General features: G+C 40.2%; 1 protein-coding gene and 1 long non-coding RNA gene across 3 annotated transcripts; both read right to left on the bottom strand.

Annotated features, from left to right (window-relative positions):
* Nucleotides 1–11,265: 11,265 nt before the first annotated feature.
* LOC131243152 (uncharacterized) lies at nucleotides 11,266–13,336 on the bottom strand. 2 transcript variants are annotated; one of them, XR_009169903.1, is made up of 3 exons: nucleotides 12,768–13,336; nucleotides 12,249–12,686; nucleotides 11,266–12,153 (listed from the first exon to the last, which is right to left on the bottom strand). It is a non-coding gene; the product is annotated as an uncharacterized LOC131243152 (long non-coding RNA). The 2 variants fall into 2 exon arrangements; XR_009169902.1 differs by having other exon boundaries at nucleotides 12,780–13,333.
* A 1,595-nt stretch (nucleotides 13,337–14,931) lies between these two features.
* LOC131243150 (ATP phosphoribosyltransferase 2, chloroplastic-like) lies at nucleotides 14,932–46,202 on the bottom strand. The gene is made up of 11 exons (XM_058242282.1): nucleotides 45,813–46,202; nucleotides 45,635–45,694; nucleotides 33,722–33,835; nucleotides 30,212–30,277; nucleotides 29,994–30,101; nucleotides 29,771–29,854; nucleotides 17,466–17,567; nucleotides 17,174–17,287; nucleotides 16,749–16,829; nucleotides 15,715–15,834; nucleotides 14,932–15,247 (listed from the first exon to the last, which is right to left on the bottom strand). Exons 1-11 carry the CDS (start codon nucleotides 46,041–46,043, stop codon nucleotides 15,152–15,154), a joined length of 1,176 nt encoding a protein of 391 aa, XP_058098265.1. The 5' UTR covers nucleotides 46,044–46,202; the 3' UTR covers nucleotides 14,932–15,151.
* Between the last annotated feature and the right edge of the window lie 25,887 nt (nucleotides 46,203–72,089).

The following is a 72,089-nucleotide window of genomic DNA, read 5'->3' as shown; positions in this document are numbered from 1 at the left end:
AATGTATTTTCATAGTAAATTTAGCTCAACCAAAGGGCTATTCGATGCGACCGAAATGCAGTTCAGTGCGATCGAAAGATGGTTCGGTTTGACCAAAAGGAGATACAGAGTGTAGAAACTTTTTAGAGAAATTCAGTTCTAACCAAAAGAATGTTCGGCTGGCTTCGGTCCGATCGAAGGCCTTTGTGGGTGTGACTAAAGCACAACAAAAGTGCACGATTTTAAAGTCGATTCAAAGTAGGTGTGGAATTTTTCTATTTAAAGGGGTGTTTTAGGCCATTCTAAAGATAGATTAGGGCTTAAGACAGAGTCTAAGTAGCGACAAAGTTTCCATGGAGTTGTTCTTCTTCAATCACTCAATTTTAGTTTGTCTTTCATGTTTTTCTTTTATTTTTCTTTTAAGATATTAGTCATGTTAGGTAATCTCTTAGCTAAGGCTAAGGGATGAAGCTTGTAATTAATTGCAATATTTAATTTATTTAATTTAACAATAATGATTTAGATAATGATAAAAGATTGAATTGATTTAGATTTTACTTTAAAGCCTTTGAACTGTTTATTTTTATATTTATTGTGAACTACGGTTACAATGAATGCTTTGATTTAGCGATTGCTTAACTTGATTAGAGAAGGAATCAATCCGCATAATTGATTGACCTATTAAGAACCAAGGTTACATTAGATACTCTTCATTTCCTGCGATTGATATCTGGATGCTTCATAAGAGAATCATTCAATTCAATTCATGTTTTATTTATGTTTATGATTGGTTTAATAGAATTACTTTCTGATTAGATAGGATAGAATTTCAATTCCAAATGAGTTATAAGAGTTAAATCAATGAAATTGATATTGTGATTGCTATAAGTGGATTCCTAGATCCTTAGTTGATTTTATTATTTGTTTAAACCTTTTATTCAACTCTCTGTTGGATTAAAAAGCTAGAAAACCGTTTAAATTTCGTTGTGTTCTGACCAATTCTCTGTGGATCGACCTCGGTTTAACTGAGTTTATTACTACAACACAATCCTACACTTGGGATTGCTTAACAGTGAATGAAATGCTATTAGAAGACGATATTGAAATCCAATAAAAGGAAAACCCTAACAAGGCCGGTAGTTTAGTTATAACTAGGTATGGAAGACAAGACGAGAAATTCGGAGGTAGATAAAGACAACGAAGAAAATCGACTGACTGCTCTGCCTTGGTTGTTAGTCGATTGTGTCGTAAAACACATAATCATAACAAGACTGTAAAAAATGTGACCACAATAAAAGACAATCATATGAGGAAACATATAATGGTTACCAACATAGCCGAATAAAACCTGTAAGAAAGAAGTCAAGAAATTGGTCAAACAACAAAATGTGTGTGTAAAGAAATCAAAGTTAAAACGGCTTATCCTCCGTACCAAAGTATAATAGCCCCATTGGCTGACAAAATATCAAAAAAAAAAAAAAAATTGTATAGGGCCGAAGATGATAAGCAAAGTTTTATGATTGAGCCAATAACCAACCAAGATCAAGCTTTATGGTGCAACAATTAACCCAAAGTTTTAAAAACATTCCACTAGCCGAACTAAAGAAAAGTTTAAAGATCAATCTCCTGTAATGAGGGAGAATCGAGCAGAAGATCGCCCCATTTTTGTCAAAGCTTCCTGACACCTCAAATTTTAGAAAGAAGCTTTAGCTTTCGCCCTCTGCAAATATTAATAACGCATAACTCGAACGGATAGATCGAATAGATCTTTAATTTCATGCTCCTAAATTTCTTCCATAACTTTATGTCTAAACCTTCTTAGGCCAGTTTAACAAATTCGGCCTACGACATGGTTACTAAGCACCTATTTCTCGTCTTTTTGAAGTGAGCGATATATTTCTCGATTGTTTCTCCCTACATGTAATGCCCTGAAAATAGACTCCTGTATACATTGCACAAGATCTGAGTCTTGTGGTGTTAGATAATGAACTCAAGGTATAACCCCTTCTACTTGTCATACATCACATGCATTCACATGTATGAAGGTACCTAGTCATGAGAATAAAACCAATCATACTATAGTTCTTATTCCATTTAACCATAAAAGTTCAACAAATCATTTAATGCTCACTTAAGTTGGAGCTTATTACAGTAATCTAAATTCGCAATATAAAACATAAATAAAACTAAAATAAAATAAGAGCAGCGGCGATGTAATCCCACGTCACTTGTGATAGTTTTTCGTATAGAGTTCATCGCCCATATCTTTAACCTACGCATCACCAGCATCTTCTATGTAGCTGGAGAAGGTCAACACCCTACTCATAGTGATGGCTATTTTTCAAGATTAACAACAATTCAAATAATTCACCATAGTGGGACAATATAAATGGTTCTATACATCTCGTATTCCATCACTACCAGTGGTATCGGTATGTGCAACCAATCTAAATGAATGCATGCCTAGTATAGTGTGTTTAGTTCATCATACATAGTGACCACCATATTATAGAATATAATTTATCACGGTTCAACTTGCTCCACATCCCATGACTATAAAGATTCGTCGGCATGTCCGACACTACCGTAGATTTACATGAACGACTCAAGACAGCACAACTCATGGATTGGAAGAAATTACATGCATGATTTGTTCATGAAGCGACTAATTGCGACATCCAATACTAAGAAGTGATGTACCACGCCTAACGGAATTATGTACAATAATATGTACACCACTAACCAAATTCAAGAATTTACACGTCGACCAAGAAAGTCACTACCTAGGGCACATTATGTCCCTGATATATATACATATATACAAGTCATTAAGTCCATCAACACATCACTTGCATCAATAGAGAATTAAATCGAACCATGAGAATTTTAAAACTTCAAGACAAATACCCAAGTCATAAAATAAGAACGGTAGCATGAGACTAACACAATAAAGGAAAAATGGTTAGCAATAAGCTAATTCAATAAAAGAGAATATGAGCAAAAGCCAACTTAATGCAAAGTGAAAACACGTATCGCTCTCAAAATCAACAAAGAGCAAGGCTTGTATCCATCACTGCTCATGAATTCATAAAAAGTCCAGCAGTGTTTTCATAAACTAATCAATCTAAAATTACAATAAAATAAATCCCAATATGATAGAAAATAATCCAGACAGTTCAAAGTGTATCAATAAGCATGATAGTGTGATTTTAGGTTAGATGGTCACCCGGTAGATGGTGATTTGGTATGTTGTTTTGTAGATACAAAGCAGATATGGCCTCCTTAATCCAATTATCGTTAACAAAATCTAACACAAAGGTAGTTTAATGAAATCATTTTCAAAAAAGGGTACTCTAATGTAAATTGCTTTAAAATGAGGTAGTATTTTATAAATTCCCTTTGATGAACCTTAGGAAATGGCAATTCCTAGGAAGACATATGAGAAATAGATCAAGCCTACACATTACCGGATCTTATTTTGTAGGTGAGATTGGCTTCTTGAAAGGGAAGGTCAATCAAATCCCACCATAAAAATCTGAAGCTGCACATGCTCAAAGCCATCCTCAAATCACTCAACTTGTTGACTCCAAATCTGAACGCAAAAGTCATCCCAATTGCACGAGAGGACTCCCATCAGCTCACAAACCTTTGCAGCTCCTCCTAGAAATCTTGCCAAAGGGTCAGATCATCGGGCACATAGATGGACATTAGCAACCATAAGCTACTCCATCTCAAAGCTTGGAACCCGATCAAGTTGGACCATGTGCACCTTGAACTATAAATCATCTAATGAGAGGGAATGAATTTCAAACAACAATAACCCTTGATCCACCAACAATCTCGACACGCCTCCATAGGCCTTTCTTGGTTTCCTAGATCATTATAGCATCAACTTTTTTATTCTAAGATCTTTAAATTCCAGCTTGTAGTCCATGCAACCTAGGCCCTTAACATTCCAGGATATAATCTCCATTTGATATGATCGCCATAGATTTAGAGCCAGGTGAATAACATGGACATGTGCCTATGGAGTTTTGTGTGATCAACACAAACCAATCAAAGGAAACCAAGATTGAGCTCTTATTAGGCAACACGAACTGCAAAGACACCCTTCCCAATTAGTGGATCCCATGGAATCAGGTGGATCTTTAGGTCTTCAGTCACTTGAACCCTAACTAGTTCTTTTGTTTTCCTCTTCAACTCAAGTACCCTCCAAATTTCTACTTTGTTTCTTCTTTCTTTTTTAACCACAACTTGACCTTTCTCTCTCTCTTAGGAGACATTTGGATGGTAAGTTACTTAAGATAAGCTACCTATGCCTTAAGTGGCTTATCTTGGTTTCTACTTATTAAGACGAAGTGATTAAGTAACTTAAGTTACAATTGATCTTAAACCAATCGTACTTATCTCAAATAAATTACTTATCTACAGTTGTAAGTAGAAAAAAGTAACTTATTTGGTGTTATCCAAACGGGCCCTCAAATTTCAGAGACTAACATAAACTTTGCCTGTTAGTAAATCAGTAGCTTCACCAATTGGCTATACTAGCCTTCAACAGCAAATAAAGTTAAATCTTATGAATCTTCTAACTAAAATCTTCAAATACTATGAATCTTTCACTAAGATTTTCCAACTCTAAGCTTTTGTTGGGTATAAAAATAGTTAAGTCAGATAGGTCGACTTATGGAATGGACCAACTTTATATAAATCAGTAGCTTCACCAATTGGCTATACTAGCCTTCAACAGCAGATAAAGTTAAATCTTATGAATCTTTTAACTAAAATCTTCAAATACTAATGAATCTTTCACTAAGATTTTCCAACTCTTAGATAGCTTTTGTTGGGTATAAAAATAGTTAAGTCGGATAGGTCGACTTATGGAATGGACCAACTTTATAAAACAGCATGGGCCCTCAAAATCCGAGCCAATAGGGGCTTCTACGTCCAACTACAGACCGACCTTCAAGGAGGTTGATACAGCTGTAAGGACCTTCTAAGAGAGTGTAACTGTAAGGTCACTCGTATGGCCAGTTGCCGACCAAGCCCATAGGTCGGCCATAGATCGGCCAAAGGACAACCCTAGATCAGTAAAATAGCTCGACTATAACTCAGCGAAGCAGTTGCCCATTATAGTCTATCCACGGATCAAGTATTCTCAAAATATCTCCAACGGCCCGAAGATCTCTCCTAAGATCTTCGAAAGATAAGATCAAATCCCAAGAGCTTCAGGATTGAGATAAAATCTCTGTATACATCCTAGATCTGAGCGGATTCCCCTCCAAATTATCAGGAAAGATTCCTCACGACGCCTACATTCTATTCGTATAAATACAGGTATCCCTAACCTTTGAAAGGTATGTACACTCATCCTAACACTTGACTGGTGACTCTTTTCTAAGAGATCATCCTCCTTAAAGACCCAGAGGCCTGACTTAAGCATCGGAGGGTCCCCTGCACTAGCTAGGGTCTCCTTTGTTCGTTCCTTTTTCTTGTGCAAGTCCAGAAGGGTCAACCGGGGACGGTCTACCGGAAAACAGCATCAACAGTTTGGCGCCTTCTGTGGGAACGACGTCTTAAGCCATTCCAGTTATATCAGCGAATACCCCAAATTCTACAATGGCTAGGGGAAAGAAGAAGGCTCAATCCCCTCTAGTGGCGATTCCGATCACAACCCTGCCTGCCCCTGGTCACGGCCCGTAACCCTTAGAACAACCTGAACAATAGGAGAGTCATCAAGGTTCTTCCTCGCAGCAACAGGCCACTTCTGGCTCTGGCTGACGCGGTTAGCAGACTCGTGCAAAGAATGGCTGGTTGAACAATCTCGAAAGAGAAGTTGAAGACATGAGAGCGGACATGGGCTACGTAAAACAACTGCTGGAGAGATTGCAGCCCCAACATGCACTAAGGGTCAACGGAGGAGACAGACAGCCAAGTTATAATCCTTCCCGGCCTTCTTGCGTGCATGCTGCCCCCCAACCAAGCTAATAGTGTAGCCCAGATGGACCCATCCCATCTCACGTATCCGGAACAGTTCCTTTACTCGCCTCCGACCTACGCCATGAGTTGGATCGAAAAAGGCGCAGTAAGGCCCCGGTCAAAGCTACTACCGAGAGTGGGGAACCATGGAAGGCCGAGCTGAAGAGCTTGCAAGATCAGATCGGGGATATGCAACAAACCTACCGAGCCAATACGACAATGGCTGTAGTGGAAGAAACTGAATCCCCATTTACTGCTAACATCGTGCGAGCACGATTGCCGGAGAGGTTTCGATTGCCCCAAATTACCCCATTTTCAGGGAACACTGACCCATCAGAGCACATGGAATCCTTCCGAATCTACATGGAACTCCATGATGTTTCAGATGCGGTCATGTGCCAAGCCTTCTTGCTAACCTTGTCCGACGCCGCCCGGCTATGGTATAAATAGCTTTAGCCAAAGTCCATCAGTTCATTCTCCCAACTCAGCCAAGCCTTCGTCACGAACTTCATCGAAGGGAAAAAGAGGCTCAAGGCACCTACCCACCTTCATATGGTTCAGAGAGAGGGCGAACTTCTAAAGGAATATATCAAACACTTCAATTTAGAAGCATTACAGGTTCGAAAGCACTTGGAAGAGGTCGCCCTTAACGCCATTATGAGCAGACTGAGGGATAAGTCGTTCCTCTTTTCTCTGGATAAGAACCCTCCTGCCACAATGGCCGAATTTTTTAATCGATCACAAAAATACGCCAATGTTAAAGAGTCTCGAATCTTACGAGACGCCGTCTAAAGTAAAATCCATCCGGCCAAGGAGCAACGGGCAAAGGTAGAGACCAGCTCGACCAATGCAGACAAGAAGAGGAAAGACGACCGATCTCAAGATGACCGCAGGCCGAACAAACGGCCCAACAGTAAGTTCAAAACTTACACTCCCCTCAATAAGACACCAGAACATGTCCTGATGGAAATCAAGGACAAACGCCTTCTCCACTGGCCGAACAAGTTGAAGTTTAATCCTGATAGGAGGAGCAAGAATAAATATTGCTTCTTTCACCGAGATCATGGGCATAATACAAGCGACTACTTTGACCTCAAGCAGGAAATCAAAGCACTCATTCGCGACGGCCATCTTGGAGAATACCTTAGTAATAAAGGAGATCGGATTGTAGCCGCAGAGGAACAGCCGATTAATAATCAACCAACCGGAGAGATCCGCACCACCTTTAAAGGCTGCGAAAGTGGAGGCGACTCAAACAGTGCTTGGAAAGTACATGCAAGGAGCATTAGTCGCCTTGAGGAAGAAGTCTAGCTTCTGGGAAGACCTTCAAAAGAGAAAAGGGTGGAAAAATACAATGTAACTTTCACCGAAAGGATGCCCGAGGTATCCACCACCCTCACCATGATGCGCTGGTAATTTCTCTAACCATAGTCAATCGAAAGGTATTTCGGATCCTTGTCGACACTGGATCATCAGCAAATGTGCTCTTCGCCCAAGCCTTCGACAAGATAGGAGTTGGTCGGTCCCTGCTTCCTGTCAAAACTCCATTGCTTGGTTTTTCAAGCGGACAAGTCATGCCCGAGGGAGCCGTCCAGCTCCCCCTCTTAGCCGGAGATAGGCAGAACCAGACCACCGTGTTGGTCGACTTCCTTGTGGTCGACCAACCATCTGTCTACAATGCTATTCTTGAACGACCATCTTTGAACCTCCTGCGAGCCGTGGTGTCAACCTACCATCTGGCCATGAAATTCCCAACCGAACAAGGCGTTAGGACCATTAAAGGTGACCAACGTGACACTCGGCAGTGCTACACAATGGCACTAAAAACCCCGCATGAGGCAATGACCATTGCTTCCCTGGATCCGCGTGAGGAGTCTGAGGAAAGAGGTCAACCTATGGAAGACCTCATCCGAATCCCATTGGACGAATCTGACCCATCTAGGATTGTTTAAATTGGGTCATCCTTAACCACACCTTTGCGCGATAACATAGAGAAGCTCCTTTGATGATATGCGAACGTTTTTACATGGTCTCACAAAGACATGCCAAGCATTGACTCCAAAGTCATAGTGCACCGACTGAATGTCGACCCTGCTCATCAGCCGATTCGACAGAAACGACGTGCTCTCGATCCCGAGAGATACACAATTATAGGAGAAGAAGTCGACAAGCTCCTCAAAGCTGGATTCATTAAGGAAGCATACTATCCAGATTGGATAACCAACATAGTCTTGGTGAAGAAGGTCAACAAAAAATGGTGGCTACACAAACCTGAACAAGGCCTGCCCCAAGAACAGTTTTCCTCTCCCCCAGATCGACTAACTAGTCGATAGCACAGCAGGACATGGATTGCTCAGTTTTATAGATGCGTATTCTGGTTATAATCAAATTATAATGCATTCTCATGATAAAACAAAAACTACCTTTGTCACTAACAAAGGTCTTTATTGCTATCGAGTTATGCCATTTGGATTGAAAAATGTTAGCGCTACTTATCAGCGATTGGTCAACAAAATGTTCACCCGACAAATAGGGCAGACAATGGAGGTTTATATCAACGACATCCTTGTCAAGAGCATCAAAGCTACAGACCATGTGGCCGACCTAGAGGAGATGTTCCTCATCCTTGACAAATACCAAATGAAATTAAACCCGAGCAAATGTGCCTTTGGCATTAATTCAGGGAAATTCCTCAATTTCTTAGTCAGCCAGCGAGGGATCAAGGCAAATCCCTAGAAGACTAAAGCCCTCCTTAACATCTAATTGCCAAAGATGATCAAAGATATACAGAGGCTCACTGAAAGAATAGCGGCCCTCAATCGCTTCGTGTCCCGAGCTACAGACAAGTATCTCCCCTTCTTCAAACAATTGAAGGGGAAACAAGTGGTAGATTGGACAAAAGAATGTGAGGCAGCCTTCCAACAGCTCAAACAACACCTAGGATCACCACCCTTGCTCTTCAAGCCTGAGCTAGGCGAATATCTATTGTTATACTTGGTCATCTCCGACGCAGTGGTTAGCTCGGCCTTGATTAGAGAACATGAGGGAAAACAGTTCCTAGTCTATTACGTCAGTAAAACTTTAGTCCCAGCAGAGAGGAGGTATCCTACCTTAGAGAAATTAGATCTGGCTTTGGGCATTTCTTCCTGACGCCTGTAGCCATATTTTCAAGCTCACGCCATAGTAGTCCTAACCGATCAACCACTACGTCAGATACTCCAAAAACTCGAAGCTTCAGGAATACTGACCGAGTGGGTAATTGAGCTAAGCGAACTTGATATCAAGTATCAACCTTGGATAGCCATCAAAGGCCAAGCAGTGGTAGACTTCCTCGTCGAGATACCTTTAATGCACGATCAAACACCGAACTCACCCAGGGCGGTGCTCATACCGAACGATGCACCTGACCTACAAATCGCTAAACCGTCCAACTCCCTACTCCATCCCGACCCACCCAAGTGGACGCTTTACATTGATGGCTCCTCCAATTCTAAGGCAAGCTTGGGATAGTCCTAAAGACCCCAGACTCTACATGTATGCAATATGCCTTAAGATTTGGATTTCGGGCCTCTAATAATACAGCAGAATACGAGGCCTTGCTCGTTGAACTCCTATTAGCATCAAACATGGGGGCTCAACATCTCGAAGTCTTTAGTGACTCATAGTTGGTCGTTAACCAAATAGCGGACGCCTACCAGGACAAGAAAGAACATATGAAAGCATATCTTCGAGAGGCCAAAGAATTGATCAGAAGTTTTCAGAAATGCAGCGTTGCCCTGATTCCACGGGTCGAAAATTCAAAAGCTGACATGTTGGCGAAGCTCGAATAAAGATGAAATCCTGAGATCCATTCCGATCGAGTTCCTGGCCAAACCAAGCATCAATGAAGCCGACCTCACGACCGTTCTTCCGATTAGCTCGGAATCAACATGGTTGGATCCAATTATCAAGTATCTTGAGAATGGCGAGCTACCCGAAGACCGAACTGAAGCACAAAAACTAAAGATTAAAACTGCCCGATATACCATACTCAATGATATACTCTACAAGAAAGGATTATACCTTCCTTACTTGAGATGCATCCGACTAGAAGAAGCAGAATATATCCTAAGGGAGATCCACGAAGGAATATGCAGGAACCACTCTGGAGGACGAGCATTAGCCCACAAGGTAATTCGATGGGGTTATTATTGGCCGACCATGCAACATGATGCACAAAAGCCCGTTCAAAAATGTGACAAGTGCTAGCAATTCGCAAATATACCTCGGCAACCGCCTGAAGAGCTCACACCTATGGCTTGACCATGGCCGTTTGCTCAGTGGGGGATTGACATTATCAGTCCACTCTCCACTGGTAAAGGTCAAACCAAGTTCACTGTAGTGGCTGTCGACTACTTCACTAAGTGGGTAGAATCAGAACCGCTAGCAAAGATAACCGAGCACAGGATCACCAACTTTGTTTGGAAGAATATCAAATGCAGGTTCGAGATTCCTCGGATCATCATCTCTGATAACGGTAAGAAATTCGATAACAAACAGTATCAAGAGATGTGCAAGAACCTCGGAATTCGCAACGTTTACTCATCGCCACGATATCCACAAGCGAATGGGCAGGTTGAGGCGGTTAACAAGATCATCAAGCATCATCTCCTGACCAAGCTCGAGAGTGCTAAAGGAACGTGGGCCAAAGAACGTGGGCCAACGAACTACTGCCCGAATAGCTACCGGGGAGACCGCTTTCTCTTTAGCATATGGAGCAGAGGCAGTCACTCCCGTGGAGATCGAACTACATACAGCTTGAATAGACTCATTCGATGAACAAGCCAATACCGAGCTTATGGCCCTCAGTCTCGACCATCTCGGAGAACAAAGGGAACAAGCTCGGGCTCTCGAACTATTGTTCGCCAACAGCAGGTATCACGCTTCTATAATACCCGGGTCAAGGTCAGAAGGTTTCGAGTCGGAGATTTAGTTCTCCGGAAGACATTCCAGAATACCAAGGAGATAGGATTAGGGACCTTGGGTCCGAACTGGGAAGGACCCTATGTGATATCAAGCACAAGCAGACCTGGTTCATATTGCCTAGAGGACCTGACTGGTCAGCTGCTCCCGCACCCATGGAATGTAGAGCATCTGAAGATCTATTACTCCTAAGTTGGTCGGTACAACACTCGCTATGCATCACTCGACTTTGAAATAATATTAATAAAGCTCCGGCACATTACCTGATCGAGGTTTGACCAAGATCTGACCAATGAATGACACTGATCTGATCAATGCCTGAGCTGTGTCTGAGCTATCTGGCTTGGACAGGTTTCTGTAAAACGCCAATCAACATCCGATCGATACCCGAGTTACAACCTGTGTTCAGTTCGACCTACTCATGCAAAGTAAAAAAACAATCTACTCAACTCTGAAACTCATAATTTGAAAGGAGTTTTTCAAAAGAAAAGAAGTGTTTCATTGATAAAGCCCAAAAGGCATGATTAGATTGGTATTACATCGGTTATAACCTAGAAAAATACATGTACATTGATTTACAAATGCTTGAAGTGCTTGAAGCTGAAAAAGGGAGAGACGAACAGCGCATGAAGTGCCTGAAGTTGAAAAAGGGAAAGGCGGATAGCGCTTGAAGTGCTTGAAGCTGAAAAAGGGAAAGGTATTGCAGGATGAAGGTAATACTTCTCTGCAAAAAACTGACCCTCAAGCCTCGGCCTCGAGGAGCTGATCGGGAGTCGCTTCATCGCCCGACCCATCAGAGCCCGATTCGGACTCATCGAAGCCGGACAGATCAAGCTTGAGGAAGGACTCATTCATAGCCCTGACACATTTAGTGTAACCCTGACGAAAGAGGTAATCCATGTCGTCTGAATACGTCTAGGAGGCCTTGAACTCCTCCACCGCATCCTTCCGAGCCAAGGCAAGAGCAGCCTTTGTCCCGGCCTTAAGTTCTTCAAGCTTCGAGGTCTCCATGAGCTTAGCCCGGCAATCCACATACTAAGCCTGGGCCTCTTTCAGCTTCGCCGCCATCTTAGCCTTCTCCACAGTAGCTGCTTCAAGGGTCATCCTCGCAGCCCTTAGCTCGACCTCCGCAGCCTCAGCCCAAGCCTTTGACTGGGCCACCTTCCAGTCGGCCCCGCCCACCAGTTCACGTATCCAAGCAAACTCGACATGCGCCTTCAAAACACACGAAGCGAACTACAACAAAAAAGAGAGAATAAGTTAGGCGCGAGCATTTAAAAAAAAAAAAAAAAAAAAAAAGAACCACGACACAGTTCTGAAGAGTATCTTACCCTAAGGAGGCTCGTCATCACGTGGGCCAAAGCTGAGTCCACAGGGGAGTCGAACAAATTGCCGAACTTTGCCTCCGACGTATAGCGGTCTGCCCAAGGGAGGATCTCCTCAACAGTCTAGCGGAGACCCGTGGGCGAGCTACCCTCTCAGCATCCGAAGATCGAGCCTCCGTGGGAAGCTCGGCAACCCCCTGCACTTCGGCAAGAGCAGCCTCTTCCGGGACAGTTGTCCCCGCCACTTCATCAACACCAGAGGAGGTCTCCACCTCCATTCCCTCTCCATCTGCCTCAATCACAACAGGGCAGGAGGAGCCGACCTTCCCCTTGCTCTTGGAAGAGGCCATGATCTTCTACTTATTCGGCGCCATCGTCTCATCCTGGCAGGAGGAGCACAGAGTTTAGAAGGAGGTCGGAGCATAAGACGAGCTTCAGGCATCTCTGCATTCAACATGCGAAGAAAAAATGCCAGCAGAGTCCACAAAAAATACCCAAGTATTATGGCTCGAAAGTAGGTCTTACCCAATGGCTTACCGGTAAGAGCGAAGTCCAAGCCTGATTGAAGGAGTAGCTCAGGTTGAAGCAGAACCCTCCAAGACCTTTTCTCCCAAGGGAGCGCTCTCGCCGCCTTAATCCGAGCAAGCGCTCCACTGTCGACCAGAGGGACTTGTTTAGGGAGAACTGCACAGAGAAACAAACCATCAGCTACAGTGCGATCAGAAACCGACCAACTCGAAACAAACTAAGAATGGTTGTCCGAGAAATGTTTACATGGGTCGAAAAATGTTGTAAGGACCCGGTATTGATCTGAAGGTAGAGATAGATCGGCTACCTCCCAACACCCGGACGCCCAGAACCATGTCCCTCCAATTCTTGTTGGACGATGATGGGTCAGTAATAAGGCTTCCCCCAGTTCCTCACCAGGCAGACAAATAAAACCAGCTGAGTTGACTATGGTTGGGCTTGACTTGATATAAGTGGAGGAATTCCTCCACCGTTAGCTCGGGTTGTTCTAGCTCGGCCCATAAGACAGCGCAGCCAATCAACGCCCTCCAACCATTGGGGATCATCTGTCTGGGGCCAAGTTCAACCGACTAAGCAGTCTCCTCACCACTCGTCGCAGAGGAAGTCGTAGGCCGCACTAAAGGGCGACCTAAAAAATGGCGACCGATCTTTCTGGAGGTTGGTTCGGGAGTTCGTCCAGTAGGGGAAGCCGCATAATCACCGACTCAGGGATGTGGTACCCAAGCCTTATCAGATCTAAATCCTCAACAGTGAGACTGAAAGGCACCGAACCACCAATCCCGTCCTCGTTAAACCCCTCTAGGTCATCCTCGACAGTGGTATTAGGTTCCGCGTCCAGCGGCCTTTCTGCTGGAGACGGTTCTATGGCCCGTGATGCTAGGAAATCAACATTGTCCACCATCCTCAACGGCGACGATGGATTCGACATAACCCAAAGGCTACCGGACTCACTGTCACCACTGGAAACCCCCTTCCGTGAACCAACAGAATCCGACATTGCGGTCGTTGAAAAGCAAAAAGAAAGGAGGGGGAAAACAGGTGATCGGAAGCTCACCAGAGAAGGTCCGCCCGGAACGCCGGTGACCACAGGCGCTAGAATCCCTTTGCAGTGTTTGGAAGGAGACGACTGGGAAGAAGATGAAAATCGCAAATGGGGACGACCATGCCTACGTTCTATTCCTATAAATAAAGATATCCCTAACCTTTGAAAGGTATGCACACTCATCCTAACACTCGACTGATGACTCTTTTACAAGAGATCATCCTCCTTAAAGACTCAGAGGCTTGACTTAAGCATCAGAGGGTCCCCTGCAATAGCTAGGGTCTCCTTTGTTCGTTCTTTTTTTCTTATGCAGGTCCAAAAGGGTCAACCGAGGACGGTCTACCGGAAAATTGCATCAACAACTTTCAAATCAATCTAGTCTATGTACGATAGCAACAGCTCTAGCTCCAAAGAATTGACCAATTTGTAATGGCCTAAAAATTGTAATAAGTAGATAAAAATAAATAAATAAACCCCAAAATTCTTTAGAGAATCTTCAAAATCAGCACCCCAATCATCCAAAAATAGTCAATGGTAGTCTCTAAAATTTAGCCCCCAAAACTATCAGCAAACAACCCAAAATTCAGCATAATGCACATTTATGGTCAATGAAAATTTGCCACTTTTTTTCCATTTACCATTTTTCAATCATCCATAGTTGAAACAAATGTTGTCAATATAACATGTTAGATGACTAAGCAAATGACAAAAATGGTGGAAGATGCATTAATGCCTCAATGGGCATAATATCTCACAATTAGATTCTTAGTTTCTTTACCCCATATCTGGTCAATCGGAAAAATTCACATCTCATGTTGTGAAACATAAAATCATTCAATCTCCCCCTTATATCACTGCCATCACCACCAGTTCTTATATTAGAACTCCAACTATCAATACCACTCCTATTTTCACCACTACAAATATAACTACAAATGTAATTGTCACTGCCACTTGAAATGTAACTATCAATACTGATTTCAGAACAAAGGTAACTTATCAATGCAACTATAAATCTACTCCCAATATGTAAGTACTCGGAATCCCATTAGAACACGAGGTAATAAAAATAAATAAATAAAATCCAGTCGCTGGGAACAACGAACTATAATCATACTAAGAGCAAAGCAAGAAAAGGAACTTGTTTAAATTAAATAGAAAATTTACATGCAAATAGGATTCTCAAATACATTAACACTCCAAATTGATGAGATTTTGCACAAAGATTTCAAAATCCAACTAAATAAATGGTTTAACTATTAAAGACATGCTGCCTCCAACAACTTGCTTCTACAAAAACCAACCTCCAAAAATGCCATTGAAGACAACTGCTAGACAATTACAGTCCAAGTTGGATGAGAAGATTGCGCCATCTTGGAGTCTCTTCATCAAAAATGTATGTCAATGGAGAAATCAGAACCCCACTGCCACCAATCTGCAAAAAACAACAAATTTATGAATGGGAGACAAGAAAAATAAGTCTTTGGAACAGTTGGGAGAATATATCATGGCTTTCCCGGTGGTTTCAGCCCTTCCTCTGCCATACGATCCCAAAGACACCATTTTGCATGACACTGCATGGAAATGTTTGACTTGGAATATTTCCTCCATGCAGCTTTTGAGGGAGGGAGGGAGGCTGCAGATATGAATCCCAATACTGAAAAAGTGGTTTTCGAGTGTAAACTGAACGATTAAATCTCATGGAATTGAAGGATTATATTGTAGATATGATGGTATGCCAATATCTTAATTGAAGCCAGGATCTTTGATCCAGTAAAAATGGCCCCACGACTAGGCTATGGTATTGAAGCCAATGTTTTCTGAAATTTTCCCAAATTCAAACTGAAACAACCGTGGAAATAGACGACGGAGACTAAAAGATGAGTAGAAGATGTGACTTACAGCTCGAAGCTGCTGAACTGATTTATAGAGTGCCTTTTTGGGTACACATATGACAATCGCATAGTAGTCCGGTGTGACCTTCCCATCACGTTTGCAGAAGACCGGACTTATTGTAGGCCCCTCCATAAACAATAAACAGAAAAGTTAGCAAGTGGAATAACATGTGAAAAAACAAATGGAGCTCAAGATTGTCATGTACAACTATGAGATTCCCTGGAATTTCCTACAGTGATTGGAATACTGAACAATTATATTGTTATGAATTAATAAATAACAAAGTCAATTAGAAAATGACACTTTTTTCTCAGAAACACCAAGAATCGCTGTTGAATCATAAAATGTATCTGCATTTTGATGTTTTGACAGAGTCTATGGTCAAGGCAATTTCCGAACTGGGCACTGTCACCACTTTGAGGTCATGTGTTTGATCTGGCAAAACATAAAGTTTTAACCAAATTTGGTGAAGGTGAAATCTCAATAAATACCCAAAGAATCACTAAAAGAAAAAAAAAAAGAAAGAAAGAAGGTTCAAAAAAAAAAAAAAAAACCATTTCCATTTTCGGTTGAGGGATCTAAGATTTGGGTAAAAGCAGGGGGAACAGATGGTACAAGAGGTTGTTGACTTCTTCTCTCCAACAAGGTGAGGGGGATTTAAATCTAATCATGCATCATTTTACAGAGTACAGACATATTCTGTTATATTAAGGTAACAAGAACACCCATTCAAAGTAATTAGTATATCTTACTGAAAAAAAATAAAATGAATGCAAGTGGACATACCTTACAGGAACATGGAACAGCTTATACATATCAAAAGTTTAGGAGAATGATCAACATATACCATATCAGAATATTCTAATTTTAATATATACGCAAGGTAGCAGATCTTAAGAATACTTAAGAAGTATCAGAATACCACAGTATTACTTAAAAGAATATTATACTCTGAGCATTTGATAGTCCAGTTTGCATTTAAAAAAAGGTAGTTTCTTAGCAAGATTCCTAACATTGTGATTTCCGTGTCAAAATCTAACCTGCAACCCAGATAATGATGGCTGGCTCAGAACTCTCTCAGCAACTTCCTGCATACTGCTCCCCCTCATGTTGGCAGTCACCTGCAATCAGCAAGTATAATGAGAAGCACATAGATAGCAAGGAAACAAACAAGTAGTGCCCATATGGGGCAAGATACCCACTCACTCCATTTCTTTTGGTTCTAGAAGCAAGTAGGACCTACCAACGACAACTCACCAGTAGACTGGGACAAAGTAGGAGCCCCCTCTCATTTCAGGAACATGGATTTCCAAAAAGGTAGATGCTCATGTTCTGGAAACAAGAGGGGTGTGCTAGACAAAGGACTGCTGATTGGTCATCAGTAGGGCCCACTATCTTTCGGAACCAAAAGGAATGGGAATGATCAGGTTTCTCCCCCAAAAAGACCCTTAAACTACAACCATACCGTGAATTGACCAAGTGCCCTTAGATGTGCTTCAAGTCTTTCTAGAATCTCATGGGTGGTGTCAAGGACACCATTCTGCCGGATCAGGGATTTCTTGCTTGCAACCAGGACAGCCTGCAGAGCATTCAATTAGTAAGGGAAAGTCATAACACCGGTTTGTTTCAGTAAACTCAAGAGGAGAAGAAACAGCTGCCTACTTGGTATCGAAATCCAGGAACTTGCATAGAAATCATGACCTTAAACACATGGTTTGACAGAGATCCACAGGAGTGGGGTAGGATAACGGAATTACCTGGCTTTCTAAGACAACTCCGCCTTCAATTTCTTTTAAATTATTTTCACGTAATGTTGTCCCACTACTTACAAGATCGATAATAGCATCCGCAATTCCCATCTAAGGCATCACAAGAATAGATATCATTATAAAACATAAACACACAATCTTGATATAGAGATACGAGAGTACACTTAATATCACTATAGACAGTTTCACAAAACATATATGCAGCCTGTGTGTGGGTGTGAAACCGTTGCTGCTACCACCATCATCATAGCCTTATCTCAACTATTTGGAGTTCATTTTATGGATTTTGTTTTTCCAATCATATATTCTTTTACCATTTAGAACTTTATTCAAAATGAATCAAGACACAACTATGACTAAAATAATACAATAAGTGTACTTGTTTAATGAAAAATGTATCTTTTATTTGTAGAGGTTAACCGAGGGCATGATAGTGTTTCATGTAGCCATTGGGCATCAAGTGGGTCATATAGTCGGAGGGGGGCATCATGGACTTGTCTAGAGAGGTCATGTCGTTAGATAGTCGTGTAGCTAGCAAGGCAACAAATAGCTAATGTCCACAGGACCTTTGTGAAGCGTGGAGCTTCAGAGCTGTGAGCTCTATTGGAGTATTTGCAACTCTGATTGCAAGGCTACGCAGGAAATGCAGGATATGCATTCAAAAGCATGCCATGCTGAGTGGCATTCATTACCATATGGGAACAAGTTACGTTCCAAGTTGTGGTCTGGCATAGACTCTTAATTACATTCTTGGGGGAAAACCTTGGTTAAAAGGTAAAAGCAGAATGGACTATCCCCTTGTGGAACAGCATCATTGATCCCAATCTATGGTCCATCTTCGGAGTGTCCAGATCCTCAATCAAGTTGGAGAGGACTTGTAATAGTCTTGGCATACACAAGCATTGTTGCTCGGAAATGCCATGGGCCTTATATGCCAGGGAAGAGATGAGGTTGGCTCTCTAGCACCTGCCATCTACTGATAAGACCCTTTGGGTTAGGCACAGATGTTGTGGTAGGTTTGCGCCTAGCACTAGAAGTCAGGTTGTGAGAGTGGCTGGTCTCGTGTTGATTGCACTTGTGGTCCTTGGATAGAGGCCAAGAAAGTGCTCTATGCCTTGGCACAGATGTTGTGATGTCTATGCCATGGCATAGAACCTTATCCTAAAAATAACAAATAAAAAACAAATAAAACAAGATCAGGGTCCCAGGGGCCCAGATCTAAAAAGATTTGATGCCTGATGGCCCGATGGCCTAATCGACAAAATCCAATAATTGGATCAACACGAAATAAAAATTATATGACTAAAATTGTCTCCTAAGTAGCCCACATGCATCATACCTAAGTGGGGTCTCCCTGATGCACGTCCAATGCATGTGGGATCTTTAAAGTGGCCCGGCAAGCCCCATCTGGAACTCGTCTCTCATCCACAAAGAGAGTTGTGCTAATGTGTGTGCTTGCCTCCGTCTCTAGGACACCCGAGTAGGTAATGTCCTCATCAATTCCCTAAGCTGAGAAGAATTCGCCAATAGCAAAATAAAGTTGTGGTAACACTCAAGGAGGTCGGGATCAATGCGCTCAAACTCTACCTCTGTAATCCAGGTGTTGTTTGATTCCAGCCTGTTCTTCCACTTCGCGAGGTATTTTTGATATCCTCCATGGCGGGTAGAGACCGCTTGGTAGTCCAGAACATCATCGATCTCTTCTTTCCGTCGAAATAGTAATGGAAAAGAAGGCAATGGGTGGGAAGTAGGGTATGGTCAAGGCCATAGGCTGGGGACAGGGTCAGGGACACCATCATCTGGGGTAGGAGAAAGGATTGTAGGAGGGCTAGAAGATGAAAGTGTGGGTCAGTCACAAGGCACAAGATCATTCACGTTGAATGTTGTGCTAATGCCCATGTCAGATGGAAGATCCACTACATACGCATTAGGCCCCACTCTTGTCAAAATTTTATTGGGACATGCACTGCGGGCATACAATTTCCTCACGGTTCCCTATGGGAATCGAGCGGCCTAATGTGGACCATGACGTAGTTAGCCACCTGAAACTCAAACTAACGATGTGAATCCGCAAAGATTTTATAATGTTGATTACTAGCATTAATGCACCTCTTGATCTCGCTATGCAAGTCATAAATATGTCATAGAAATGCTTATGCGAACTCAGATGGCCTGTGTAAGACGGACATAGGTATGAGATCTATAGGCGTTCTAAGCTTGTACCCAAATACTATGTCAAATGAACTCATTCCTGTGGACCTATTGATGGAATTGTTGTATGCAAACTCGGATACAAGCAAAACCGCATCCCAGGTGCTAATATGGTCTCCCACCAAACATTGTAGCAGATTCCATAAACTTTGATTGACAACTTGTGTCCAACCATCAATCTGAGGATGGTATGCCGAAGAGAACTGCAACTTAATTCCCATCATGTGCCATAGAGTTTTCCAAAAATAACTCATAAACTACACGCCTCGATTTGACACAATGGTCTTCGGCAAACCATGCAGACAAACTACCTTCCCAATGAATATCTTAGCTACATTAGTGGCATTAGACGTTTTAGAACATGGGAGGAAGTAAGACATTTTCGAAAAATGATCCACAACTACAAAAATGGAATCTTGCTTTTTAATCGTCTTGGGGAGCCCAAGCAAGAAATCCATGTTAATATCAACCCATGGGGCATGGGGAACTAGCAAATGAGTATATAAACCGGTGTTTTGCTTCATCCACTTTGCTAGCTAACAAGTCCTACATTGCCCTATAATGTTAGCCACGTCTCGCTTGAGACTTGACCAATAAAAACACTCCTCTACAAGGGCAATAGTCTTGTCACGCCCAAAATGATCGGCTATCCCTCTAGCATGAAGATCTCAAACGAGAAAGTCATAGAAGGACGTATGAGATATACACAATCTATCGCCTCTAAATAAAAACTTACTGACCAAGACAAACTCACTACTGCCCCTAAACTGACCATCTAACAACGATGCGTACACCTCTCCAAAATCTGAACAACTAGGATAATCTTCCTTTAATCATTCAAACCTAGTGACTTTGACGTTCATGGATTGGAGTAAGTAACGCAGCCCTACAACTCAACGCATCGACAGGTTTATTCTCAACCCCGGCCTTGTGCTTCAACACAAAAGTGTACTCCTGAAGAAATTGGACCCATTTCGCATGCTTCGGGCTCAACTTCTTTTACGAGTTGAGATAGCGCAAAGCCTCATGGTCAAAGAATAAGACGAACTCCTGCAGTAATAAATAATGGCGCTAATGGCGCAAAGACTGCACTACCGCATAAAATTCTTTGTTATAGGTAAAATACTTTTGTTTCGCCTCATTCAGCTTATCGCTAAAGAAAGAGATAGGGTGCCCTTCCCGACTAAGCAGTCCGCCTATACCCACACTAGATGCATCACAAGTAACCTCAAAAGCCTTGGAAAAATATTAAAGTCACATGACAGGAGCTTCAGCCATCTTGACTTTGATATCCTTGAACACCCTAGAGGCTGTTTTAGTCCATTGGAACTCCCCCTTTTTTATGCAATCAATAATAGGAGCCATGATAGAACTAAACCCTCTAATGAACCGCCTATAAAAGATGGCTAAGTCGTGAAAGCTTCGCACCTCATGAATATTATACGGCTCAGGCCCACTGACTATAGCCTTGACTTTCTCAGGATCCGCAGACATGCCCTCGAATGACATGATAAAACCTAAGAAGATGGCACTACTAGACAAAAATGAACACTTCTTGAGGTTGGCATACAACTTCTTTGCCTTAAGGATCCCACACATGCCTCAGATGGTGGAGTAGTTGTTCCTTAGTCATGCTGTAAATAAGGATATCATTAAAGTACACAACTAAGAACTTTCCCATGAAGGGTCTCAACACCTAGGTCATCACCCGCATAAATTACTTGGATCATTGGTCGGCCCAAAAGGCATGACTAGCTACTCGTACAGCCCATCCTTTGTCTTGAAGACAGTTTTTTATTCATCACCTAGGCAAATACGAATGTGGTGATACCCACTCTTAAGGTCTATTTTGGAGAAAATTATGCCATTGGCCATCATGTCCAATATATCGTTAAGACACGGTATAGGAAACCGGTACTTAAAGGTAATCTTGTTGATGGCTTTGCTATCCAGTATCCACACACATACGCAACGTCCTTCTTGGGCATCAAAACAGTGGGCATGGCACATGGACTCATGCTCTGCTGAATGGACCCTTTCTTAAGAAGCTCATCAATTTGCTTCTTGAGTTTCTCATGCTCGGCGGGGTTCATTCTGTAATGAGGAAGGTTCGGGAGAGTTGACCCAGGGGCAAGATCAATGGCATGTTGGATGTCCCTCATAGGTGGTAACTCATCTGGGATGTTAGGAAAGACATCATTGAACTCCATCACTGAAATTACCTCACTAGAAAACTCTACACCGACCTAGGGGGTAGCCTCTCTAATCACAGGGGCATACACCTCTGAATCCTCCCTAATCCCTCTTTCAAATTCTTTTGCATTAATGATGTGAAGAGACCTAGAGATGCAGGACAATTAACCACTTACTCTTAAAGCTCGAACTGATAGAGCATGGCGAATTAATCCATTTATCTCAACCCAGGCCCCACATCTCATGGGTTAAGACCTCGGCCGAACCCCCCTCGTGGGCCCCAAATCACATGGGTACCACCTCACATGAGCCACCCGCCTCACACAAGTTGCCCACCCCGAGTGTGACCCCACATCCCACAGGCAACCCCACTCGAGCCCGGTGTGAAAATGCCCCTGCATCCTGCTCTGATACCAATTTGATGCAGGACAATTAACCACTTGCTCTAAAAGCTTGAACTGATAAAGCATAGCGAATTAATCCCTTTACCTCATATCCCATGCCCCACATCTCATGCGTTAGGACCTCGACCAAACCCCCCTCGTGGGCCCCAAATCACATGGGTACAGCCTCACACGGGCCGCCCACCCGGAGTGTATCCCCGCATCCCACAGGCAACCCCACTCGAGCCCGGTGTGAAAATGCACATGCATTACTTAGGCTTGGACTTCCTCATAGTACCAGGATCACCTTCTTGGGTGGAAGAGGACTCAATCTAATTTTTTTGCCCTCAAACATGAATGTACAAATATTCAACCGAACAAATATTGTAACGTCCAAGTTAAATAACCAAGGCCTACCCAAGATGATGTAGCCAACATCCATGGGAACCACATCATACCACAATGAATCGTTATACAACCCAAACTGGATGAGGATGCAACATCGTTGTGAGACCGGAATGGAGGACTCATCAGCCCACAACACTGTGCAGGACTAAGGGTGAGACTATGCTTTAAAGCCTAGTCGACTTACGGTGCTGGTAGAGACCGCGTTGGCATAGCTACCACTGTCCACGATCACTTTAGTTTATCCACACTTGGTATAAGTGTAAAAGATTGTTCCTACGCCAATCATCATTTTATTTAGCTTGGGCAAAGGCGCATTTGACTACTGCGAGAGTGTGGGTCACTTGCTCATCAAACTCCTCATCGTTAACACCAATATAAGGCTCATGTTCCTCTACATTGCAATTGCCATCGGCATCCTCATCTGTCTCATCGATAATAAGAGTTTTACCTCTTTCTTTGTTTGGGCATTCTGTTGCGAGGTGACCATAACCATTGTAACGGAAACACTATATGTGCTCACTTCCCTTTGAACTAGTGATGGCTAGACCCTTACCTTTAACATCTCTGTTATAAGTAGGAGCACTAGTTGGGGCTTTAGTTTGTCTCCCAAGGTTAGGTTTAATTCCTTAAGGAGTAACCCTACCATTGGAATCACGAGATCCAAACCGCCTCATGGTCGGTTGCACTAAGTATCATTCAAGCTCCTCTACCGTAAGGTAGGCCTCCTCTAGTGTACTAACAACATGAGGGATGAGCTCACGCCTAATCTCAGGGTGCAGGCCTGTCCTAAAACGAGACAAGGTCACAACAGGAGACTCGTTGACATCACATTACATCATGTACTCCTTGAATCTATCGATGTAATCCGATATAAGCATTGACCATTACCTCAAAGACTACCACTGATCCAAAAGGTGATCACGGCAGGAGAGCGAGACATATTTTTCTCTAGGTTCTTTCGTCTCAATCCATGACGTAATGGGTTCATCTCCACGCTGTTGGTCATTCCATTCGGTCCAGAATAACTTGGCTTGACCTGTCAACTTAACTTAGCAAACCTCGCTCGACAATTACCTGACATGTCATGCCACTTGAATAAGTGGTCCATGTCACCTAGCCAATCAAAGAAATGCTTCGGGTTCAAGTGGCCATCAAAATTGGAAGCATTGACTTTAACGCTCTTCATAACCCGTTCCTCAAGGTCACAATGATCCCGCGACTCTCTATGGGGTGCGCATACACATGGTCCTACATGACCTACTCCCTGATCAAATTTCCTATTACGACCCCTAATGGGTTTTGCTAGGACTGGACCCTATTCAACTGTGTCCTCATCCGTTGGCTCTCCTCCCCGAGACTTGTGGTCTTCCCCGGTGACGGGGACACCGTGAAAGGTAGCCACTAGCTGCATGATACACTGGTTACTAGTAGTCAATTGTGCGGCAGTGGTCCTATTATGCGTCTCAATGGCCGTCAGACGACGGTTAATCTTTTCGAGAGCCTCAGCAATCTGATTCGATTTCATTGTGGGGAATAGAGCAAAACCACGACCTATTCGTGTTTGCATATACTAAACGACCCTAATAAAATGAAACCTGGCTGTATGTGTACTATATGATGAATGCGATGCAAAATTCAGATCTGATGATGCTCAATGTGATATACTAAATGATGCACCTGTACTTCATGTATGATTATCCTAAGTACTTTAAACCTTATGGACAGTCTTAGAATGATTCTAATAAGGCCAGAACTAAAAATTCAGCAACTAGGTGTCTTAAATCACTAAGTCTAAAAATTCCAGCAATCCAGGACTTTTAAAGTACCAAAGCAGAAATTTCAACAAGACAAATCAGAAAATTCAGCAAGTTATATGTGATCTATATGCTCGATTATTGGTTTAGGAATTTCTTCGAACACCTACCCTACGTTAGACCTAGGCTCTGAGACCAAATTTGATGTAGGACGAGTGAAACTATCCTAGAATGCAAGACATGAGATCAATTACGCATTAATTTCAGCATTCAACATGTAAAACCAAACATATCCACATAATAGATTCAGAAAATTCATATTTGTAATGCAAATGGCCTAGGATATCACATACGCGGTGCATGAAAATATAAAGTATTACACGAGTGACCCGCTTGGAAGTAGGAACTTCCAATTTAGCGTAGGTAGTGCAACAACCACGTGAAAAGACAATGATGCCAGTAAAATCAGGTTTGGGGAAGGGATTTTTTAAAATAAAAACAGATTTTCGCTAGTGTTTTGGGGTTTAGGTATTGAGATTTGGAGATTTTAGGACTTGGAGTCTAAGGATTAAGGGATCTAGGGATTAGGTAGAGTTTAGAGGGGAATTAAGGAGGGAAGGTACCAAAAGGGGGCCCACACGCGGCAGCCCATATGGACGCACATGCGTGCGTGTCCACATATGGATGGGTAGGGTAAAAGAGAAAGGGGTGGATTGGGTTGGGTTTTGATGGGTTTAGAAGAGATGTAAGGGAAGGAGAAGAAGAAGAAGAAGAAGAAGAAGAAGAGAAAAAATGGAGTACCTTGTTGGAGAAGAGAAAGAGGAAGAAAACACCTTGGAGGAATCCACCACCAAGTAAGCTTCTTCCCTACCATAATTCTATTTGAAGGGAGGGTTTCTCATACCCTTTCAACATAGGAAAGACCTTTTTTTTTTCTTTTTTTCTCAAGTGGGTTTCTCTTTATTGATGAGTTTTTATTTAAAGGCAACAGACTCTGCATTCCCAACACCTCCCTTCGGGATTTCCTAGTTTGAGAGCTTCATGACGAAGTAGTCAGTCATTTCAGTAGAGAAGACTATTGCCCTCGTCGAGGATAGGATAGATTTTATTGGCCCAGTCTCAAGTGAGACGTTGCCAAAATTATTAGGTAATATTAGACTTGCTAGTTGGCATAGCAGAAAAGGCCAAACACTAGATTATATACACCTTTTCCAGTGCCACACACTCCGTGGCAGGATATTAGAATGGATTTCGTACTTGGGCGACCTAAGACGATCAAAAAGCACAATTCTATCTTAGTGGTGGTGGACAGTTTCTCAAAAATGACCCATTTTCTACCATGTTTCAAAATGTCCGACGATACCAACATTGCCAAGCTTTTCTTTGGAGAGGTGGTTCACTTGCATAGTTTACCAAAAACCATTGTGTCTGATAGAGATGTGAGATTCATGAGTTTTTTTTAAAGACACTTTTGCACATGATGGGTAGGAGACTTTAGTTCTCATCGGCATACCACCCTCACACTAACGGTTAAAAGAAAGTGGTCAATCAAAGCTTAAGTAACCTATTACAATGTCTTGTGGGAGCCCATATTAGGACTTGGGATTCAATTTTACCAGTCGCAAAGTTTGCATATAATAGTTCAATCAATAGGTCAATAGGCATGAGTCCTTTTGAAGTAGTGCATGGTTACAAGCCTAGGAAGCCTATAGATCTCACTCCCGTGTCAGTCTCCCATGGGCCTTTAGAGTCCGCAAATGCATTTGCACGACATATTCATGATTTACATGCTGAAATTAAGAAACAGATTAATACAAGGAATGAAGTATAAAATATTTACTGACTCTCATCGTAGGTTCAAAGAATTTCAAGTAGGAGATTATGTGATGGTTTGGATAAGGCCAGAATGATATCCGCAAGGGGTCATGAAGAAATTACAAGCTAGTAGTGCAGGACCTCATAAAATATTGAAAATATTATGTTCCAATGGGTATGATGTAGATCTTCCACCTAACATGGGAATTAGTTCTACATTCAATGTGGAAGATCTTACGTCTTTTAAGGATCCAGCAACTCCACCCACTAACCTTTCTCTCGACCCTCACATTGGCCCAGATGGTGGTGCTTCTGACCTGCCCTGACCCCTGGCTCTTACCAGACTAGCCTTCCCAGTCTTTGCCTCCTTTACAATCCATACCTACCAAAACAGGAGACAGAAGGTATTTTGGATGAACAAGTGGTTTCTACCAAATACAGAGGTTTTCATAAACATCTCGTCAAGTGGCAGAACATGTCAGAGTCAAACAGTGAGTGGATTACAAAGACCAAGCTTCAAGACTATACCCAGATCCCCTAAAGCGTTATCGCAGTTTTATTTCGATGAAGGTGACATCTATCGAACCGTTGGATTTCACATGATGGGCCATCTTGACTGTTGGATCATTTTGATTGTTGGGTCATCTTGATTGAGGACTCATATTGGACACTAGTTTTTGTTAATTTGTTTAGTTAGTTTGATTATTTTTGTTTATTTTATGATTTAGTTGATATTAGCGGTCCCCCCCACCCCCAAAAAAAAAAAAGAAAGAAAGAGGAGAAGGAAGGTATTTTGTATGAACAAGTGGTTTCTACCAGATATAGAGGTTTTCGTAAACATCTCGTCAAGGGCCAGAACATGTCAGAGTCAAACAATGAGTGGATTACAAAGACCGAGCTCCAAAGACTATACCCGAATCCCCTAAAGCGTTATCGCAGTTTTATTTCGACGAAGGTGACATCTATCGAACCGTTGGATTTCGCATGATGGGCCATCTTGACTGTTGAATCATTTTGATTGTTGGGTCGTCTTGATTGAGGACTCATATTGGACACTAGTTTTGTCAATTTGTTTAGTTAGTTTGATTATTTTTGTTTATTTTATGATTTAGTTGATATTAACGGTGTTTTGGACATTTTATAGTATTAAGGGTGTTTTTGTAAAAACATACAAATAGAATATATAGTATTAAGAGTGTCCAATATGGGCTATCTTAACTATTGGATCATTTTGATTGTTGGGTCGTCTTGATTGAGGACTCATATTGGACACTAGTTTTTGTTAATTTGTTTAGTTATTTTGATTATTTTTGTTTATTTTATGATTTAGTTGATATTAGCGGTGTTTTGGACATTTTATAGTATTAATGGTGTTTTTGTAAAAACATGCAAATAGAATCTTTTTCCAAACCCATCTTCAAACCCTAATTCCCTAAATACCCAAACCTTATTTCAAAATAAAAATAAAAAAATTTCTCAAAAACCCTAATTCCCAAATCCTAAAACCCTAACTTACCCAAAGCCTAATAAAATCAAGTGATTTCCTTTGAATTAAAATTTATTCCTATGCTAGATGGAAGTTTTACCTTCCATAGGTCCTAATTAATTAATATCCTCTAAGACTTATACTGCAGAATTGTAGATATAAACTAGGGCATCCTTTAATGCTTGAACTCTTTAACCTTGTGATAGTTTAGCTTTATTTTGTGCTTTGATTTCTCTAATTAATCCATTAATTAATTTCATTGCATTATTTTAGGTTATATTATATGTCCTGCACCACAGTTCTACTCAACAGAGAGTGCAATTCAAAGACGTAGGAGGCTTATTCTTGAGTGGAGCTATAGCGGCATCTTGGACAATGATGATGCCATGTGAGGATATTGTTATCGTGTACCTAAAAGTTGATTTACATAATAGTTATTAAGCACATGTTTTAGTGAACTAACAAATATAGACCACTAATCAAAAAGTCAAACGAGTTGTCATAAGATCCGGTTTTGTCAGCCACAACTTCGTCCAAATAAATGTCCACGGACCAGTCAGCCAGATAGTTTAGTCATTGCCATGCGAGCAAAGTCGAAGTAGTTTTCCCTCATCCATACGAATAAAAGGAACAGGACAGGTTGCGCAAAGCTCCAAAAGCTCGTGGTCTTCAATATAACATGAAGCTGTGATTGAGGTAGCTGTGGGCAGACAGTGGAAGAGAACCAGAGTTGACCCCTTAGACTTAAAGTGGATTAAAACAGACTGACGCCCTCATCCCATGATAGCCAAAAAAAAACAGCAATGGACATTTATTTGGAGGAGGTTGTGGCTGACAAAGCGGGGTCCTATGACAACTTGTTTGACTCGTTGATTAGACGTCTAACATCATGAGGTGAGGACCATGAAGCATCAGGTCACGTGGTAAATCACGTGGCTTGAGCAATTCAGAGAGTGACAACCATCAGACTGTCCACGTCAGATAAATATGATAGTTGAGAAGGCAATGGTAAAAACTGGAGCAACAACGACAAGGGCAATATTTGTATACAGAATCTTAGGCAATTAGTCAATGGCAACTTAGACCATTCACTGTGGAGAGACAGTTCAACCACGCCACCCATGAACCAAACCATGGTGCTCGTGTAGCCCAGCACGGGCTACTGACTGAACCCAGCATTTCTCAAGTTGTAGGAGACAACTGGCACAAGGAGGCTGCTATTGCACAGAAAATTGGGTCCATAAACACCAATGAGGAAGGGAAGCTCCAATTCCATGCCGCATTATGGATGTGGCTCATATCCATAAATGATAGAGCGGATAGTCTGGCGAAAAGTGGTCTGTCTAGTGGTTCTTTCTGGTTTTCTGATGGAGGATAGTAGGGCTGCCCACCTTAGGGACTATTAATAGGGTTTTGCGAATATCTTATTTATGGGCTGGTTCCCTGGCTCACAATAGCCAGAGCATACATTTGTATTTATTGGCTCTCTTCTTCTCTTTTTGTTCTCTTCTTCTGTTGTTTAACCAAATTCTCCACTATCTTTCCAAAAAAAAAAAAAAACACAAATCTCCACTTAAAACAAAATAAATTATGGATATGGCTCAAATGTCTATGGCACTAATCATCCAAATATGAATATGGTCAAGAGTATTGCGCACAGATACGAACAGTGATATCGCTTGGGACAGATGTATCCAGGACATGGATATCGGTAGGGAAGTGTTCAGCCACACCCATAGCACACAAACGACAAAAATAAAATAAAATAAAATAAAATAAACTACATAAAATGCAAGAATGGTCATTATAAGATGCCACGGCATAGTAAGGGCAATGAAATTAATTAGCAGAAACATCAATGTATAGCCAAAATAAATTAACATAAAGAACCAAAATGGCCTAACATCAAGAAATGGCGTAACATTAAGAATTTTCCAGGATAAACATAAAAAGTCAACTGAATGTGATTCATGTATGGAACAAATAATAGCAGCTTAGGTGAATTTTTTTTAAGTTGTAATAGCCAAGAGAGAGAGTTCTCACAGCAGGAGCTGCCTCCAATGCTCCATCAGCAGTTGAGAAAGTGACATGCTTCAATCCCCTCTCTCTCATAAACTTTGGACCCAACTGTGCAAAACAAGAATGTCAAAGTCACTTCAAAGTACATATCACACCATATGGCATTGGAAACAAACAAAAAGACATCTTCTATGAGTGAAAGAAAATTAAAGCAGTAATGGACCATAGCCAGAAATGCGTAACATACATAGGTAAACCCAGTTGCAATCCGCAGAGGTTTCTCAATGGTCCATTGAGGCATTTGGGCCAGCTCGCTCAGGGAATTGATATTTTCAAAAATCCCATACCTAGGAATCTGATTAGTTAATAAAATAAAGATTATGTCAGCGGCAACTGAGAACCAATTTAAAATATTCTATGTGATCCTTTCGATGGCTCAGTAAACGGAAAGCTGGCAAGACTTACTGCGATGGACAAATGACAATCTCCATACTCAAGTGCATCATGAACTATGATCAAATCCTCATCACCCTGCAAAAGAAAAAATAAATAAATTTGTCATGTTCTTTGTTTCACCCATTATTTAAATATATTGCTATGAACAAAACATGACAAAAAATAAAGATGAATTAGTTCCAGAAACCAACACCAGACAAATGGTGACATGAAGAGGAATTTCCTTCCTTTTGAAATGCATCATCAATATGTTGGAGTTTTAGCAATTCTTGCTACAAAGAGCACCACAATCGAAACAACTTGCAGGGGCATGTTAAAGACCTAGTCTATGACACCACACCACCTGCTCATAATCATAGCATCATCCCACCTATTTGGGTTCCGCTTTACAGATCCTATTACTTTTTCTTTTTTTCTTTTTTCTTTCTTTTTTTGAAAGGCATTTACAGATCCTATTACTAATCATTCCTACGTGATTTTACAAATCTGCTCAGTTAATACCTAGGAAATGTTTAGCCAAGATGCAGGAAAGTGAATGCCATAAAAGCGAATTTCCAGCGCTTTAAACATGAGATTAAGAAACAGTTGCATAATGGCTGTAATGGCCATTTTGTAATGGTAACAGCAGGAACCGTTATGCGTTACAGGCTGTAAATGTTCTTACGGGAAAATGGCCTGTAATGGCCATAATGGGCAGATAGATACAGGTTTTTTTTCCAAAAAAAAAAACCACAATAAAAAAGGCTGTAACAACCGTTATGGCCTATATCATACAGCCACCGTTACCATCATTGAATACCTTGGTTTTGAATGATCACTTTGCACCCAACTTATAACATTAAGGGATAGTCTAGAAGCCCAGAAGTCAAGTTATCTGGGGAAGTTGGGATCCATGGTAGTATATTTCAGGAAGAAGACTTCCAGGCAGTTGGGTTGCTGTTGTTTGGATGACAACTCTAGAGTTACGTAGAAACCAAGGTTTTGTGTTCAGATGATGAAATCGTGGAACCCAACTTAAGGTGCTTCAAAACAATAGATTGGTAGATTGCACATGCCAAAAGTGGCACATTTTGACTCAACATGAATCCCCTTCAGCAGTTATCATAGCTAAGAGAATAGAAGCAAAGAAGCGAAGCCCTTCTACCAAGGCCAAAGCCTTGGTTCTAGTTGCATCGCCTTCACCTATAGATCCTGACAATGAGATAGCATTGAACCATTTTCATCTCTAAATACTTTCATACTTCCACTTTGACCAGTGTTACCAAGAGATGATTTGTCAAAATTTAAGCTTCCACCAGCTGGAAGGGAGCACCACTAATGCGGGGGCATTTTCACACCGGGCTTGAGTGGGCTGGCCTGTGGGATGCAGGGGCACACTCGGGGTGGGCGGCCTGTAAAACACTTGGATTTGGCAGCCGTGTGAGGCGGGTAGCTCGTGTGAGGTGAAACCCATGGATTTGGGGCCCATGAGGAGGGTTTGGCCAAAGATCTAACCCATGGATTTGGGGCCTAGGCTATGAGATAAAGGGATTAATTCGACATGCTCTATCAGTTTGAGCATTTAGAGCAAATGGTTAATTGTCCTAAATCAAATTGGTGTCAAAGCCGGAGATCTCGTGTTCGAGACTCCTCACCAGGGGTGATTAATGAGAGGGCATTTTCACATCGGGCTCGAGTGGGGTGGCCTGTGGGATACAAGGGCACACTCGGGGTGGGCGGCCCGCAGAACCCATAGATTTAGGGGCCGTGTGAGGCGGGTGGTTCATGTGTGGCAGAACCCATGGATTTGGGGCCCGTGAGGGGGCAGAACCCATGGATTTGGGGTCTGGACTATGAAATAAAGGGATTAATTCGCCATTCTCTATCATCTTGAGCTTTTAGAGCAAGTGGTTAATTGTCCTGCATCAACCACCAAATGAGGACAAACAATTTTCACTTTGGTTGCTCAATGTTAACCACTTTTTTCTACAGTCACAGCATACTGTGACTATGAAGGGGAAAGGGTTTGGTGGGTGAAGGAATCATCACTTTATAGGACTTCTAGATTGTGGAAAGGGGTCACTTCCTTAATGAACGAGTTTAAAGTGAAGATCTAATTCTCATAGGGAGATTAGAAAAGAACTTGGTTCCGAAAGGACTTGTGGATTAGGGAATGCCCCTTTCCACAATATAGAAGTCCTATAACTAGAGCATCACATATATAGGTGATTTTGTGGTATGTACACCCGAGTGGCGAAGAAACTCATTGGAAATTGAAATGGACGAGTTGGTTCAGTTGTTGGAGTGTCTTCATCATATACTAGTCTCTCAGGAGAAGGATTCCATAGTGACGTCTTCAGAAAAATCAGGCAGTTCTTGGTCAAATAGTTTTACGGGGTGCTTGGGCAATCAAATTCAAGAGGGTAACAATGTGTTGTCGTTTTTATGGTCCAATGGGGCTCCTCCCAAAGTGTCTGACGGGAATCAGATCCTTATTATTGATAATTTGCAGAAAAGATCCATAGTAATCCCAAACTGTTGTGCTACGTATATGAGAGCGGCAGAAGTGAACCACTTGCTCGTCCATTGCTCTTTTGCAAGCAAGGTGTGGGAAAGGATTGTCATCTCCTTCAGATCTCCTTGGGTGATGTCAGGTTCTATGGTAGGATTCCTACTAGTTTGGCATGCACATGGTCTGAAGAAAAAGAGGAGAACGGTGTGAAATATAGTAATGATGGCGATCTTTTTTTTTTCTTTTTTTTTTTTTGGGGGGGGGGGGGAATTGTGTTCCTTGATTTATGCCTTTGCAACATTTCCTGCTCTATACCTTGCAACATTCCCCCCTCCTAACTATTTCATTTCTTCATTTATTTACAACATTGATATTCTAATAAGAGCCCAGTGAAGCAAGAAAAAAAAAAATCTATTATTTTTTATTCCATCTATTTTCCAGATAATATTATCATTTGTTCTCTTAAGGGTATCTCACTTTAGCATTAATCATTATTTAAATACATTGAAATTGCTCTTAAGGCATCAAAATCAAAGCCCTTGATTTAGTCCCCGCTGTCTTCTGTCTTCTCTTGCAACTCTTCTTCACACAGTGATCATGGATCACTTAGCTTAGTTATCTCTCATAATTTGGTTTTTTTCCCAAGTTTGATTTCCATCTCTATGTTCCCTTTCTCTTGAAATCCATCCTATCTTCTTCGTATATTTATTTCACAATGTTCCTCTTCTACCCTAATATCTTTTACCTGTTTGCTTTCTAGCAAGTAGCAATAACAATTAACAGGATGTTGCCAATAGAACTAATTTCCAACCATATCAACTTCAAAGTGAGGAAACAGCATTTTGATAATCTAAGATAGATGTTGTGTAGACAGACATTCATACCGTTGGAAAAGTCATTAAGAAAGCAAACTGTAGCCACCACGAACCGTGGATACAAAAAATAGCAAAGGGTGCTCAAGTCAAAAGACAAAAAAGCACAGAATCCTAAAAGCTATCTCAAACTTATCAGATGCCATAAATGCACACCTGTCCGTATTCACTGAATGTGTCAAGACCTACAATACCAAGGTCAAGATCCCCAGATCGCAATTTGCGAACAATATCTTTTGGCCGCTGAAACCAGACTTCCAAGTTTGAGATCTGCACAAAAATAATAATAATAATAATAATAATAAAAGTCATCCTGTTATTTCATGTTCTCATAGAATGATACAATCTTTGAAATCGAAGTGAAGTACAAGATAAGTATGACAAAGAAGAAAAATAAAATGATATTTTTAATCTAAACACATAACGGCAACTGCAAGTATTGTCTGAAGAAATGTGGTAAATACAGAAACAGGACTTATTCAAATTCAAAAATATTAGAGAAGAAAACGGAAGTCAGAAACACCTTATTTATACATTAACCCTAAGTACAAAGGGTCTAGTTATTGAATGGGCCTCATGCTTTTTTCTTTTATTTTGGCGCGTGCGCGCGGGGGGGTGGGGGGGTTGAGGTGGATTGGTCAATTCCCTGTTGTATAGTTTTTGCACCATTTTGTTGGCATCTTTCAAAAAAGAAAAAAATAAATTAATTAAGGGTAAACAACAGGATCATGAAAATTCATGTGACAATATTACAATATAATACTTCTAACAGGACCCAGGATTTATGGAAATGATCCTCACCAGCACATATATTATGTTATGCTCATACATTCAATGTTCAACATATCATTTGCAGTACCCATCCATATTCTGGAACGTTGTATCAAATATGTTACGGAGTACAGATGGAACCAGAGAATCTGACATGGGTAGAAGAACACAACAACCTACAATCTTTTGGAGACAGACCAATCCTGCATGCTCCAGTAGAAGGAGTGAATTGGCACAAGTTGAAGGCACTAAAAGGGCAAGGGGAAGGCCCAAAAGGACATGGCTGAAGGTAGTAAGAAAGACTTGATGACCTACAGTCAAACTAAAGTTATGGCCCTCAATACAGTGGAATGGCATAATAGGATTCATATAGCCAATCCCAATTAGTTGGGATAAGGCTTGGATGATGATCAATGTTGCATGCTATAATTTTATGTAATAAGGACATGGAACTTTTTGAAACTGTATTGTGTTGAGATGTGTCCATATCCACGTCTGATGCTCCTGGACACAGCTCATATAAATCTTACCTTTCATCTCTCGGAAATTTCCTAATACATAGTAACTGGATTTTTATGTTCATTATTATTATTATTATTATTATTATTTTTGTCTAAAAAAATATATCATTGTTAATTTATTTTATTTTATTTGTATTTTGTTGTTGGGGTCCTTTTTAAAATGTAACTAAAACATGTTTAAATAGATACTATTTCATTTGTTTTATTACATTGTATATGCATGCTGACAAATATAACTTTTAAGAGTCATTTTTTCATATAGACCCAATATCCCCGTCCGATATCGACATACATGTCACCATCCAAGTTAAATTACTTTTAATTCTATAAAAGATTATCTAATGATTAGTATTCAAGTATTTCTACTTGTAACACGTAAGGAAAATCATCATCATCATCAAAGCTTTATACCAATTAATTGGGTCTACATGAATCCTGTTGTCACATTCCACTCTACCATGGACCATATCCTAAGTTAAACCATCAATGTTGCATTTTAGAAAGGTTCAAATGTCTTCAAAATCTCTAGCATCATATCCAACTTATATGAGAATGTCTGTACCAAGGTTCTGAAAATCAGTTTCAGGCACATCAGCCCAGCCCAAAAATGATATGATACAGGGTGTATCAGATTGTATCCGTGCTTCCTTTTTTTTGGTGGCCAAAAAATTGGGGAAAAATCAGGGGGGCAAAAAAGAGAGAGAGAAAAAGTTGGAGCAAGAATCTATCATTTATTTGTGTCTTTTATATGTATTCGATGGTGTACCATACCATTCTTTTATAACATTGTTTGTCAGCCTGACCTATTGATAGCTGAGTTTTTCAGCCTGACCTCTAAATTTGAGATTAAAGCTTTGTGGGAACTGGAAATTATTTGGTTTATTGTCCTTTCTTGTGTAATGGGTTTCATTACATATTTTAACCAAACATTATGAGAATCACCACAAATGGCTCTAGAACTGAAATATCTCTGATTAGAATCACAAATACCATGAATGCAATATATTGAACAACATAGCACCATAAGCAATTATATGCTTTTCATTCATCCTAAGCTCCTAACTCACATCATATAACGTGGTGAATCAAAAGAAGGAACAATGCACATGAACAAAAAACCTCCACTTTCTAGAGAACATTATTACTGTTTTTTTTTCTTTTGAACAGTAACACGATTACTGCATGTTGATGTACAAGTGAAATAATTGTGAACATTTACTTCAATCAAGAAGCGTGTCAAAAACTGATGATATTTATAGTATTCACAATGAGGTAGTATTCATAATGGCAAACTGCAGTTACACTCATGTTGAGTCTGGCTTGCAAGTAATGTGATGCGGGACGGTCTAAAATAGAATGCGTGTGAGCACAGAAATTATCTAGCGAAATAAACTAAGCAAATCAATTGAAATATTTAACATTCCACATCATAGTAAAGATAATAACAAAGGAAACAAAACATGCAATTGTTGCAAACCATCATCACAATCCTGCGGTACCGCATTCAAATCATGCGTGGATTGGATCTGGCGATGGATGGGACCTCCCGATCTTGCATGGTTTCAATCCAACAATCAATCTAGTCCAAGAAATCAAATGATTTCTGAAATAGGGACGGCTGGGAAATCTAAGAGAGAGTTGGGATCAATTCTCAGATTTTCAGGGTCAGTAGCAATCAAAGAATATTAGGCATAGAAAAAGAAGAAGAAGGTTGGAGGGCTAGAAATAGAATTTAGAAGAAGAAGAGATTTGGGGAAGAGAAGAAATTACACAGGGAAAAGGGGGAATGAGGCACCAAGCTTTCATTGAAAAAACATTATTGGATTTAGGGTAGAAAACACCCTATTTATAAAATTTGGATTCAAAAGAAAATGACTAAACTACCCCTATAACAAAATAAATAAATAAACGCGTGAAACAAAGCTTTCTAGGAAAAAAAAAAACCCCCGTGTGACAGATCAGTCTTCCAACTCATCCTACACGTGTGTCCTCCTAATGTGGGGCCTTCAATTAATCCAGGGACACATGTAAGGTCTTCAAAATCCTCCTTGGCTATGCCACGAACCATCATCGAGCCATAAAGATGTATTCGTCGACCGCCTTCGTCTTTGATAAATTTTGAAGGGTCTGATATCCTCATCAACTCCCATCGGGTGAGAAGAACTCGGCTCCGACGAGTTAAAACTTTTGTACGTCTCAGGAACGTCCGGATCTATCCATTGCAGTTCCGCTTCTGTAAGCCATGTGGAATTGGATGGTGGCTTGTTCTTCCATTTGACAAGGTACCTTTGGAAGCCCCCATCTCGTGTGGAAACTATCTCCTCATCCACTATCCCTTCAATCTCTTCCTTACGGTCAATTGATGGTAGAAGGGGTGGAGTGGGTTGAGAAGTAAAGTCGAAAAGTAGTCGAAGGGTGGGAAGAAGAAACAATGGAAGGGTTAGGACAGAGGACTACATCTTCCACGTTGATCATCGCATTTATTCCCATTTCAGGTAGAAGGTCTACCCTATACACATTAGACTCAATTTTACGCAATACTTTGAATGGTCCAGTACTGTGAGCTTGTAATTTCTTAGCGGAACCCAGAAGAAACCGCTCTAATCTAATCATAACCATTACATAATCCCCTTCATTAAATTCTGCACACCTATGATGTTAGTCAGCTAAACATTTATAATTATCATTACTCGCATTTATTCGTTGCCTAACATGTGCATGCAAGTCATGAATGTGTCGTGCAAATGCATCGACTGACTCAGAAGATCTTTGGGTAACTGACATGGGTAATAAGTCTATGGGCATCCAAGTTTTGTACCCACTAACAATTTCTAATAGACTCAACCCTGTAGATCTATTAACTAAACTGTTTTAGGCGACCTCGGCAATAGGTAGAATAAAATCCCAAGTTTTCACATGTTCACCCACTAATCATCTTAAGAGGTTTCCAAGGCTGTGATTAACCATCTTAGTTTGGCCATCAGTTTGAGGGTGGTATGTAGAAAACTGTAAATGTGTTCCCATCATGTGCCATAGTGTCTTCCAAAAATAGCTGGTAAATCTGACATCACGATCAGACACTATGGTCTTAGGTACCCACTAACATGGGATGAAATGCATCATCTTGGAGAAGCGGTCCACATCAACAAAATTGGAATCGTGCTTTTTAATCGTTTTGGGAAGCCCAAGCACAAAATCCATGCCAATGTCTTGCTACGGAGCATGTGGCACAGGTAATGGCGTATATAATCCAGATTTTTTCTTTTGCTGCTTCGCCATCTGACACCTTCTACACTGCCCTAAAATTTTGGCGACATCTCGCTTGAAACTTGGCTAGTAGAAACGATCCTTTACGAGGGCAATAGTCTTATCGCGGCCAAAGTGGCCAACTATCCCTCCCGAATGAAGCTCTCAGACGAGAAATTCAGGGAGGGACGTACGGGGAATACATAAACGATTTCCTTTAAAAAGGAATCCATCTCTCAACACGAAATCCCCAGCACTTTGCTGATCACTCGAGAGTGACATATAGGTACCCCCAAAACCTGGACATGCGCATACCCGTCTCTCAGTTGCTCAAAGCCGATAACTCCTACACTCAAAGAATTGAGCAATGCCACTTTACGGCTAAGGGCATCGGCGGGTTTATTCTCTACTCAGGCCTTGTGTTTTAAGACAAGCAAATACGCTTGAAGAAACACAACCCATTTAGCATGCCTTGGATTAAGTTTCTTCTGGGAGTGAATATAACGTAAGGCCTCATGATCAGAGAATAAGACAAACTCCTGTGGTAGGAGGTAGTGGCACTAATGTCTCAAAGATTGCACTATCGCATAGAATTCATTATCATATGTTGAGTATTTTTGTTTTGCCTCATTCAATTTCTTACTGAAATAGGCAACAGGATGACCCTCTTGACTCAGGACTCCACCTATACCAACACCAAATGCATCACACGCAACTTTAAAGACTTCAGAAAAGTCAAAAGGCGCATGACGGGAGCTTCGACCATCTTGCCCTTAATTTCTTTAAAAGTCTTAACAGCGGCTTTCAACCACACGAATTCTCCCTTCTTCATACACTCTATAATATGAGTCATAATCGTGCTAAAACTCCTAATTAGAGGTGGGCATCGAGTCGAGTCGGACCAAGTTAGGTCCAACCCGACTCGATCCGATTTTGAAAACTGCCTGACCTGAACTCGATCCGACTCGGTACCAAGTCCAGCATGCCTGACTCGATCCGAGTCCGGGTCTAGGCTGATCCAAATCAAGTCCGACTCGGTCAGAAATACCGAGTTGGATCGAGTTGGCACCGATTCGGATCGGGTCATTGGAGTGGACGGCCAGCCATTCATCAGGTCACCCATTTCCTTCCGTCTCCAGATTCTCCACCATTTCCTCTGTGCGGTTCATCCTCTTAACATTAAAAGAAAATTTAAAAAAAAAAAAAAAAAAAAAACCTGCACCTCTTTTAAAGGTGGATCCCTTCTATTATGTGACGTGACCTTCATTGATGATTCTTCGAGATTTACTTGGATTGACTCTATGAGACTTCGTTCTGAATTGCTTTCTATTTATTCGTAATTTTGTGCTATAGTTGAGACACGATATTCTACTAAGGTGAAAGTCTTGCATTCAGATTCAGGGGGAGAGTATATCTCAACTGATGTGCCACCGGCTGCCACCTGCTGCAACCCATTCCCATCAAAATGCTGAGCTTGGCTCCTCTGAACACTTCCCTTGATAAGGTGCTGCACCATGAAGATGAGCACACGCATAAGTTAGGCTGGTCTCGGGTGGACCAGTCTGATATTAAAAAGGATAAACAATGTCATGCAGCTGCCTATGTTTCAGGTCATTTTCTAAAAAGAACTCGCTTTTAAACTCGTCACAGGTGGCCCATGCAGAGATGGAGGTCTCGGATCATCAACTCATTCATCCGTGGAATTGTGAGAGAGATGAGAGAGCAGTGGAAGATGGGAAAAAAACTATTAAAAGAAGCAAGGATATTTGTCTTTTTAAAAATATAACATCTGACAAGTAATCGTAATAGATAGAGAGGTGGAGGAAGGCCGGAGGGTTGTTGGCTTGCTGCCGCCTACTGGGCGGGAAGGGATGGTCGATGGGTGCTGGACGGGAATGGGTTGGGTTTTTCAGATCATGGCATGTGGCTGGTATGGTACAGAGAAATAGAGAATTAGGAATTAGGTTTTTTTTATACCATACTCGACAACCCAAGTCGAGTCGGGTTTCGAATCGGGTCGAGTCTGACAAATCGGGTTTCGGGTCGAGTTGGGTCGAATTAATGGGTAACTCGAACTCGACTCAGTTTGTGTTCAGATTGGATGAAGCCTACTCGGTTCGGGTCAAGTCGGGTCCAAACAAGTCGGATGAGTCAAGTTAGGCGAGTCGAGTTGGATTGTGTCCAGCTATACTCCTAATGAATCGACGATAGAATGTGGCTAAGCCATGGAAGCTTCATACTTCATAGATGTTTCTCGATTCAGGCCAATCAATTATGGCCTTGACTTTCTCTGGGTCTGCACGCATCCATTCTGTTGACACTATAAACCCTAAGAACACAACCTAACTAGACATGAACGAACACTTTTTAAGGTTAGCGTATAATTTTAAGGTTAGCGTATAATTTCTCCGCCCTAAGGACGCTACAAACCAACTTCAAATGTTCAAGGTGTGATTCTCTAGTGGTGTTATAGACCAGGATATCGTCGAAGTACACCACTAAGAATTTCCCCATTAACGGTCTCAAGACCTGGGTCATCACCTGCGTGAAAGTGCTGGGTGCATTAATCAAGCCAAAAGGCATGACCAACCACTCATATAACCCATCATTCGTCTTAAAAGTTGTCTTTCATTCATCACCGGGGTGTATACAGATTTGGTGATACCTACTCTTGAGATCTATTTTGGAGAAAATGATGGATTTAGCTTAGCCATCATGTCTAACATGTCATCAAGCCTAGGTATGGGAAACCTATATTTGACTATTATGTTGTTGATGGCTCTACTGTCCACACACATGCGCCAAGTGTAGTCTTTCTTAGGTGTCAGTAAGGCGGGTACGGCACACAGGCTCATAGTCTCCTAAATGAAATCCTTTCGCAGAAGCTCATCTACATGCTTCTTCAACTCTGCATGCTCTGCAATGTTCATCCTATAGTGAAGAAGGTTTGGCAGAGTCAACCCAGGGACAAGATCAATGGCATGTTGGATGTCCCTCATGGGTGGCAACTCATCCCGTAAATCCTCAGAGAATACATCTTTGTATTCCTCTAAGACCGGGGCTACCTCGAGGGGTAATTCTACTGGTACTTCTCGTGTAGCCTCTCTAGCCACTAAGGCATACACCGTCTAATCCTCATCGGTCTCTCTTTCAAACTCTTTAGCTGTGATGATGTGGAGAGACTTGGGTGTAGATTTCCTCACTTCTTTAGGCTCACTAGACTTCTCACCTTTCTTTTGTGCAGTGTCTTGTGATGGCATAGGATTAATTTTGATCTTCTTGTTGTTATGCATGAAGGTACACGCATTAGAACGGTTGTAGATCGTGACGTCATTATCAAATAGTTACGGTCTGCCTAGGATGATGTGACCTACATCCATGGGCAACACATCACACCACAGTGACTCTTTATAAGACCCGAACTCAATAGGTACAAGACATTGATGGGTGACAAGAGAAGTCTTGTCTACCCATGAGACTTTGTATAGGTCAGGATGAGGGGTGGCCTCTAACTTTAGACGGCCTAAAGTGCTAGTGTAAATTACATTCTGGCAACTCCCACTGTCCATTATCACCTTACAATTATTCTCACCATACTTGGTGATCGTGTAGAAGATAGTATTGTGACGCCAATCAACACTACTTCTAGTCTGGGCTATCACACACCTAACAACTGCTAGTGTGGCATCATCACCCACCTCATCCTCATCACTCAATGATCCTACCGGCTGATATTCTTCAACTTCAGAGTTGCCTTGATCATACTCACTATCCTGGGAATCGCCTATGACTAAGGCTTTTCCTTTGCTCTTGGTGGGACACTGGGTTTCAAAATGGCCAAAATTCCCACATTCATATCATTGCACATTCTGCCTCCACCTGGACCAACACCAAGGACACATTTTCCCTTGTCATCCCTAGGCCTAGGTGGAACATTCGTCTGCGTCCTAGGTTGATTACCAATGTTGGGTCTAGATCCCTGCGAACTAGTCCTAACATTAGAGTCTCGGGAATCGAACCGTCTTGTGACAGGAGTCTTCTGATACAGCTCTAATTCCTGCACCACTGGATACATCTCATCCAAATCTGTCACGAGACGAGCCCAAAGCTCACGTTGAAGATCCGATTGAAGGCCTGTCTTGAAACCCATGAGCATTACTAGAGGGTCTTCCTCAATGTCACACCGTATCATGAATTCCTCAAATTTTGCAATGTATTTCGTGACAGGCATGGATCCTTGGTGTAAAGATTGTCATTGTTCTAGGAGCTTATGGCAATAAGAGAGAGGGAGGTACTTCTCTCTTAGCATAGTTTTCACTTTGCTCCATTAAGTAACAGGAGCTCCTCCCACCCGTTCAATCATACGCTCTTTATTGGTCTAAGACATCTTCTCTTACCCCGCAAGCTTCATTTTGACAAACCGCACTTGTCGGTTCTCTGACATCTCATGCTACTCAAAATAGTGGTTCATGTCAGCTAACCAATCAAGGAATGCCTTGGGGTCAAAGCGACCATCAAAGCTCGGGGCATTAATCTAGACATTCTTCATGGCCCTCTCGTCAGGAACAAAGTAGTCCTGATATGCCCGTTCTCTACCCACATGCCCGCCATTGGTGGGGGTTTGTCTAAGGGTTGGCTCCTCACCAACACCACATGCCTGCAACTGCACATCTCCCCCAACAGTAGGATTCTCCCTTTCGTATGCCTCTAATCGCTCAAGTCTAGATTCGGTGGCGGTCAGTTTTCATTTGATATTTTTGTCAGGTGTCTCTATAGCAGTTATCTTTTGGAGTAATTGAGCAAGGTGATCGGTTAATTGCTCGTTACTCATGACGGGGTGTTGGCCAAAACCCTTACCACTTCTAGTGGGCATACACCAAAAACTCGAACTCGATTTTCCTAAGCTTGACTCTATGGTTTGAACATACCTCAATATGGATGTATGATCCTATTTCTATATGATGTGTGAATGTTGCAGATTTTCAGATTTAACTAGAATGAAAACACAAATCTGGAAATTCACATTTATATCTCATAGGATTGTGAATCTGAAAAATCAGGTTCACAATTTCTGTGGGATGTAGATATGGAATTATCTAGACAATCCTAAATGAGAAAACAGATGATCCTAAGTTCAGATAACTCAGTCTAATAAAAACCATACAAAACCTAAAGCTTTGATACCAAATTTGATGCAAGACGGTCTAAAATAGAAAGCATGTGTGAGCACAAAAATTATCCAGTGAAATAAACTAAGCGAATCAATTGAAATATTCAACATTCCACATCATAGTAAAGATAATAACAAAGGAAACATACAATGGTTACAGATCATTATCACAATCCTGCGGTACCGTATTCAAATCATGCGTGGATTGGATCCGGCGAGGGATTGGATCCGGCGAGGGATTGGACCTCCCGATCTTGCATGGTTTCAATCCAACAATGAATGCAGCTTCTCTAATCCAGGAAATCAAAGGATTTTTGGAATAGGGACAGCTGGAAAATCTGAGAGAGGGTTGGGATCATTTCTCAGATTTTCAGGGTCAATAGCAATCAAAGAATACTAGGAATAGAAGGAGAAGAAGAAGAAGAAGGTTGGAGGGCTAGAAATAGAATTTAGAAGAAGAGAAGAGATTAGGGAAAGAGAAAAAATTACCACAGAGAAAGGGGAATGAGGCACCAAGCTTTCATTAAAAATAAAAAAATTAAAAAAAATTAATATATATATATTGGGTTTAGGATAGAAAACACCCTATTTATAAAATTCGAATTTAAAAGAAAATTATTAAACTACCCTTATAACAAAAGAAAAGAAAAAAAAAACGTGGAAAACAAAAGTTTCTAAAATAAAAAATAAAAAAAATCCCACGTAACAGATCAATCTTCTAACTCATCCTACACTTGTGTCCTCCTAATGTGGGGCCTTCAATTAATCCAAGGACATGTGTAAGGTCTTTACAATCCTCCCTGGTTGTGCCACGAACCATCATCGAGCCATAAAAATGTATTCGTCGGCCGCCTTCGTCTTTGATAAACTTTGATGGGTCTAATGTCTTCATCATAATGCGAATGCAATTTGGGGCCCAAACCCTCAATATAAATGCTAACAAAGGAATGCATGGGTCCTTTCTACACTACTAAATTAATAGTCGTAATTCAAATCATTTGCGCATGCAACCACACCCTATGAGGGCATGTCTGGATTGGAGGAATCCTTAGCGTGGGATTGGAAATCTCAACCATTATGTAACAATTATTTCACAAGGCACTATAAAAACATGTATTACATTTTTAGGACTAATGATTGTCCTAAAAATGGTCACCTCGTACCTTGTGCTTGAGAATCTAAACTATGCAAAAGGCTAATGATTGCTTTGTGGAATCCACTATCTTCTTTGCTATCCAAACAACACTAAAGGTTACATCAATGGAAAACCTTTTCCATTTTACTAAATTTCCATGGTGTTTTACCTAAGATAAAATGGTGATTACACTAACTAAAATATGAAACTAATAACAATATGCAGAAACAGCTACGAGGACGACGACGTTGATATTCATGAGCGTCTTTGGATGTAGATTGCAATAATTAAGTTGCAAAAGAGAAGAATAATGATCACAGTGGTGCATGACATGGTGCTGGCATTTTTTGTTATGGTGGACGTTGGGCCTTATAGCACAACCGAGGTGCAAGGGAGTGTCACATGTGGTATGTGCCTTGGATCCTAACTGCCAAAATAGTGGACCCACTGATTCCAAAGAGTATAGGGAGGTATTTCATGCTCTGGCAAAGTATGCCGCTTGATAGGCGAGCACTTAGAAATTTTACACACGGTATAGATTAACTCACATTAAACCAACTAAATTGCGGAACCCACTGTCAAGTCGTCTTCATCAACTAAGCCTTATCCTAATTAATTGGGATCGGTTATATGAATCTTGTTCCACCATTCCATTCTATCAAGGACCAGACCACCAGACCTTCAGTCAGACCATAGGTCATCAAGTCTTTTCTTACTACCTCCGTCCATGTCTTTTTGGGCCTTCCTATTGACCTTTTAGAGCCTTCAACTTGTATGAATCCACTGTCACTAAGTCACAATCCCAAAATCAAATTAGATGAATGACCCTAACCTCTGACTCATGGACACTTACCATTAGGTATTTTTCATTCTTAAGTGTCTAATAAATGTCAACCAACCAATAGTCAGATAACTTAATAAGCATAATTTTTTGTCCATGATACATCTGAACTTAGACCACAATTTGGGAGAGTCTAATTTGAATTACTTGCATGCGGCCTATGAAAATTCTAAGCAAATCCTTAGTGTCTTCGTATCATCCATCGCACTGCCAGCGTATCAAAGATTTTCTCATTCAGCACTGACTCTCGTCAAAGCAGTCTAACCCCAACCCCGGCATTCCATTTCTTGAAAATCACATTACTGGGATCGAATGCCAATTGACATCAAAATGCAGTCTAATCTAACATTCGAAAATCAAAAGCAAGACGAAGAGAGCTTCAAACCTGTGGAATGTCTGCAACGTACTGTCGTGGATTCAACTGCCTGACAGACAACTGGCAATTCTACACAAAAAGAAATTTCGAGAAATTCAAAATCAATTGGGAAATAAAAGAGAGAGAGACAGAGAGAGAGAGAGAGAGAGAGAGAGAGAGGTGAGCCATCGATCGATCAGGAAACTACCTTGAGCAGTTCGAGGGTTTCGGTGCCAAGACGACCTTTGCTCGGCAAGCCGAGACGAACGGCGTTTCTATCCGACGCGCTTCTCTCGACGGTTCCATCGACAAGAGTGAAGGTAGTTGCAGAAGAGCAGCAAGAGATTGCAGAGAGTTTGGGAGGAATGCGAGGAGGAGAGGAAGACCTGGAGAAGAAGGTGGAAGGGCATTGCTGAAGGAGAGCTTGTAAATAGGCCATGGTCCTGGGGCAGTTTCGGAAATGAGGAATCCAATAGCTGCAGCTCGCCGCCGCGCAAGAGTTTTAAGAGGGAGAGATTCGGGCGAGATTCTTAGGGCACCTCGACTGGAATTGCCTAAAACGCCTGTTTTACGCAGCGCGTAAAACATCCGAGACTCTTTGGGGCCTCGTGTGTGAATCCAACTCGTCTATCAATTTTAGAGCATGGACCAAAAAACAAAAGGTAGATGCAAAAATCAGGTGGGTCGAAACATAGGGAAACATGTGGGGATAGGATTCAAATATGTTTCTATTCGGGCCCACCTTCGTGTTTGTCTTTTATCGAACCCGTTAATGACTGGGTGTTTTTTAAAGATTTTATGCATAATTTTATGCAATACATTAATTTATTGGTGATGTATGATTGAATAAACTTTACATGTACAACGTGATGGGATAAAGACAAGCGTGGTGGATCCTGCATGCACCAAAGAGGGTGGATCCCTGACTGTGAGGCTCACCGTGATGTATGTGCCTTAAATTCAGGCCATTCATCCATTTTAATGGCTCATTTTAGGCCAGATATAAATCTTAAGTAGACCACACTATTTATATTCATTTTTTGCATGCTTATATCAGTCAATGAAATACGGCCATGTGTTGGCATTACACGCTACTTGATGGCCAAATTTTACTTGCGCACATTTATTGTTGCTTATGCCCAATTTGACATGCCCAGATCAAACAATATAGAAGACGTCACATGGCAGTTGTCTCATGTGTAGTGTAATCCCTTCAAGAAGAGAAGTTAGAACTGTGCACATGAGAGAAAGCATTAAACGTTAGATTCTATCAAAAAGTATTCTCTACAAAAATAAAACTAAAAAATAAGAGTTTCATTAAAGTAAAATTATCTCTCAGCATTAAATATTAGAATCTCATCAAATGAGATCTCTATCTAACATTAAATACTAAAGCATTGCCAAAACAAATCTTTGTGGATGCTAAAGCCAAGTGACTTAAGGATCGCAACAACTTTCTAAAGTGAAAGTCCAAAGACATAACGATTTTAGCCAACACATGCAGAATATATCTCTTGTACACGTGGTTGTACATAATAGGTCACACTGATGTAGAAGAATCAAACAGATTTTCATTACCGATCATTCAAATCCTTCATGATGTTGAAGACTACGTAAGGTCACTGCCTCCCATAAGCTTATATAAGCAGCACTTCACGAAGAGCTTTAAGTTGCACACCAATACAACTAAACACATCTTTATTTTTCCATCTATTATAGACATTTATCACGCTCCGAAATTCAGGCACTGAGTGTGCATCCTTAGACCTAAGTTACGGTCCATGACTCGTACACTTAGTGTACTCAAATCAGTAAGTCACATTATTTAATAAAGGCATAATATAATATGAATTTTATATTCTCATTAATATCTATCAATATACTCCTAGCAACCACTAATCAATTCACAAACGTTCACCACAACACATTCATGATAATCAAGAATACAAGCTAAAATATTTTTGTTCACCAAATTAAGACTTTTATTAAGTCATTAGAATTATCAAATTATTCAAAAATTATAAAATCTAAATTAGAAGTCATTTTAAGACATAAATGAGAATAATAATAGAAAACACATGTCTCATTTAATTATTCTACTGATCCAGCGAAGTAAGCTCATATTCGGTTAAATATAGCCATTGTTCATGTGGATTATCCATTAGTTTAGCTTCATGTTCTTGCTCTTGAGTCGTTATATCTGCTTCAATTCCATCTTTACGAATTTTCCATCAATACACCATCAACTAGCTAGGGCCAATGAGTGAACCCATCATAGTTCATGCACAATACAATTAAAATAATACACACAAGTAAAGCATAAAAATCAGAAATACAACGTAAATAATGTAATTAATGTGAATGTTGTGAATGGTGTTGATGATGCATCAAGTGGGTATAAATAGAAACCGTCCACTTGCTTGGGTTGGATATCGAAAACCCGAATCTAAACTCAACAGGCTTCTACCATTGGTAGGCATGGGCAAGGCCTGCATCCCCCCTATTGGGTAGGCTTCCACATATCGTGGGCTTCTAGTGAGTACAATGGGTTGTCCCCTAGGTAATCATACAAGAGTGTTAACGATGTAAGGTATGAATGTTTAATATATCAAAAATCATAATAGCAATACACCAATTTATTTTAATAATATGGAGAGGAAACATGTTAGGATTATTCACCTGTATCTGGTGGAGATGATTATAAATTAGAGTTTCCACGTTCAACGATTGTTCTTTACTTGACAAAACCCGAATTCCAACGAGACTCCCTGCTGAGTCAACTCAGTTCAACTAGGTTATAATCTACATATATTTTAAAGTTGAAAGAAGGTTTAGAAGCAAGTGACTAAGTGAAAACTTAACTTTTATAGAAGGTTACCAGGTGATATATTACGGACCGAGTTACCTATGAAGATTGTGGGATTAGACTCAGATCTAAACTTGCCTCTATGAATTAGTGAGTTTCTTACCCAAGTCGACTCAATTCGACTTCGCTCTTAGAAAATCTATAATAGTTCACAGTTCATGAGTATGAAACCTAATATCAATGGAGTGTGCAAAGGGAGAATTTTAAATAGTTGGTTTACCTCAAATCATAATTAACTAGGACCTGAACCAACCCAACTCGATGTGAAACTCCTTAAGATCTACTGAGTCAACTCAGTTTGACTCCGCCACTATGAAATCTACAAATGTTTAGATTTCGAAATTTAACAATTGAATGAATTTAACATTAGCTGAGAATCTTAAGGACAATTTGAAATATCAACTTACCTCCAAAAATACTGGACTTATATATGGAAGTCTGACCTGGATTAGATTTTGAAGATTGGTTGGCATTCATGTGGTCCACTTAATGAACAAATTAGATCTTGGATTAGTGGTTGGTCAAGAAGTTGTGGCGTGGCTAATTTGCAAGCAAGATGGTGGTTGTTTAATGGCAAGATCTCATCATTAGTTATTTCTTGATTTTGTTGCTTCTGGACGTTGTGGATTGGCCATAAGAAGCTTGTATACGTAGCAAATCAATGGTTTAGATGGATACACTCGGTGGGTTTCTCATTTCGGCCAATTCCACGCATTGTCACAAGAGGAATGAGGAAAGTAGGTGTGGATGTACGGATGGGATATGTTTGGAATGATTTGGGTGAGTTACTATTAGAATTGATTTCTTATTTGAAGGACTATTTTTGGAGAGAAATTTAGAAAGCCCTGCTCTCCAGTGGATTTTGCGCAAGTTGTTGCAATAAGATGATAAGCTAAAGCTATTCACAGGTTACAACAAAGCCGGGTGGGGTCCCCATGATGTTTGAGAGAGAAATCTACGCAATCCTTTTTTTTTTTTGAATCATGGTGGGTCATAAGACAGATTAGAAATTAAGATTTATAATTAATCGTCTATATCATATGGGTCCCACCAGTGCAGATGGAGTGGGGCCTCCTTGGCACAGACGAAAGAAGGAAAAAAATTGAATTAAAAATTAATAGGGGTGTGGCTGGCAAGATACATTGCTTAGTTAATATTTCTATTGTTATACATACATGTGTACATGAGATGGTAAGTTAGCCAATAGATGAACGAGTGACTCGGTGGACAACTGGGATGTATTGAGATTTCAAAAGGTTCAGTTGATGAATGGTTTAATTTCAGGAAAGCTAGATAAATGAGCATAATCTAATGTCTGTTTGATAGATGGTCAACATTATTAGTTATCTCATACTTATTGAGAAATAGTTGTAAGGCTGCTAAAAAATGTTTGAACGGTTGGCCATGCAACTTATAATAAATAGACAGCTTAGGATCACATGTGGGGCTCAAATAGTGGGCCCCAACTCATAAGGTCGTATAAGTATACATGTGTATATTTTATTATTATTAATAACATGTATATATTATTATTATTATATATAAAGTGGAATTCTTTCTTCACAGAGACGTGAGCATGCACGTTGTTATTTATTTATTTTAATTGTTAGGGACTTGTGGGGCACACTAATGTGTTTGTACAAAATCAATGTCAATCACTAGTTTTTTCATTACATGTTAGGATGCGAGCTAAAATATGAGGTAGAACTAAATCTATAGTGGGGTGCACATCACAATGCAATGGTTACCATTTAAAGCTTCTTCTTTTTCTTTTTTTTTAATCTTATCTTTTTATCTTCTTTTTCCTTTTTAGTGGTGGGGCCCACTAGAAAGGGATTCAGAGAAATCCACACCGATCTTTTGCTTTGTGACATTAAGTTAGAGTATAACTCAAAAGAAAGGCAAATCCATAAACCAGGTGGCCTCACTAATAGATAGTTTGGATTGATGCCCCTCGAAGTATAGAGGGTTTAAATTTGAAAACAGTGGATGGATGGTGGAGCTTGGTGAGATGACAAATTGATGTGTGGTTGGGACTTTGGGATGGTTGGTGTTAGAAGATTGGCTTGGAGCATATCAATGGGTCCACCTATTGGACAGTTTGGATCGCTGGTATGGATGATGGGTAGTTTAAATCCACCGCAAAAATGTCTGAATGATGGGTAGTTTAGATTCACCATCATTATTATTAGTTTACATATATATATATATATATATATATATATATATATATATATATATATATATATATATATATATATATATATATATATATATATATATACACTCAAAATTTTAGATTGTAGGGCAAAACTTGATGTCCTACTTCAGTTTGATGTGATTTGTCTAATGAGCTCAATATTGACCAATGACTTTTTATAGTGGCTGAGATTCATTTTAACGGCTCTCACTTAATCATGGTCCTTAATGAAGTGTGTACATCCTATGTATAAACTAAACTAGCGAATTTGAAGTGTACATTATGAGCTTTAATTTGAATAGTTTGTTTTGGTAATTAGGTGAGCCAGTTGATGAATACAAGTCTGATTTGCACTGGATGACTAGATGCAAGTGAACTAATCGAATTATTAGGACTAATCTGTATATAAGGTGATGCATGGTCCGTTTTTATGAATACACACATTAGCTTAGGTCGTACAACATTTATTTATTTATTTTCACTTTAACCCCATCATTACTCATAGCATGGGGCTCGTAATTAGTTTGTCCTTAGTTTATCTCACCACCCTTCATCCACGGCATCTCGTTGGATTGCAAGGAAGATGACTAACTTTCGAACGAAAAAGGTTACAGGGTTTTTCTACTGCATACTAAGCGATTCTGCCAACCATCTCGCCATGAAGTCTGGTCCACATGAGACGACGAACGGATAGTCAATTCACGATCAACTCGCTACATGCTCAGTTCCTATTGAGACCACAAACAGGCTGTCACCTCACCGGCCATCTTGCCACGAAACCCAATTCCAATCGAGCGACGAACAAATTGTCGAAGATCTACCCTCCATTAGTCGTCTCACTATAATTCTTGATTCTAATTTAGCGATGAACAAACGTCTATCTCGCACATCATGACCACTCTGCTACGAAGCTTAGTCCTAATTGGGAAACGAACAAATTATTGTCCCCAAGACAATCGTGAGTACCATTATTGTAAAAATCATTAATAAAAGAACACTTTTAACTTATATCCCATTTCTCTATTTTTGTTGTTGAACTACAGTAGCGAATCATGCTAAAAGAAAAAATTCCTTAAGGTCGTAAACCCACGTCTATTTTCATAAGACAAAAAGAACCTATTTGGAAGGATTAGCCTCATTTCCTTTCACTAATCGCCTAAGTGGAGTGCAATTTTGGTGGCCAAGAGGACCCTAGATATTTGATCCTAGTCTCTAATCTATTTATCTTGGAGAAGGGGACACTAACAATTCAATCAACTCTTGAGTTAAGCAGACTTTGGCATGCCCACGCATCCTACTCACACACGTGTATCCAATCTAGACTCTCGGTCACACGGGTGTTTTTTTTTTTTTAAATAAAAATAAATTGAATTTGAGTGCAACACACGCCACAAGAAAATAATGGTAATTTTATATCCACCATTAAAAACTTATTGGGGCCATTAGAATACTTATTTGCCACCGAATGTATTCATCAAGTCAAAAAGATTTGAATGGATGAAGGGACCACACAAATATCAATTTAATTCAAGACTTTTGTAGCCCATGAGAAGTTTTAATGGTCAATCGACATTGTTTCCTATGGTGTGGACCACCTAAGGTTTGTATCTACTTCATTTTTTTTTATCATGTCCTAATTTGAGTTTCCAAAATAGACGAATATTGTGTGAATGTAGGTCACATAAATCAAGGTGGGCCCCATAGTCAGGGATCCACTGACCTCGGCGGATCCAACACCCGGTATTTTACACCCACACCGACGGAAACCACTAGATAGGTGTAGTTGTGACTTTGTGCCCATATGTGTTTTATATTTACGACGTACATCGTTTTTCCTAATCATTTAAGGAAGCATATCCAAATCTCTTGTGTACCATGTGAATAGCAATGATTGAACACCTACCACTAAAAAATTCCTAGGGTCCACTAATGTTTATTTTCATCCAACCTATTGATAAGATCACACTGACCTTAATGACGAGAAAACACAAATATCAACTTCATCTAGGGTCCACTATAATGTTAATTTTCATCCAACCTATTGATAAGATCACACTGACCTTAATGACGGGAAAACACAAATATCAGCTTCATCTACAACTTTTGTGGCCTTAAGAAGTTTTAAATGGTGGGTGTTCGATTAGCACTGTTTCCTATGGTGTGGTCCACCTGAGATTTGGATCTACTTCATACCTAAAATCATACCCTAAAATGATCTCTAAAAATGGATGGATAGTGTGAAATTGTGCAGTTATCTAACATGATACCATGACACGTGGAAGCTTAAGGAGCTTATAATTATGGCTAAGTCTTAAGTGAGTGTGTGTGTGTGTGTGGGGGGGGGGGGGGCGGGCTCTGGCGAATAGGACCACTTAAAAATAATTGTCAATTAATACAAATTAGTCCATAAAGTGAATTTCATGTATTACAAAAGATACAACTAAATGTGCAAAGAGTCTATGATAAGAGATAGGAAGATACCAATTGTGTGTGCTCAAATCTAAGTGCCTAACATTTATTTCATGCATTCATATAAACAAATCATTCACAAGTATAAATAAAATTGCATCCACATAAATAATCACAAACACAAAGATGCTAAATCCGATACATAAAGATGTACCGGATTTCACTATCTCAATGGTTTTTTATAGGTTCACCGTTAACCTTTACAACGGTTTTCAATATAATCATCACAAACCCACATGTATGCACCCATGTCGGTGGCTCCTTCGGAGACTCACAGGGCTTTCTATAAGCTAACCACCTACACGTATATACCCATGTTAGCGATGGTTCTACACAAGAATCTACATGTATGCACCTGTGTTGGTGGCTCCCGCGGAGACTTCAAGGCGTTTCTATAAGCTAAGCAACAACCTTCGATTAGTCCTACACAATTACTAATCTATGCACACTCCCCTCGGGGACAGTCCTACACAAGAATCCATTCGGGTTTGGGTTGCAAACTTTATAGACTCTTATTTTAAACTCTTATCAGTTTGGATGAGCCCTGATGATAATGCCTTCTTGAGATACTCAATCAATCTTGATGCGGTTTCTCTTTTGCTCAGCGGTTCGATCGATTAACTGATCGGCCACGGGCATAGGATACTCATCTTTTAGAGTGGCTAGATTCAAATTTCTAAAATCCACACACACTCTTATCTTATCGTTCTTTTTCGCTACTGGGACTATGTTTGACGTTCATTCTGTGTATTTAATCGATTGAATAAATCCAGCCTTCAAAAGACTCTCAATCTCTTCTTTGACTTTGAAAGTGACGTCGGCCGTTAGTCGTCATCCTTCTTGGAGGTTGCTTATGCGGCTGATACCCTTCTTTTGTCAGTAATCTCTGCTCAACTAGAGATCTATCTAATCTTGACATATCATGATAGTCCCATGCGAAACAATCTGCAAACTCTTGTAATAGTCTTATTATCTTGTCACGCTCAGGAGGTTGTAGCAGGTTGCTTATGAGCATGGGCCTCAGATTCTAATCCGTTCCCAGATTTGCTTTGTTTAACGGATCTTGGACTTGTGGTCGACGTTCTTCCACTTCTTCAAGCAAATCTTTCATTTCAAAACTATCCTCTTTGGCCAGTCCATCTAACTTAGCCAAGTTCATAAAAACATCCTCATCAATTTCCTTTAGGCTTCTTTCAAGCCTTTTTATTTTGGTTGTGAAATTAGCCAGATACACTATGCCTTTAGCCGTCACAATCATGAGATCTCTTCGATAACACAACTTGCAATTGACCAATAAAGGACTAAATCCTTCGGCTGGACCTCGTTTTCTTGGATCAGCATAACCTAAACTATGTGAATGTGCCCTTGTTTGTCAATATACGTGAGTGTAGAGTCAATCAGTTAAGTGAGCCCTAAGATGAAAATATCAAGTCCAAGACTCTTCAAAGATGAAGGCATAAGATCATGCTTAACAGGTAAAACAAAGTCTCATCAACCCACAACAAACCCTGACAGGTATATGCCCCCGTAAAAAGCCAACTTATCTTAAAAACTACTTCAAAACATCTTTTGGTAAGTTTGAGTTAATTGCACCTTGAGTATTGTTGGAAAAAAGAAGCAAAATAAGAAAATCATATATCCTTGTCGATTGCATCGAGCTGCAATCTACGACTTATTCGATGCCATTGAACATCATTCGATTGCATCGAATACATGTCCATATTGTTTAGCAACAAAATGAAAAAAAAAATGCTAGAATTATCGATCACATCAAATGTTGTTCGATGACATCGAAACCTATGTTTCGATGACATCGAATGCATTTTGATTGCATTGACCTTGGGCCAAAGATACTAAGTGCTCATCGATGGCATCGAAGGTTGATCGATTACATCGAAACTAACTCCAGTTTATCCAACAAACTTTTAAGGAAAATCTATTTTTCTTCGAGCTCATCGAAGACCGTTCAATGTCATTGAAATTCAAATCTCGATGGATCGAAGGTCTGTTCAATGGCTCGAACAGGGAAAAAAACTATCCAGCAACCTCTGTGTATTTTTCAAAAAGGAATCCTGATGGCATCTAGACATCCCTTGATGGCATCAAAGTGCACGTCAATGACATCGAAGGATGTTCGATGAGATAAGACAGAATCTATTTTACACCCAATTGAATATGTAGTGTAAGAAGTCAATGCAATCGAAGATGGTTTGATGGCATCGAAATTTAAATTTTGATGGAATCGAATACCCTTCGATGGAATCGACAATATCAGATTTCTGTCCATTTTTTTACTGTTAGAATTTCAACTTTATAAATACACTAAGCTTGCTTCTTGTAAAATGAGCTAGAAATTAAGAGAGTTTGAGAGAGTTGCTTCAAGAATTAGCAACCTCTTCCTCATTCCCTCTTTCCCATTAGAGTTCATCATTCAATCATTGGCATACGAATTTATTTACATCTTCATCGCTTGGATTGAATTATGAACTTTAGCATTCAATGAGTTTCCAAATGCACTCATCATAGGCATATCATTTTGTTGGAACTCTTGAATGCATAGCTCATGGGAATCTTCTTTATGTGTTTAAATCATATCATATCAATAGAGAAGAACAATAAAACCCTAAACTCACAACCTTGGAGCATCGATCGAAGCATCAGAAGCGTTTGTGGTTTAAGGGAGCTGAAGATTCTTCATTAACATCGAAGACCTTCAGATTATGTAAGAAAGGGTCTCACTCACTTATCTGTAAATATATCAAGTCCATTGAGTTTGAAGCCCTATCCTTGTGTAGGATTGAGATTTAGAGTTTAATTGACAAATAAGCCAAGGCCTTGTTGTAGGTATCCGACGGGAGAATACGTTGTCCTTGTGTAGGATGTGTTGTCCTTGTGTAGGACATGTAACCTTGTGTAGGCATAGGTTGCGTTGTGTAGGATCCCAATGTGTCCTTTTGTAGGACTTGTCGCCTTGTGTAAGCACCTAAGGTAACCTTGTGTAGGTACCTTACTTAACCTTGTGTAGGTTGTGAAGGTTCATGGTTAACTTGATTTAAAACCATTGGATAGTGAAATCCGGTACACTCTAGGAGAGAGTGCGTCCGCCAGGAGTGGAGTAGGTAATTAGCCGAACCACTTTATATGATTGTGTTTGGGATTGCTTTTTGTGCATTGATCTAATTATATTTAAATCTATCGAATGATTATTATGATGCATGATTTAGTGAATGTATAAGTATTGATAGGAATCACATCCCACACACTATCATACACACTATCTTTATAGGCTTGTTTCTCTACACAAAAATCGTGTGAAAGCCTATTTGTTTGGACTCTCTATAGGCTTAGACGCCATAGAGTAACTTTGCCTTTCTAAACTTAACTAAGTTAGGTATTGGTTGTTATTATAAGAAAATAAAATTTTAAAAGTCCTATTCACCCCCCTATAGGACATTTGGACATACTTTCATACTTCAGTAATATATAGTAGTTCTACTGCAATTTCATTTTGCTATTCGGATTCTTCTTCACTGAAATGCCAGTTAGTCGTCCGTGCTTATTCCTTCCATTGAACCTGATGGGCCTTATCTCCTCGCCATAGTAATAAGCTTCGTTGACCTTTGATGTTGCCAAGAAAGGCTTGTTATCAGCTAAGACAAGCTTGACCATATTTGATTCCAAAAGATGACAAACTGATGGTGAGAGGGCAGGATGCATGCAAAAGAATGAATCTAATTTCTTCCTAACAGGGCATTGTAGCTTGATGAAGTGTTAACTATAAAGAATGATGCTAGAATAGACTTGGTACCTATCGTAAGGTCGGCTAGTAAAACACCATGTGTATTTGTAACATGGCCAGTAAAATTGCTAACGGTTACTTTATACGGGATTAGGTCGCCCGCAGTTTTTCCTAATTTAGCCATCATTCTTTTTTATAACAAATTCACCGCAGCTCCATTGTCTACTAGGATCCTGGTAACATGACATCCATCCAAATAGGCTGTAATATACAACGGTTTGAGGTGCTGCATCATGCCAGTGGTGGGCCTATCGATAATTACTCTATCGGTAGTGTCATTGGTCGCTACAATGACTATATTGGCATGTAATGCCTTATTTTGTTTCTCTTTAACATAAGGGAAAGAAGCATGCTGAATAATAACAAGGGAAGCATGTTCTTCTACATCTCTAGGCCTGGTGTTTGGCTGAGTTTCTCTCACCTGAAAGTCAGATGGTAAAGTGAGCACCATGTTGCAATGAAATACCATTAGTGGCAACGAACCAAACACAATGCTATTACCTAAACCTTGCCCCCCAGTGTATCGGACTTGATCTCATCAGTCTGACTAGGGGTTCCATTCACTGTGGGATCATTTGGCGGATCAGTCGTTACATCCCTTAGCATATCTGTTATGGGGTGCGAATTCACCAGGCAACCATTCCTCTATGGGGAAGCAATCCTCGTTGAAATAATTTGACAAATTACCAGTATTGTCTTCTTCTTTAAGACCAACAAGCGTCTTGATACTTTTGAGAGGAGTTTCGCTCTCCTAATTAATGGGTAAAGCAATAGTTTCAACCATGTTTACTACTACTTGTTCCTCCGGTGAGGGAACTTTTCAAAATGAATGTGGTAACTTGGGCTCTCGTTGAGAAGGAACCTCACCCCAGTTTCTTTCTCTTCTTAGCGCAACCTTATTTCTCTGTCAACGACGCTTTTGAACTCTAGTCAGATTCTCTAGCACTACCAGGGACTTTGGATGCATAAGTTGTTTCCATACTCCTTCCTGAATAATAGGAGGTTTGACCATCCTACTTGAAGGCCCATACGATCGGTGATCAGATGCAGTCTGCCTCAGTCACGGATGATCTCGACTACCACCGGGATTATAATTTTTCAGTCTGAGGTGGTCTTTAGGTCATTAACAGATCTCTTGGGTGAGCGGTGACATAACTGATTATTCCTTTGTCCGCGTACATCTCGGTATTGGGATGCCCATCACTGTCTGGGAGCATATTGACCGCTCGCTTTATGCATACTTCCTGGACTGAGCTTAATCTTCGGTCGAGGTAGATCCCACAAGTTAGTCGTGACAGTGTTTATCTCCATGCCAGTCGGGAACATATTGGTATCGATCAACATGGCTTCCTTTTCCTTTTTTGGAAATTTCACTAATCCATGTTTGATATGATATGAAATGAGATTCTTGAAAATAAAGCATTTGTTAGTAGAATGAGAATGAGATCCATGCCATTTTCAATAATCGACCTTCTTTAGCTCATCGATCGAAGGTATCTTATAATTAATTGGAACTTTAATAAATTTCGCCTCTAATGTGAAGTGAAAAATTTCCTCAGCCCGAGTAATATCAAAGGTATATATTTTATGGGCCTTCTGAGTAGTTGGGCCGGTCGATTTCACTTTGACCAAAGTTGAGCAGATTAATGGTTTCTTAGTTACCACCTTGACGATCGCAATCTCAGAATTATGATTGTTGTAATATGTTCTTATTGACGAATTTGCTTGCCTAGCCCATTCTTGAAGCAACTCTTCATCTCGAGAGACCTTCTTGGTGAGGATGTATAAATCAACAAACTCCATGCTTACGAATTTTTTTATGAAGTTTGTACTCTAACCCATCTTCTGCAAGCTACACGAATTCGGCCTCAGTCATAACCACCTTAAAGCGGCTTTTTGCCCACTTGAAATGCATAATGTAACTCTCGCAAGACTCGCTGGGTAACTACCGGAATCATGCGAGATCGGCCATTGTTATGTCCCTGTTCTTAGAGAAAAAATGAGCATAAAACCTTTCCTCTAATTCCTGCCAACTATGTATTGAATTTGGCACCAAATTGGAATACCATGTGAAGGCCGCAACGGTTAACGAGTGACCGAAAAATTGTAATTTGTAATAATCATTATTGGTTAGTTTGCCACATTGCATGGTAAACCGGTTGACATGTTATATAGTTAATTAACTGCGTTCCCCTAAAAATAAGGCGAAATCTGGTCGATAATTTCTTGGCAATGGATGCCGCCAATCTACCCACTAGGGGTATGGTTTATGATATGTAAGAATAGCACTGTGGCCGAACACTTGGCCAACAACTTCTTACATGAGTTGTAGTACCTAGTCATTATCGATCCATGGAGGTTCCATGGCTAGTAGATGATCTGGACCAAATATATTAAAATTATCTTGAAACCTAGAACCTTGCGATGGGTAAAGCCCTACTGGCGGTCCTTGATTTCTATTCTCATAATTCCTAGCCTCCTGTTCAGGTCACTTAACCTCAGCAGGAGGTGACACATTTTCTAACCTCTAAAGGAGGAATAAGTGGGGAGTTACGTTGCAATGGTGGTACTGGTGGGAAATGGACAGTATTACCAACTGAACTACCATTATTTTCTTGTGTTGGATGCATTCGTTCGGTCACAACAGCTAATAGTCGTTGCATGGCCTCGGTCTGACTAGCCATGTAGCGATTAGCACTTTCAACCTATTGACAGAACTGCTTAGTTGAATTCTCCAATGCTCCTATATCATTTAGATGCTCATATGGACATCCCTTAGTGCCATCGATACCTCGTCCGGAAGAATAGGGCGATCCATCGATGCTATGCTTGGTTTCTGGTCAAGTTGATATTCAAACTAATTTCGCTTGGAGGTGCCTGAACCTGCACATCATCCCTTGAAGGCGGTGTGGTTGGTGTTGCAGGTTCGTTTCAGGCAATCCTACCATTTCTTCTTTACATTCTGGCAATAGTTAAATAGTTAGTCTACAATATGGGTCCCACTGGGCGTGCTAGAAAATTGTTCGTCGGGGTTATGGTGATCCTGTCTTTAGCATGGGTGTTGAGTGCGTGGGTGTGATAGAATTGGGATTGCGATTCCAATTCAAACTAAACAACAATGATCCCAAGCGCTGAAGTAGGCAGACACTGGGTATGACCGAGATATGAAGAGATTGGTCACTTATTCAGGCACTTGCTCAAAGTGTAAATGGATTAGGTGATAGTCAGAGGGTGGGGTTCGTCCTCTAATGATGGGTTTCTCCTTGCCTTCCATACAAAAGGACTTTCTTAAAGAAAGGGAAGTGGAACGAAAAAGGAAAGATAAGATCGACCGCTATCGACCACTAGAAAGTGCTTTAATTACAACTACAATTACCAACTAATGTCCTTACGCTAAGGAATGCAAACAACAGATGCGAAAAGTAAATAGTTACGCTAAGGGAAAGGATTTACTTGATAAAGACTGCTCTTACACTACGGAATGTAAATTTGATTGGATAATTGAAAGATAATTGAAAATAATTGATTTGCAGGTTTGTTTAGGTTGGTGGGAGACCATTTCTAAACTTGCTTAACCTTCTATTTATACTACTACTTTGCTCCTCTAAATGCTTCTCACGATCTGACGATTATTGTAATTGCTTCCTCCCTTTCTCTGCTTCCAGAGTCTTTCCACGATCTTACTTCTCTAGTCTTTTGACATCAGTCAACATCTATACAAACTTTTACTGTTGATTAATTGTTTGCTTAGCTATTCGAACTCGGTTGTGCCATTGTCGATTGCTTACAATGTGCTCAACATCTTATGACCCCTCTCTCGAAATACGATCATATAATATAAAATAATCTTGTGATCATTATGCGCACGCATAATCAACACACTTCTGATCCTAAGTGATTGAAAATAGGACCCAGTCGGATAAGGTACAAATAGGTGTTATGATGCATGGGTACAAAAGATGCTGATTATGTATTATGAAAATCCCATTTAGGAGAATGTGGGGCTCATCAGGCTAGTCAAAATTTGTTTCATTGTATACATTGTATGAGATACTATTGGCCTTCTATGTTCAAAGATGCCATATCTTATGCAAAATGATGACATGAATGCCAAGTACATGGCGATATTATACTTGTACCACCCGAAGATTTGCATCAGTTACTAGCTTTGTGGCCCTTTGCAGCTTGGGGACTAGATGTCATTGGCCCTATCAATCCACGATCGTCCAAGGGATGTCGATATATCCTGGTAGCAATAGATTAATTTTCCAAATGGATAGAAGCAATTGCTTTGTGCAATGTCAAAGAAAAAGACATCACCGACTTTATTCCCCATGCAATCATATATCGCCAAGAAATTCCAAAGAAAATCATCATCAATAATGACACTCCTTTGAAAAATAGAAACATGGAAAAGTAATGTCAAAAGTTTGGAATTCAACATTCATTCCCGATGCCTTATTACTCGTTGACCAATGGATTGGTAGAAGTCTTCAATGAGACGATAGTTAAAATCTTGAAGAAAATTATCATGGGAAATAAATGTAATTGGGACAAGAAGTTGCAAGAGACATTATGGGTTATCTAACAAATCATCGAATAGCAATAAAAGGCACTCCCTATTTGTTGGTTTATGGAGTTGAAGTTGTCATCCTAGGTGAAATGCAAGTCACATCCCTCAGAGTGGCAGTACACAAATCAATAACAAATGATGAAAATGCTAAAATAAGACTTACATAATTGGATGCTTTAGATGAAAAATGGCTGGCGGCGCAACAATGGTTAGAGCTATATCAAGCACGGATATCCGCTGCTTTTGACAAGTCAAACACTGTTCCTTCAAGAAAGGTGATATAATATTAATGTTGAAAAGACCCATCGCGATTACCTGCGGGGTTGGGAGCAAGTTTGATCCTAAATGGGATGGACTATATATCATCACTGAAGTTTATTTTAATGGAGCCTACCATGTTGTAAATCAGAATGGACAGGGTATCAACATACCTGTCAATACTTGCTTCATCAAGAAATATTATCCTTAAAGGATGGGAGATTTTGATTGTGAAAATTATCAGAGAAATATTTCCCAATCAAAAGGGGGGAGGACATGAGCTAATTATTATAAAAAGCGTCTAGAAGCCATGTACTCCTCATATATTGGTTTGAACAAAGAACAAATTTGCAAGCATTTAAAAGAAGTTTTCTAAAGCTTTATAACTCAATAACTAGCAATGAGACGACAATCGGGATATATGCAATAAGGTGACAATGAAAATATTTATGATAGTAATATAACAATCACTAGAAGGGCACTTTACAAATCACCAAATTAATATTAATGTTGATTATCACTGATTATTGCTAAAAAGATATTAACGCCGATTATCGTTGAGTCAATATTATCACTGAACTAATATTATCATCAAATTATCACCAAAACGATATTGCCCTATATTATCAGTAATGACGATTTATCATTTACGGCAGCGGTGAACGATCATAAAGGCCAACCGTGTGTAAGCCTTATGTTCTCAACAATAGCAATCTATCATTTACGGCAGCGGTGAGCGCTCACGAAAGCTAACCACGGGTAAGCCCTATGTTATCAGCAATGACGATCTATCATTTATGGCAGCGGTGGGCGCCCAAGAAAGCCAACCACGCATATGACTTATATTAGTATGCACGATAGCGGCTCAAAGCCCATGAAGTCCAACCACGCGTACGACCTATTATGTCACTGTTTCACCATATATATATTATGCCGAAAGCAATGAAAAGTTGGTGGCCTTAAAAAGCTCACGAAGGCAATCACATGCTTAGACCCATGCAGGTAGCGGAGAGAGCCAATGACTAAAATCCTAAGAGGCCAAAAGCCCACGAAGATAACCACGCGTGAGACCTGTGTCGCTTGTATCGCTCTTTGACAGTGTCCTCGGGATGGGTCAGAGAAAATGCCCCCTTATGAATGGGTCTAAGTTATGCAGACAAAGAAAAAGCGAGCTGCAACATGAGCTCTTTGGTTCATCCATAGATAGGCCAACCATGCGTAAGACGCCCCAGGTTCCTGGTTTGATTTCAATAGAAACTCATGGGGAATGGTCGACCTCTAAACGAGCTCCCCCCTCATCGATTAACAGGCGGCCTTCGATCTGATACCCAAATAGGTAGCCTTGTGATTCCCGTGAACTCTAGAGAGTTACTGAGGCCTACCCTATACATAAATCCTATCGAATTCACCGCCCCAGTAGCTTCACTGGGTCCCTCTGATGGACCGCAGTTTGTGGACTCCCCTGGCTGCGGTGGTTCAACGAACTCCTAAGAATTACAAAGGCATTTGCATAAGTCCTACTTGCTCCAACTACTTAAGAGCTCAAACTGTGATTACCCCAACTACTCAAGAGCTTTGAATTGTATGTGGTGCCTTAAGAATACTAATTGGACCCTAAGATAGTCCCGTCCATTAAAAAGATATTGCATAGTGCATGCTAACAAATATAGAATTATGCTATTACCATGATGCAATGATACTTCTCCAAATTATAGAATTGGAATATACAGTTAAAGCATAAAATTATAGAAAGCATGTGGTAAAGTACAAACATCTGCGATTGCATGTTAGAATATGCAAACAATTCATGTCATTCATACAATGCTGAGGTTTCACATGAGAATATACATGTATGAATAAATCTTGATATGAAACGATTCTCAAACTGTTATATTCATTCAAAAATGCCCAAAGTAGGCATAAATTTCTGTAAGACTTATTTAAATTGAATATGGACAATAACAACATTAAGCTCAACATCAATAATGAGCTTAGCCTGATCAGGAGCATCTGCCAACTTTTTTTTCTAACAGGGCAACAGACGTTCTATTATTGAAGAGTTTTAACTTTTCAAAATCAGTTATATTAATATTCTCTATAAGATTATCTTTGATTTTACTTATCTTTAACTCTTCTTCACGTCGATAGCCATTATATTTTGCTCAGAAATCTTCAATTGTTCTTAAAGGGAATCATTTTCCCAATCACAACCAGAGATCATGGCCAAAATCCTAGATATTTTATCTTTAAGAAGCAATAATTCTTTATGACAATTGAGAATGTCTGATGTGATGACTATACTGTGAACTGATTTAAGTTGTGGTAAGGAAGCACAAAAATGAATCAGAGAGTCATGAAGTGGCTTGATATCTATTCGAGCCGACTTCGTAGAATTATCTAAAATCACTAAAGTATCATTGAGCAGAGGCCGCTGCTCTTGGTCTTGAAATGCGCGAGCCATGGCTGATAAAGCATCTTAAACATGATTAATTTATGGAGAGGAATGTCTTCCAATGAAAGAATATTCAATGCCATAGTAGTCAAACCATATTTAGTCAAGTCACTTGAAGAAGGAGCAACTGCGAAATATGAAAAGAAATAAGAACATAAAAGAAATAACATTACGTGTAAGAAAGATACTATATAAATATATACCTGCTGCGTGAATAGAGGATACAAGAATCGATATAGGCTAGACTTATTGAGAGAGAATAAACTAAAAAGATAGTTGTCGACCACAATATTTTCAGGGAGGATGTGAAGAATCCGGTTGCCATAAGAAGAATTTTTTTATCTCCCTGCGCCAATTGACTGAAGGAAGTAGGTTGAAAGTAAACAAAGAACCACATTTACACTAACCAAAGTGGCCCTCATGTGATTTGCAATCCTTTGTGAGTGACTTCATAATGACTTCGATATAGATGAACTATGACATACGGTGTCAAAGCTGTGCGTTGGCCCTATACAAGGTATTCGACCATAATTTGTAGAGCACCAACACACAGAAGATGTCGATAGATCCAGAGGAGCAAGAACACCGTATGTTCAAGTTCGTCGACCGGGCCATCGGATTTACTGTAAGCTTTCATAAAATTGGTGTAACCCTTAGCGGTCTTGCTTGGAAAATATTTTCACTGTCTCGAGTTAGCACCCACATGATAAATCTTCCAAAAGGTAGAAGCTCGGTCAAACGACAGATGTCTTTAACGGTAATGCACATCAGACTACAACCAAAGATGAAGCTGTTGGTTAAAGTGCTCCAGAATGCCTCAAGATATAAAAGAAGGGAAGGATTAACTTGATAATCAGTGAGGGTGAGTTTGATACACTCATATATCTCAATGTCCCTCCACATATTCTCGTATTAAGCCGAAACCTGGTTGAACCATTCATTCCATTTCAGAAGGGGCTTCAGCCATGCCCTCGATGTTTTTAATACATTAGTAATATCTGGAATAGAGCCAGTTCTGATGAGAATCTGTTCCCCTGGACAAATCAGGAAAAATGGATCTAGAAGGCAAACTTCTTCCGCCGACACCTCATGAGAGAATGTCAGGCTGAGGCAGAAAGTTTCTTCATGCACAAGAGATTTGAAGATTATCTCCTCAGTGCATCTTTTCGTAAATAACTCCATCACACCCATTATATCTAGTTGATTGAAGGTAGGTGCAGATGAAGAAGAGGCAACCAATACGAAGATGTCGAAAGAGCAAAGACTTCAAGAGGAGAAGAACAGAGAATTGGAAGCAGTCTAAAAGCGTTTCGAAATTGGATTCAGAATGGCGAATATATAGACGCGAGCCGAAGGATGCATTTATTGTATAAATCATGGTTATTGGGGCAGAACGACTATGAAGGACACGTGTAAGCTTGAATTCCATCCGATGCCTCGAATTGATGCGATCGATGGTAAAACAACCGGTCGAAGATGGTTCGCATTGGGTGGCACCTGTGAAGGTTTAAGGACAACGTTAATGAAGCCCCAAACGTTGTTGTCACTTTCCTTGAAAGGACAATGATGAGGGGGCAATGTTTATACCCTATCCGGCCGAGTTCTATTTTCTGCCAATCAGAGTTGATTAGTGCGATTTGTGCGGATGTGCATACTACGCTCGTGGGATTTTCTATAGATACGTACGATCGCATTTCAGAAACAAAGCCACGACGTATCAATTGCATTAAAGTGGTTGATACGTATGCGACCGAGTCAATGACTAAGTGATGGGTATCTAACGATCAGGTTCGCACGATTGCTAGACAGGTGGCTAAAGAAGGATTCAAATGACCAAGAACGAAGGAAATATCTAGAAGTAGAGTAATGGAGAAGCAGTTGAAGTAGCGGTGAAGACCACTTTAGTCGAAGTAGGAATATGTCAATATGTCCTAGAGGGGGGTGAATAGGACTTTTTAAGGTTTTATGGTTTCTTTAAAATCCTATTACACTAATCCTAACAACAGACACATGTTAAGATTACTCAAAAGTAACTCTACTGGCTTCCAAGCCCGTAGAGGATCCAATCACAAATTATTTAAGAAGTAAACAATATTCAACTAGTTTATGATGGATATGACTTTGTAAGTGTGTGAGGTGTGATCACAGATATTAAGATATGAAAATATTAAAGCAAATCACACAAACTAAAAATAGTAATCTTAAACACAGTCATTTTTATAGTGGTTCGACTACTTGTCTACTCCACTCCCGCACTCAACCCTTGAGTGTACCAGATTTCACTAAGGAGGTTTCACAGCGGTTCACCTCAAACCTAAGGTTTTAAATCAGGTTACCTTCAACCTTTACAACCTACACTGAGGCTGATTGTTTATGCTCTCATGAGCAAAGGTCAACACAACGCACCCACTTTTAGGCATACTGGCCAAGGATCTTCCATAAGATCCTATTAGAGGTTTTACACGGTTTACCTCAAACCCAAGGTTTTAACTAGTTCACCCCTAACCAGATGTTTATGCTCTCCATAGAGTAAGGTTCCACACAACGCACCCACTACGTAAACTCCCGCCAGAGGCCTCCTAAAGGACTTGCAAGGGTGAGAAACACCTTAGACCTAATCTTACAGAGGAATGATCAAAGGGTCCTCTGGACTCTAGTTACTTACTTATAAGTGGATGAGTCCTATTCAGCTCGTTGATGAAGATCTCCTCCTTTGTTGATGAAGGGTCTTCTACTTCCTTGATCCGCAACTCAAATGATGTAATAATATATGGCGACAGGTTGGGTTAAGGTTATGATGGAATCCTACTCTCTAAATGTTTTCCTATTAGGAAGATAGAGCGATTCCAATCATCTATCCATTCAAGGCATCCCAGCTTAATGATTTACCATTAAGGTAGTAGCTGGAGGATCCTTGAATGTGGAAGTTCATTCCCCAATCCACTCTATTGAATATCAATGATGAGGGTGGATTTGGAGGATGAACTCCCTTGAGAGAAAGGGCTTTGGGTATATGATCTAAGGTAAAATACTCAAAAGCACTCTCTTCGTTCTCTACCAACAACAATAGATAAGCTCTCTTTATATAGGCAAAAAGTTCTAATGGATATAAGACGGTCACATTTATGATAGAGTTCGATATCATCGAGTAGGGTTGATATCATCGAGTAGGGTCGATATCATCGAGCATATACTCTCGATAGAATCGACTGGCCGCTCGATGACATAAACTTAAATGTCATATGCTTTTGAAACCAATTTCCAGCTGGTTGAGGGAATCGAGACACGTATCGATGTCATCGGATTTTGAACTCCGATTCCATCGATGCAAGGTTCAATTCCTCGACATTTGAGAAATGAGAGAGACTTGCTTTGAAATATTTCAGGTTTACAAGAATGATCGAGGGATCTTCGAGATCATCAAAATTTGAATGTCAATGATATCGATAGAGTGTCGAGGCATTGATAAATCCAAAGGATTTTTGTTTAAGCTTGCTAGACAGTTTCTGTCCTCATTCGATGCTATCGAAACTATACCGATATTATCGATATTTGAATATCGATTCTATCGAATGCCTCTCGATCACAGATAAACCATCCTGAAATAATTGCTAGAAAACTAGGCGCCCATGATCGATAATATCGAGAGCCCTCTGATATTATCAAGATTTGAACTTAATGGTATCGAGAACTGCTTCGATATATTGATGCGCATGTGATTTTCTTAAGTAAAAATAGGGGCGCCGGATATCTGTCTGTCGATATTGTTGAGTCACTTTCGATAGACTCGAGATTTAAATATCGATGATATCGATGGGTAGATCGGTATATCGATAAATCAGTCCAGAGATATATGTGGTTGCTGGACAATTTTGTCCTCATTTCGATGATATTGTTTAAGCATCGAGGACATCGACAGAGCAGGTCAATTTTATCGAGAAGTGTATCAATAAAATCAAAAAAGCAAGAAAACTTAGAGAATTTTCTAATTTTAAAGAAGTTTTCTTAACTTAAAAACCCCATGATATTCTAGTTTATTTTACGGGTTTTATATACCTGGTGTTTTGGGAAATGGGATGTGAGGCTTTGATTTACCTGAGGTGAGCTTACACACATCCGGTTGAGGTAGACGCTTTGAATTGAGTTTCCTATGAGGCTCTGTAGTCTAATTGACCTACCATTTATGCTAATTAACAAACTAGGGCACTTTCAATCTCCCTCTTTGTCAATTACATGACAAAATACCAAAATACCCTAGAACAGTATCTAGACAAACACATCCTAAATTGTGTGTACATGCATTTTACACAATTTTACAATGTCTAGAAAACCCATGTACACAACCAGTATCTGCTCCCCCTTACTGCAGACTCCCCTTTTCTTGATGCAGCTGCTCCCCCTAACACCTGATACTCAAGCAGATATACATATTTTGACGGGGTGTTTAAACTGTTCTCCCCCTTTTTGTCAGTCAATGACAAAGATAGCATTATAGCAGATATTGACTGAAGTTTTAAAGACATGTAGGAGAACACCCAGATATATATGTATAGAGATAAAAGCAGTGTAAGCACACATCATTCTCAGAAGGTATGGATGCACATCAGAGAAATTAGAGCATTGATATAAACAGATAAAATAATCATGAAAAAAATACATGTACTCCATATCAGAACTAGATAAAATCAGGGGATCACATATATCAGAGTGACAGTAAAATAGAATTATATTCAGCCATATTCATCAGCATCCAAAAAAAAAAAAAAAACATACACTGCCCAAGGTTGGTAGTAGTAGAACAGAAAACCATCAAAAGACTAAGTCTTCCTTACTCAGAGGTTTTTTTTATAAAAAAAAAGGATTTGAGCTATAGTAATGCATCACACCTATGCATGAGCAAAGAGCATTCAAAAAGATATTAATGCCCTCAACGTTTCAGTGAGAATCTAGGTCTGTGATGCTTTGGACATTCTATAGACAATTAACAACCTCTATAGTGCTAGTAGGATATTCAGAATTTACTGTGTATCATGTTACAGGGTTGCCAGCATGGTTTTGATATCCAGTAGACGAACTTCACACTCATCCAGTTGTTTCATCATGTGGGATTGTCTATCAAGTAGATCTTGTATAGTGTCTCAATTGATGACAGCTTGAATATTTTCGTCAGAGACGGGGCTGTGAACAGAATAGTCTTTGTCTGAGCTTGAATTGATTCCACCACGAGGCGCATTGGCAACTATATTGCAGATGTCTTCTTGATTAAACCAAATACATGGGTGTGGGAGATCGTTAGTAGGCGGCAACCCAAATTGCCGTGATAGCTTGGTCACAAGACACGAGAATGCAAGGATAGTGATGGATTCATCTGAAGATACCCAAATTAATTGTTGTAGAATAAGAGTGGGTAGGCAGATGTGAATACTAAGATTAACATCATACAAAACATTTAGCATGTATGGAGAAAGCATGTTGCCAGAGACTTCACAGGGATAGACATTTGTGCTGAAAATGCTGTGAAGAATTTTGTATGCAAGATTGAGATATTTAACATGAAGTGTATTCTTTGCATTTCTTGGTATAGTAGCACCATCACACAACGCCCAAGTAACTTCACCGTATACACCAAGACCATTCATATTTCGTTCTGATACAGGTATCCTTGTGACCTCTACCCCAATCAATCGGCTTATTAGTCGAGGGGTGATGTGCTCGGACTGATTTATGATAGTAACTGAAATAATTGGAGGATTATTTTCAACCTTGTAGATTAAACTCAAGAATTGATGCACCAGATTATGCTGAAATCCTCCTCCAAGATTCATGATATTCCCCCAACCAATCAGTTCTAAGAAATTGATGATCCGAAAAGGTGTAATGCTCTTCCTCTGAACTGACCGTTCTGCCACAAGGTTCAAGTTGAAAAAAGGAGACGAGCCAGTTGCTTCATTCTTTCCTGTCTTGCTCTTCATTGAAGGTTGTTGTGGAAGAACCAGATTATTCGACATGTTTGTTTGAAAAAAAAACTGTTCTGAGAGTTGTAATCCCATTTTGAGATCAATTAGTGAGTCTCTTTTTCCGATCGCCCGTCTTTAATTCACCAGTAACCGTCGATATCATCGAACATCGTTTCGATGACATCGGGGTACCCTATTGCTCTTTTCAATGAAGATCAGAGGGAAGCCCAACCGACTCGATGATTCAGCTTCCGAGAGATCGTCGATAGCATCAATTAACAGTAGATGCAATCGAAACATTCAGTCAATGTATCGAGGTATCTCACAGGTGGATGTTTTTAATTTTTAGCATTCAGACAATCTTTCATGTATACCTTTAGTATATCAGTATTCACCGCAAAATTTTGTGCAATCAATGCACACATCAAAATTATAAACATTTGAATGTTTATCTACAAAAGGTTGAGGTGAGGAACCTTAGATATATCATTTAAAGCTCAGCAAAAATTGCATCATTTTAGAAAATATCCAGATCTAGATGCATGACCTGAACTTTTTTTCTATGCTCAGTACTTCTAGGCATCAGTCCTTTCTTTGCCTCTGATAATGTAGTAGTGGTTGTTTGTGCGATGACCCTTCATTATAGATTTTCCTGATTGGTTTAGGATTTCACATTCTTGTTTGTTGAATTTGACCACATGCCCATTATCATAGATTTGAGATATGCTTAGGAGATTTTGTGCCAAACCTTTTATGCAGAAAGCATTCTTATTTTTAAGCAAATTAATCCCTTTTATGATTCCCTGTCCAATTACTTTAGCAGTGGTTCCATCTCCGTAGGTGACTATCCCATTATAAAGATTCTTATAGTTTGAAAGAAGGGACTTGTCACCTGTGACATGTCTTGAGCAACCACTGTCTAGGTATCACTTAGTGTTATTGCCTGTTAAGTGATTTGAATGAGTAGCAAGACAATTTTTCTTTTCTTTAATTACCCACTTTGTGATAGGATTCTTACTTTTAGTAGACTTAGTTTTCTTATTTGATTCAACTACTTGATTAGTTTCTGTGTTGCTACTGGAGGCATCAAAATTTTCAAGTATTTGTGTTCCATACCCAGTTTTTGTTCTAGCTTTCTCATATCCCAAGCCATTTTTGTTGTTTCTAGATTTTCCCATACCTAAAAGTTTTTCTAACTTCTCACCACTTTGGGAAAACTTACAGTTTAGCTTGGCAATTTTTCTGGACTCTTCTAGATCAAATAGGAGTGTATGATTTTCATTTTGAAGGAGCATATTTTTCTCTTTTAATTGCTCAACCTATTTGTTTAGTTTTTTAGACTCGGATTTAAGGAAGGAGTTAATTCTCTCAAGTCTGTCATTATCTGAGTGATATTGCTGTAAATCATTGATTAGATGTGTATTAATTTCTAGAGTTTTATCCAAGTCTTTTTGCAGCAATTTCTGTTTGTTTTCAGACATTCCAAGTCTCTTAACAACTTTGATGCTATGAATGTATAGTTGATTATAAGCATCTTGTAGTTTATCCTATTTCTCTTCCTCTTCCTCTGTTTCCTCATTCTTAGATGGAAATGATTCAGTGGCTTGCTGTTTTTCCTTGCTTTCAGATTTTGTGGGAATGATTAGAGTGGTGGAGACCATAAGAATTGTCAATGATTTCTGATTTCCATCGCTCTCTGAGTCACTAGATTCTGAATTTGAGTCTTTTGTATCATCCCATGTGGTGGCCATTGCCCTTCCCTTCATTTTTCTATTTGGGCATTCGGTAGATAGGTGTCCATATTTTTGATAGGCATAGCATTATGGTTCTTTGGTCCTTTTACCAAATTTGCCTGCAAAAGGTTTATTGTCCACTTTTCTACCTCTGGAAGGACGGCCATGATTCTTCTGA

This window comes from Magnolia sinica, chromosome 4 (genome assembly GCF_029962835.1).
Source record: "Magnolia sinica isolate HGM2019 chromosome 4, MsV1, whole genome shotgun sequence".
Lineage (NCBI taxonomy): Eukaryota > Viridiplantae > Streptophyta > Magnoliopsida > Magnoliales > Magnoliaceae > Magnolia > Magnolia sinica.
This window is presented reverse-complemented; position numbering and strand designations above follow the sequence as displayed.

What these genes read in the sequence shown, in the direction of transcription:
- LOC131243150 (XM_058242282.1), bottom strand. Translation starts at nt 46,043, where the DNA reads ATGGCCTATTTACAAGCTCTCCTTCAGCAATGCCCTTCCACCTTCTTC. An exon ending in CATTGGAGGCAGCTCCTGCT is followed by an intron (nt 17,568 to 29,770) that starts GTGAGAACTCTC and finishes GTGATGCCTTAG; the next exon opens with ATGGGAATTGCGGATGCTAT. An exon ending in GGGCACTTGGTCAATTCACG is followed by an intron (nt 16,830 to 17,173) that starts GTATGGTTGTAG and finishes TGCTGATTGCAG; the next exon opens with GTGACTGCCAACATGAGGGG.